This window comes from Rattus rattus, chromosome 8 (genome assembly GCF_011064425.1).
Source record: "Rattus rattus isolate New Zealand chromosome 8, Rrattus_CSIRO_v1, whole genome shotgun sequence".
Taxonomy (NCBI): domain Eukaryota; kingdom Metazoa; phylum Chordata; class Mammalia; order Rodentia; family Muridae; genus Rattus; species Rattus rattus.
The window spans coordinates 104,122,692-104,194,780 of record NC_046161.1 but is presented as its reverse complement, the minus strand read 5'-3'; positions in this window follow the sequence as shown (position 1 = coordinate 104,194,780).

Below are 72,089 nucleotides of genomic sequence, written 5' to 3'. Positions count from 1 at the left end.
TAAGAAGGGAGTGGAGTTGAGTAATCTTCCCACAGCCAGGACAGCTGAACGGTCTGCCTCCTCTCATACTGAGTTTGAAACCTAGATCTGTTTCCCCCAAGCCCCATGCTTTCTGATCAGCACTTGTAGGTTCCCAGAGGTAGATGTCTCAGAGCGTGAAAGAGAGAACCACTCCTGGGAAAGCAAACCAGACACTGGTACTCACTTCAGTCTATGGCAAAAAGGTCACTCATAGCACACACAGAGACATCACCACAGACACCTGCTGATGCATGCAGACAGGAAGAGACACACCCATGGAGATTTGTATGCACACACACACACAAAGATGCTCACAGGTACAGATGTATCCAGACATATGCAAAGAGGAATACAGATGCAGATACATACACATTCAAAGATGCACACAGGTATAGATGCATTTAGACACACACACAGACCATGCACACAGGTATAGATGCATGTATACATACATACAGACCATGCACACAGGTTTAGATGTATTTAGACACACATACAGACCATGCACACAGGTATATGTGCATTCAGACATACATACAGACTATGTATACATGTATAAATGCATTTAGACACGCAGACCATGCACACAGGTATAGATGCATTTAGACACACATACAGACCATGTACACAGGTATAGATGCATGTATACATACATACAGACCATGCACACAGGTATAGATGTATTTAGACACACATACAGACCATGCACACAGGTATATGTGCATTCAGACACACATACAGACCATGCACACATGTATAAGTGCACATACAGACCATACACACATGTATAGGTGCATTCAAACATATATACAGATCATGTACACATGTATAGGTATATTCAACACACATACAGAACATGTACAATGTATATAGATGTACATGCCAGTATGTATACACAGATAGTTACATATATACATGTGCAGATGCACAAGCAAAACCAGGCACATATAGATACCTACACACACGTGCAGACTCACAGACACCCATATAGTTAGATAACATATATACAGACAGACATTCATAGACACATACATATGCAGGCAGAGACATTGACGCAAACACACATTGACATGAGCACAGACACATGTACACATATACACACAAATACACAGGCATACAGAAACATGTAGCCAATGCCACATACAGACATGTATGGACACATATTTACAGACACATAGACCCGCACATACTGACATAGAAACATGGAAACACAGGTGAACTCACATGCCTGAGGAAAGTCTAAAAATGAAGATACCCTTGCTCAAAACAGTCCCATTCTCTCTGACACAGAGCCTGACAGGGGAGGAATTTCTTGGTGGCTCTAGAAGGGGACAGTGGCAAGCTTATCTGGCAGACAGGCACTGCACACTTTATATTTCCCCTACTGCTTCCCACAAATGTCTGTCTCTCCCCCGCCTCCTCCTCCTCCTCCTCCTCCTCCTCCTCCTCCTCCTTCCTCTCTCTCTCTCTCTCTCTCTCTCTCTCTCGAGACCCCCACTTTCAGCTTTATTTGAGACACACTTCCATAACGACAGATTTTATACACAGAAACAGCACTACCTGCCCTTAAAAAAATTCCTTTGGAATCAAAGTCAGAGTCACTTTGTATCTGGTTGCATGACTCAAACACTCAGGACTTTTAATAAACAAAACAAACCATAGCTCCTGGCGCCTCCCCTTAGGCAACTTGAATGAAGCCAGAGAATCTGCATCTCCATTTCTTATTTGGACTTTGCTGGCCTGGTCTGAGACTCAGTGGTCAGGAAACAGCAACCTCAGACCAAGACCAGCATTTGCCTGTGTCTATCATCACGTAGGCTCTGGTGTTTGCACAAGTGAGCATCTCTCCAGTCCTCAGATTGGCTGTTTTATTCAAGGGGAAAAGCAAACATACTATCCAGTGAGCAGTACGGATGCTGTGACCAGATCCGAAAAGCTGTCCCACCAGAAATGGTTGCCAAAGAAGGAAGCTTCAAGAATTGGGCCACAGAGGTAGGAAGGCTCAGGATGTGGACACTGTGGCTCTTGAGCCTCTGATGGAATGAGGCTGTCTCAGTTTGCAAGTCAGGAAGATTCTCTGCACCTGGAGGCAGATAGGAACGCTTGTAGACTTGACAAACATGGCCTGTTGCCCACCACGATATACCTGGGTTTTCTCGGACTTTCAACACTTCAGGCATCAGCAAGGAACAAGTCCCAGGTGGCAGGGCCTGGAGCAAGTGCTCGGACTGGATGGCTTCCTTGATGACTTTGTTATACTGTGGAGTTTGGAGTGAGTGCCAGCATCACCCCACAGGCAAGATGGCAACAGTCTTGTTGAGCTGAGTGCCCATTTCCCTTTGCTGAACCAGTATTTCCACCCCCAGCTGGCTGTTCCCGTGGCCTGCAAGGTACTCATTAGAAGTCTCTTGTCTGGAAGCAGGCCCTGTCAAGGTGCCTGTCCTTCCTGTCCCCTCCCCAACCTGTACCATGTAGCCAGTGACTGATAAAAGTTTAAAATGGTGTATGAACGATTTCATCGTAGCTGTGACAAAATGCCTAACAGTAACAGCTTAAGGGAGGTCTTATTTATCTTGGCTTATGATTTCGGCCCTTCAAGAAGGGAGGGCCTGGTGGAGTAGAACCATTTGCAACATGGATGCAGATTAAAAAAGAGAGTGATGCTGATTTCCATTTTCTCTCCCCTGCTCTCCTTACATCTGATCCCCTGCCCTGCCCTGTTTCCCCCACCCCCATCCTGTCTCCAACCCAGTTCCCTCCCTCCATCCACCTGTGATTTCTATTTAATTTTCCCTTCTGAGAAAGATTCAAGCATCCTCCCTTAGTTTCCCTGTTATTTGGATTCTTTGGGTCTGTTGATTATAGCATGGTTATCCTATACTGAATAAACAAATACATTTGATAATAATGTTACAAAGAACAGAAAAAAAAAAAAAAGAGAGTGATTACAGGAAGGGCCAGAGTGAGATAGAGCTCTAAGGAAATACTCCAGTGACTCACTTCCTCTAGTTAAGGGCCATCCCCTTCCTTCCCCCCATCTCGCCATAATGCCATCATGAGTTCCTCAGTGACCAATCAGATTCATTAGATCGGAGCCCTTGTGATCTAATGAGCTCTTGAATGGCTGGCCACTGTATGTGCCTGGAGCTGTGCTTTCCCGGGTGCTTGGCTGCTCTAGAATCCACTCAGGCTGACAGTTCAGACTGTAACCGTGAACAGACACAGCATATTACATTTCAGGGCAGGACCGGTCTGATCCAGACCTCTGGAGGAACGTCATGCCCAGCTGAGGTCTTGCCCAGCTTTTTTCTCAGTCCCACCCAAAACTCTGCTTCTTTGTCCTCAGAGCACAGATCTGAGAATTTCCCCATGTCTTTTGAGTCTGAACCCTGGTGGAGACCCTGAACCCAGGGAGTACAGGAACAGGCATAGGTTGTGTGTTTGTGTATGTACATGGAGGCTAGAGGGCAGGCATATGTTGTGTGTCTGTGTATGTACATGGAGGCTAGAGGGGGAACAGCTTCCTTTTCCATCACTCTCCACCTTTTTTTTACTAGACAGGGTTTCATGATTGGGCTCGGTGGCCTTACCAACAAGCCCTGGGGATCCTCCTGGCTCTGCCTTCCCTGAGGTGGGGTAATGGCCATGTACCACGATGCCTGGCTTTTAATGTGAGCACTGGAGATCTGAACTCTGATCCTTGGGCTTGTACAGCAAGCGTTTTCGTGACCTGGCCATTTGCATATGTTGCTTCTTTTCACTCATTTTAGAAAAGGGCAGATCTCTACTCAAAATGCATTAATTTGTAGCACATTCAAGTACCCTCACATTCCCATGCACGTGCATGCATGCACCCGCACACATATGCGCACACACGCACATACACACACAACACACACATACACACAAACACCACATACACACCACACATGCACACAAACACCACACACACACACACATACACACACTCATACACATAAACCACACACACACACGACACACATGCACACAAACACCACACACACGCACACACATGCGCACACACGTACACACACACACACAACACACATACACACAAACACCACATACACACCACACATGCACACAAACACCACACACACACACACATACACACACTCATACACATAAACCACAAACACACACGCCACACATCCACCCAAACACCACACACACACACACACACACACACACACATACAACACACACACAGAAACACTACACACACACACAGCACACACACACACACACACACACACACACACACACACATACGCACCCACCACACCCTTCCTCATGTTCCACAAGCTCTTTCTTTTTACATCGTAGCCGGACTAAATGCCGGAGCTCTGGGCAGCCATTCATACCCTCTGCTATGTGCATATACAAACGAAAAAATTGAACTGCAAATCAATGGTTATGAATTTCACGTCACAGTGGGTCTCATTAGTTTGTGGATGTTGCTTTGAAGTAATCAATATCCTGTGATTGGAAAGCAATTTAAAATGTAGCCTCTTGGCTGGGAATCCAAATTACCATCTCTTTGCCTTGCTGTGTACACAAAGTCAACTTTAAATTGGATGGATGGGACTGATCTTGTCATTTGTTTTTGTTTAGCAGAGAAAACTTTCAATAAATCAGCTTCAGGCCTGCTTGAGTCACTATGGTTCTCAATGGAACACAAAGGACCTCTCTCTCTTTCTCTGTCTCTGTCTCTCTGTCTCTGTCTCTCTCTGTCTCTCTGTCTCTCTGTCTCTCTGTCTCTCTGTCTCTCTGTCTCTCTCTCTGTCCTGAGTGTCTTTCTTAGTTACTCTCCACCTTGTTCTTTGAGACAGGGTCTCTTGTTGTCCTGGAACCTGCCTTATTGTCTAGGCTAGCTGGCCAGTGAGCCCCAGTAGTCTGCCTATTTCTGTCTCCCTTGCTAGAACTTTACAGGTAGGGATTACAAGTGTCTGGACCACACCTGGTTTCTTATGTGGGCTCGAGACCGATGACCTCAGACCCCAATGGTTGTGCAGCAAGCACTTTACTGGCTGAGCGGTCTCCAGCCCAGTGATTGCATTCTTTCCAGTAAAAGCAACGTGACACTGGGATATAAACATCTTTGCTTGCTACCCCTGACCCCTTTCAGACTTACTTTCCCCTACCGTAGAGATCCTTTGCCTCCTCTTCCTTATCTTAGGAAAACAGGGATGAAGTTAATTGAAATGAGGGAGTGTCCTAAGGGTGCAAGATACCAAAGGAAAACATCAGGTTCTGTTTCTGGGCCTTTAGCCATCTCATGAGCACCCACTGGACTGTGTCATGAGCACCTATTTTCTCTTGATAGGATCCCTTCTCTTCTCTTTCTCCCAAGCCAAGCACTGATGTTTTTCTCTCTTTTTCTAGCAGCGAAGCCTCTTTTATTCTCCACGACTCCTTTGAGGTTGTCTGATTCACTTAGAATTCATTTTCTTTATGAGTCTGCCCAACAGGAAGGTATAAACAGGATCCAGTAATAGATGGTACAGTGCGGCTAGAGTTTTACAGGTACTTAACCAACCCCAGGTGCCCGGAATCGAGACTAAAACGGAAAACAAAATGTGTCTAGTCTCCTGATTTCTAGCTCGTTCTGCAATGAGATTTGTGTCTTCTTGCAATGACGATATTGCAAAGCCTAAATCAAGACTGAAACACAGAAAAGCAGAATGTCTAGTCTTGATTTTGGCTCATTCTGCAATGTGATTTTTGTCTGCTTGCAACTATGATATTGCAAACCAACCCTGGTATTAGTATTATTTTTAAACAAATGCCCCTAGAGTGCTCAGTATTTCTATTGTGGGATACTTGATGCTAGGAAGTCTATTCATAAATCATTTTCATCTTCTGAGGAGAAAGCAGCTGAGGAGTCAGTCGTCACTAAGGGAAGGGTTCTGAAGCCTACGGCAATGGCGTTAAGACTTGCGGCTTTCAGTCTTCCTCTCTTGGCTCAGTGTCCACCTTTCCCTTTGTCTCTTCCTTCTGATTTCCGGTATTATTCTTCATGATGTGCACTTCTACAGGGATCGCCAACAGCACTGGGTGTAACAGCCCATGTGCTTCATGCTATACAGACACACCATTTATTGACACAAAGCTAATTATCTTGAACTACACCGGAGGAAATAAAAAGATTAAGTGTTTGCCCGGGATAGCTTGTTTTTCAAAATTTATACAAGTCACCCTGAAACTTATTTAGGAGACAGAATCAAGGTATGTTGGCCACCTAAGAAACAGCTCAGGGCCTACACCTTTTGGAAGTCGAACTGATGTGCTACCTCGTGAAGTCTGCAGCAAGAACTGGAGTAATTTGCTTACCTACGGCATTAAGTCTGGAAATGCGGAGGCCGCTCAATTGGAACTGGATGCGATGCTCTTCTCGTCCTGTGGAATGTTCAAGCTGTGGTCAGATGTATTGCCCATTATGATGTCACCTCTTCATGGTGATGGAACAACCGTGGTGACCGTAATATCTACATTTCTGTTTTTGCAGGAGGAGGGACCCATCCGCAGCGGGCTGAACAACAAAGTCAAGTCAACAACCGTGTTGGGGGAAAGGGGTTCCTCTTCTTAGAAATCCACATGCTGTCACATGTGGTGACTATGTGGTGCTAAGGGATTCTTGATGGAGAATAATGACCTACCCTGACACCATTCAAATATTTAACTTTAGAGGAATGGTTTTTTTTTTAATGTCAACATACTACAAATTATAGCACAGGGGGCTAGAACTTAATGGACTAACATAGAGATTCTGAGAATACACTGGGTGTTAGTACCAGCAGCTCTTGCAGATACAGACTTAAGAAAATGCATATTGTTCAGAGGCAGATGGATGCCCCAGATTGTGGGTTACTATTCCGTCTTTTTAGGGCTGGACCTTGGCTCTTACACTCCTGGGTCCTTATCATCTTCCACACATTTTCTGAGTCTGTGCTTTGGATGATTTGATGAGTTTGGAATGGACGTGAGGAACACTTCCTCTCCCTTTCTGTAACTCAGTGTGATAGTTTGCCAAGCCAACACAACCTAGCGTCTTCTGGGAAGGGGACTTCAATGAGGAGAGATCTAGATCAAGTCGGACTCTGAGCATGGTGTTGTTTTGATTGTTTGTTGATGTGGGAAGACCCAGCTTGAACATGGGGTAGCACTATGGCTGGGTTTGTGTCCCTGGTTTACATACAAGAGTAGAGGAAGCTGGATAAGCAAAAGGCATATAGGAACTCATTTCTCTCTGTGCCTGGCTCTGGATGGGATGTGACCGGCTGCTTCACGGTCCCGTTGTGACTTCTCTGCAGTGTTGGGGTGTAACCTGGAGCTGTAAGATGAATGGCCCTCTTCTCCACTGAGTTGCATTTGGTCGAGATGTTTTGTCATAGCCACAGAAGTGAAACTAGGATATTCAGAGATGTTTTTCCACTTAGTCCCCAGAGATGTTGAAGGTGTAGTCCATCTGTGGGGTCAGAAGGTCAAGGGCATGGGTTTGGGGGTGCCTAGGCAGACTAGGCTGTGGGCTTTGACCCCTTGTGCTATCTGTTTATGTTGGTTGGGGAAAGGGAGCTCACACACTGGTATTAGTATAGTGCCTTCATTCAAGCATATGGCCAGAAGAAGATGGGTTTTGGTTATTTTCAGTCTAGTTCTTGGGAGGAGGTCAAGGAAGGAGGGTCCAAGTTTCTGCAGGGAGGTAAGCCTTTCTGACACTGATGCTGGGAAGAGGACTCTGCATAAGGGAATCTCCCCTGAACTTTTTCTGATGACCTCTTCTCCATTGTTCAGTGACACCTGGGACACTGAGCTTCTCTTTACAAGTCCTTGTCTCTTCAGAACTGTGCCTCGCACCTGCACTGTGGCATCCCAACTTGACTGGATAGGGAATGAAGAAAGGACAGACACACAGACACATGCACAGAAAAGCCAGGGTCAGGTGTCTACAATGACCATGCCAACGTGAAAAAGCTCATGGTATGCATTAAATGTAGCACAGGAGGAGGAGTTAGCCGGTCAGGTAGCAGGGCTCTGTGGCTGAGCAGGCTCAGGCTGGAGACAGGAGGAAGAAGCAGCAATTGCTAGCTCTTGCACGCTGTCAGCATTGGAACTCTGGCCAGAGAAAGGCTCCCTCTCCAGAGACAGGGCAGGGAGGCTTTGCCAATTTCAATAGGTCTGAGGCATTGTGCCTTGATGTGGCTGTGCCCTGACCAGCAACACAAATTTACTCAGGACTTCGCCTGGCCTTCGCGGGTTCACCCAAAGCTTCCTTGGCTTCCCACAATTCATAATCTTAAATTATTTACAAGCTCAGTGTTTCAGCCACAGAAATATTTCCATCAGAGAAGTCTGATAGGTTAAAACTCTCATACAAACTTTGGTGATTAGTCTTGACTGCCGACAGGACCCTGCAGCGAAGGATTCTGATGCTATATCCAGACCCACTTAGGATGAGAGGGGATAGTAATTGATTAGTGATGTCTGGAATGAGAATTGGAGGCTGAAGTGAAGGCCATTAATGTGCCGCCTTCTCCGTTCCCGAGCTGGAAACCGAGGTAAAATAAGCATGGCCTGAAAAATATACAGGGAAGCATATTCATTTTAGTTTGAATTATTTCATCAATTTTGTCTTCGAAGCAGCTGGGTTCCTCCGCTTGAAGGGGGGAAGGCAAGTTTTAAATTGGAAAAGAAGAAACAGGTGATCTTGTAGCCTGAAGAGCCCGGGAGAAGCAGAGCCTGGGGTGCAGTGGAGCAGGAATCTGAGCCTTAATTCCTCCTCTGCCCCACCCCGCATGGCTTCCTCCGTGCGTTTGTCTGTACTGTGGGTGGTGATGCACGCGGCACCCTCAGTGGTCCTCAGCTCTCGCTGCAGCCTTAGGTCAGCTCAGTGATTTTTAACACTGTCCCAGAGAATGGGAGGACGTGTGTGTGTGTGTGTGTGTGTGTGTGTGTGTGTGTGTGTGTGTGTGAGAGAGAGAGAGAGAGAGAGAGAGAGAGAGAGAGAGAGAGAGAGAGAGAGAGATGCCTTCTTGCCCATCTCCTGTTCCTGGTTGTGGCCGTGCCTTTCATGACCACAGCTCCCCTGTACAGTTTCTACATTCCTGCCCTTGCTAAGCTCCAAGAAACCCATCTTCTTGGCTTTTTTGTGTGTCTCTCCTAGTGTTGGGACAATTCTTGCTTCTTCGCTTAACCCTTTCCATGTCTCTGCAATCTGTCTCTTCACAAAGCCTCTTCCTCAGGACCATCCACCTCCTCTGAGCCTGGATGGGACCCTGGTGGATGCAGGGCTCTTGGGAACCCAGATGCTGGAGAGGTAGGCACACTGTGGCAGGGAGTCTAGAGCAGTGTGGTTCTCAACCTGTGGGTTGTGACCCCTTTGGGGGTTGTGGGTCAGGTATTCTGCATATCAGAGGGTTACATTGTGATTCATAACAGAAGCAAAATTACAGTTATGAAGTATCAGTGAAATAATTTTATGGCTGGGGGTCACCACAACATGAGGAAGCATATGGGCCTCAGCATTGGACAGGTTGAGAACCACTGCCCTAGAGGGACCCTGGGTCATATTGGTCTCATGTAGGCTAGTCCTTCACTAAGAACAGCCCTCCCGTTAGGGGGCAGTTCCTGAGTCCAGCCATCTCAGGAACAAGTCGCATCTTGCTGTAGGGATGAAACTGAGTTCATGCTCCCAGGCCCCAGAAGCAACTCCTATCCTGCTTCCTCAGGTCTTTTCCTGTTTGTCACCAGGTAAAGGATGGATGTGAAGAGGGGAGCTGCTAATTATCTCTCCATCCAAGGCACACAGTTGTGAGTGCGTCGTCATCATGACTTACAATGACTGTGCACAGCTCGCCCATACCTTCGTTCCCTTACCGTTCCAAATTCAGGACCAGAGTTCAGGAGTGGACGGAGCTACAAAAGCTGGTCGAAGGACCCTGAAACCAGGTGACCCAGATAAGGCCCAGTCACCACCATTAACCTCCTTGCTTAACCCCTTATGACAGAATGTGATCGGTCAATGCAACAGCCCACCTGGCTTCCCCTCGCTTTGTGTTCCCCTATAAAAATGTTGCATAATCTGTCTTGGGGGACATGGCTCAGAGTTTGAACTGGCTGCCGCCCCATGCATACAGAAAATAAAGCTTTCATTTTTAAGCTTCTGTCTCTGAAGTGAGTTTTCTTGGCTTCCACCCCAAACCCAACCCTTCCTGTTCTTCTCTTTTTTTTTCTTTTTCGGAGCTGGGGATCGAACCCAGGGCCTTGTGCTTGCTAGGCAAGCGCTCTACCACTGAGCTAAATCCCCAATCCCCCTTCCTGTTCTTCTCATACTGGATATGATATTTTCTTTGGGACGGGGGAATGAAATCCAAGGGACTGGTAAGATGTCTCAGTGGGTGCAAGTGACAATCTGGGTTTGATCCCCAGAGCTCAGGTAAACGTGGAAAACAAGAGCTAACCCAGCAGAAATGTCCCCTGACCTTTGACACCTGAGCTGTGACTCACACTGTGGCCTGCATGTGCACCCTACCAATAATAAACAAACAAATAAAAATAAACCTTAAAGCATCCCTTCCTTAGTGCTTGGCTCCCGCACTCCAGCGTAAGGCTAAGTGGGAGAGCTTTGAAAAAAACAGGGTCAGGCTGTGGGCAGCAGGGCTCATGGATGGATGCCCTGAAGGTTCATTACTGATGGAAGCACCTTTAGTTCATGCCATGTCTTCTGCGTTCTAGCCAGCTACCGGCACTGGTTTTTGAGCAAAGACAGAAGGACAGAGGGACGGAAGGATGCATATCCACCTTGCTGGGTCCCACTAAGAGCAGAGCAGCCTGTGCTGTGCGTTCTTCTATCATGTGCTTGTGTCATAGAGGAATACAGTTTTTTTGGGTCAGGATATAAAACCACCCCCCAAACAATAACAGCAGCAGCAGCAGCAGCAGCAGCAGCAGCAGCAACAACAACAACAACAACAACAACAACAACAACAACGACAACCTGCTCAAGCTGCACAGTGAGTGAGTGAATGCATCAGGAGGCTGGGGCTGCACAACATGGCTCTGAGAGATGTAGAGACATTCTTCCTCTCTTCCTTCCCTTTCCCTTTTCCCAATGCTGTAGAAACAATGCCCTTTGAGAGAAGCCTGAGTAGTTTTCAACTGGTCTCAGATATTTTAGCAGACTTTCTCTTGTCCTTTAATACACTTTAAATGTTCTTTCTCTATCTCTTTTGTATTTATTTGGAATCCTGCATTCCCCATTTTTTTTTCTGGCTAGCCGAAGTTTCTGGTCATAGACGTTACCATGCCACTGTGGGCCCCTGATTTATTTGCTCCCGTGTGGTGCGATGTGCTCTGTCAGTGATGACAGTCTGTGAAGCAGGAGTGCTGTGTGCTGTGTAGACATCAGGGCCACTGTCAGCATTCCTGCTGGTGGATGAGAACCTACATTGTCCAGGAGAGCAAATACCAGTGTGGGCAGGAGGGAGACACCGGACTCCCTGGCAACAGGGCTGGCCATCGATTCTTCCAGAAAGAGCATTGAAAACCGAAAGTCACATGGTTCCAATCTCATTTTCAGCAATAATTTCAGACTCCCACTCCAGAGAACTGTGATTTTTTTTTCTTAGTTGTCTTAAGCCTGAACTGCTAACGAGGAACGTGACTGGCTTAGATTTCACCTTCTTCATTTTCTCACTGCAGGCTGATGCAGACGTGTTAATGAGCAGTGGGAAGAGAACGAAAGTTCACAGAGAGGTGGGAAGAGGGGCTGGCGGTCAAGGCCTTGCCTAAGTGGGAAGGCTAGAAAGAGCTTGTGAGATGCTGTAACACATGCATCCACATCTGCCTGGCCTGGTACAGCCCGCTCATCACTCAGTCACAGCCCTGAGGGAGGACGATGACCCTGGGCTCCGTGTGCTTCATCAGGACCCGGGATTCCTGGGCTCTAGGGAGCAACCCAGGCCTCCAGGACTACCCCTACCTGCCTTGCAGACAAAGAAAAATGACTGTAGAGAACTGTGGAGGAGGAGGACTGTAAGGAGGACAGACAGCAGTGAGGGAGGACTGTGAAGAGGAGTACAGTGAAGGGAGGACTGTGAGGAGGAGGACTGTGAGGGAGAACTGTGGTTGGGACTGTTAGTGAGAGGACTGTGAAGATGGGCTGGTGTGAGGACAAGGGATGTGAGTGCCAAGGATTGATATTGGGACCACGTTGGGGGAGATTTCTGGGTGAGGGAGCCCCACGAGAGGAGGATTGTCATGGGAAGGGCCTAGGGGAAGTGGACTAGGTAGGGAGGACCAAGAGAGCATTCATTGTGAGGAGGAAGGCTGTGAGGGCAAGGATTATGATGGGGAGACTGTCAGGGGAGGATTCTGATGGGGATAAAGCTGTGAGGGGGTGGGTGCGAGGGAGGACTCTGGGAGGGAGCAGGGTGGGAGGGAGGACTCTGAGAGGGAGCAGGGTGGGAGGGAGGACTCTGAGAGGGAACAGGGTGGGAGGGAGGACTCTGAGAGGGAGCCCGGTGGGAGAATGATGACTGTGAGGGTGGAGGACGGAGGACTACATGTAGTTTTATGTTAGATTATGTCTGAGAAAGTTCCCTGCAGAGAACTCAGTCCCATGCTGCTGCCCAGCTGAAGCGGTTTGCATGAGGAAGGTGTGCTGTTCTCTTCTACCCTCCTACCTAAACTGGGCTTCCATTGGCCCAGCAACTAAGCAGGCTGGAGCTTCCAGTTTCACAGATCACAGCATGGCTGGATGGCCACAACTGCCCCTCCCTGGTCCCTGCTTGGGTTTGAGTAATGTCAATGCCTAGTGAAGGTCTGAATGGAGATGGGACGTGTGTGAGGGGGTGAAGGAATGGAATGCAAGCTAGATGTGTCACATTGACCTTAGCATTTTCTGCACGTGGGGGTGACCTAATCATCAGAGCACGTAGATGAGTCCCTTGGAGACTGAACTCATTACCCCATGGAAGACTTGCTATTGTGCGTTGGGCAAGGACAAGGTGTGTCCACATCAAAGGTCTCAGTGTCATGGTGGTGGCAATGGCAGGGTATGAAGCAAAGACTGTTTGAAACATGTCAGCTCTTTCTGAACCTCTTCCTCAAGAAAAGGGAGAGTCCGAGGCACTCATGGATGTTTTTCTGCAGAGCCTTGGAGAGGAAGACGGAAAGGACTAGATCTTAGTTGCCATTCAACTCCCCTTCCTGCCCTCCCACCACTCTTAGGAATTCAGAAGTTCAGGAAATTAGTTTGTTAACCAAATGGTGAAGTTAATGAACCCACGGATATCAAAAGAGAGACGAGTAATATCTTTATGTGTGTAATTAATTAGCCTATGTCTATGAAGTGTTCCGAGTCTGAGAAGCGCCACAGATATCTTGTGGTAATTATTATTACACAGGAAATACAGCTGGATTTCTTGACCCCCGTGCACTTAACAGCTCCCGTTTAATGACGCATCCATCATAGCTGTATTTGATATGATCAGCGTCGATTCTCTTTTAGAAATACCTCTAGACACTTTTTTGTGCCTTTTAAGACTTTGCTTGAGAAAACCAAGTTTTAGCCTTGCGTTTGCAAATGTGAGTGGCACTGAGAAGCTTCTGAAGCCGTCGGGGAGGAGGACAGTGTGGGTCTGCATGAAGACAGGCATCCAGAAGCTGTATCTGCTGGTGTCACATAGATTACAGGGAAAGTGACTGGAAGGAGAGCAGCCCACTACAGTGTGGGGTGAGAGGCATTTTAGCAAAGGAAGTTAGTTGTTGGGAATTAGGGAAAATTCATTTTAGAACAAAATTGCTTGAGGAACTTTTGAAGGTGATATTGGAATAGATCCCCTGGTGTGCTAGGGCACAGGTTTGAGGGTCCTAACTTCCCTGTGCTACATACGAAGAAGACTAGAATACAAACCTCAGTTATGAATGATGAATGGGTCTAGAGGGCTGCTGTGGACGCATCATAGTGTCCATAGGCAACAGAACAGCTTCATGGGTTTTTGATACATGAAACAGCATACCTTTCCGAGGGGCTAGCCATCCTTATCACTTGGTGGGGTGGCTTGAATGAGAATGCCCCTTACAGACTCAGATAATTTGAATAGTAGGTCCCCAGTTGGTGAGGTTGTTTGGGACCATAGTGTGGTCTTGCTGGGGGAAATACGTCACTTAGAATGGGCTTTGAGCGTTCATAGCCTTGAGCCACCCCCAGTTCACTAGTGTGCTGCTTTGCATTGAAAAAAAAGATGAGATCTCTCAGTTTCCTGCTCTGGTTCCCTGCTGTCATGCTCCCTCTGCAACTGAAAACTCAAAGAAAACTCTTCTAGAAGGTGTCTTGGCCATGGCTTTTTGTCACAACAGCAGTAGAGTGACTAATGCACTTCGATAATATTATAGTATTGCGGGTGTGTGTATATATCCAAAATAACCAATGTGCACACATTAAACATCTGTATGTTTGTATATCAATTACACCTCCTTAAAGCTAAGTTGTAGGATGCTTGGGTGGCAGAAGTAGCCTCGTAAATGGATAGTGGTGAACAGAGTTTGGTAGGACAAAGGGCCTTTGAATAAACGCACAGTGGGATTGAAGACGAAAGCCCCTATCCTATGTAGGTGCGGGATGCTTGGAGCAACCACAGGTTCTGTGACACACGGTGAGAACAGTCACTTGTCCTTGGGATGGAAGTTTCCTTTGCCACATGGAAATTTCCAGGCCCACCTATGCATGCAAACCAAGAAGTGCCTGTAAGATCCCTCAGTCCTCATGCTCCTTCCTCCCGTCATTTCGGAGGGCAAACAAAGGCAGGAGTGACCTTAATGACCGAACAGCATCTCACCCACGTGAATGCCCATCGCATGCTAAGTCACGGCAGCGATTGCACAACAGCGTTGTCCAGCTCACTTGGAAGGGAGTGCGGGGACTTTCTGTTCGCAGCAGCCTGCCCAGGAGCAGCCTGAGGTGAATTTAGAAAGCCCTCGGCTATTCAGAGCACATCGCTCCTGTGAAATCCATCCTCTACCTGCAAGTGATCTCTCAGCTTACGGCTGCTGCAAGTGATCTCTCAGCTCACTTCTGCTCGGTGGTGTGATTTGTTAGCCTCCCTTGGAGTCTTCCAGGTCTGCGGAAAAAAGACATCGTATTAGTGAAATATAAACTCAAGTAGAGGGTTAGACGTATCTGCCTAGCCCTCTGCTCCTCTTCTTCCTCACAAGTGCATTCTCACATGGCTACAGGGGCTCTGAGGGAATTCCTTCAGCACAGGCTCAGTGCAAAGAGCTGCTACAGGAAACAAACAGCCACGAGCTAGCAAGGAGACAGGAGGGTCTGGTATGGTGTGAAAAAGGAAGATGTTAACTGCCCCTCACGATGTGTGTGTGTATGTGTGTGTGTGTGTGTGTGTGTGTGTGTGTGTATACGTATGTGTGTGCATGTATGTTTAGTATGTGTGTGCATGTATGTTTAGTATGTGTGTGCATGCATGTTTAGTATGTGTGTGCATGTATGTTTAGTATGTGTGTGCATGTATGTTTAGTATGTGTGTGCATGTATGCTTAGCATGTGTGTGCATGGTGTGTGTGTGTGTGTGAGTGTGTGCGTTTGTGTAGTATGTGTGTGCATTTGTATGTGTGGTATGTGTGTGCTTAGTGTGTGTGTGTGAATATGTTTTTATGTGTGGTATATGTGTGCTTTGTGTGTGTGTGTGTGTGAGTATGATGTGTTTGTATGATGTGAGTATGTAAAATGTGTGTGTATAAGGTGTGTATGTGTGTATGTATGTATGTATGTATGTATGTATGTATGTATGAATGTATGTATTTTCATTGAGACAGTTTTCCTTCTCAGTGGGGACAATGAAGATGCAACGGTGGCCTCTTGTCCTTCCTGCTTTCCTCAGACCGGCCACCATTCTCACTCTGTCCTGGAGGAGGTGGTCAGAAGCCTTGGCTAGAAGCTTCCTAAGACAGACTTCAAAGATTGACGTGGAATTGGCAAGGTAGGTTGGCTTAGACCTTGTTTTCACCCCCTCCCCATTCCAAAATCCTCTAGGGCTGCACAGAACACACACATTTTCATGACAACTGTGTGAGTTATTGTTGGGACAGCATTAAAGTTGATTGATTGATTGATTGATTCAAGTATTCACTCATCCATTCATTCATATATTCCTCCATTCACTAACTCACTCATTCATTCCCTAGGTTTATTATGTGCCAGATATTGGGCAAGATGACAAAGGAATCAATAATACACAAGACTGCCCTGAAGCGTCCTCTTTGCAGACATTGGGAAGCAATGGTGAGTCTTCCCCCTCTCCCCAGGATAAATATGACAGACATGGGCTAAGGGTGGGCTGTGAAGCAGGCTTAGCACCAGATGACCCAGGTTAGGGCAGTCACAGACACAGTCAGGGAGATTTCCTTTCAAAAGCAGTTGGGAATTTATCAGTTTGGGGAGGGGCCCGAAAGCTTTCTGCTCTTACACTTTCTGCTTCTCCCCCTACTCCTGAAGTTTGCAGTTGTTACCGTATCTTATCAACTCCCAAAGAAGGGCCCTTTTCTTGGCCGCTGTCTCGCACCCGGGATCAGCACAAGCTCTAGCATTTGACAACTTTCTAAGGGGCTATTGCTGGCACGAGGGTGACTTTTCTCCTTGCCTTGACACAGTGCCTGACAAACGCAACTTAAGGGAGAGAGGTCTATCTCGGCTCACAGTTCGAGGGTCTTGTCAACTGTGGGGAGAGAGAGGAGAGAGAGAGAGAGAGAGAGAGAGAGAGAGAGAGAGAGAGAGAGAGAGAGAGAGAGAGAGAGAGAGAGAGAGAGAGAGAGAAAGAGCCATGTGGCAAGAACTTGAAATAGGTGGCCACAATCCCTCCAAGTCAGGAAGCAGAGAGAGCTGAACGCTGGTCCTCAGCTGCTGTCTCCTTTCTCATTTGGGCCTGGATACAGAGGACAGACACTGACTGTGTGGCCTGGTGGTGTGCTTTGCTTGGATGGACTCATTTGCCTAGATTGTTCTTGCTGCTATGTTTCTGAAGAGCTCTCTGTCCAGCACCACTGGTCTGCTCTCTGCCATAGTAGTTTTGTTCTATGTAATGGCTTCCATAGCCTATTCCTGTGTGTGATGTGAGGAACTCCCAGTTGTGAGAGGACAGAGCCTTTGAGTAAAGGTTACCTGGGGAAAGGGGGGCGGGTGGAGAGAGCATATGTGCTCCTTACACTCATTGCTGAAGGTCTAGACCAGCAAAATGTTTTCTAGTACCATGATAGTGTTGAGGGAAAGGTCACACACCCTCCTGGTGTATTTAGAAAGCATCCCAAATCTGAGCATTGGGGAAGCTATTTTGGAAAGGTTGGGGAGTGAGTTTCCTTCTGCTGCTGAGACAGCATCCAGTCCACATGCAGGCAAGCCAGGACAGCCAATTCTTACTTCATTAAAATATCCCTGGCATCAGCGGTGGTGGTTGGGTGGTGGGAGGAGTGCGTAGAGTGGTCAACGGCCCAGTTGTTGCAGACATGAGGCTCTGAGGACTGGGTTAGATGTTTGTCTTCTAGGCGGCCCTTCAGTTTCATTTCAGTCTTTACAACATAACACCCAATGACTCTCCAAATCAATCTGTCTTACCCCTCTCCCTCTTTCTCCCTTTCCTTCTTTCTCTCTCTCCCTTTACCTCCGCCTCCCTTTCTGCCTTCCTGAATGACTGAGGATTGAATCTAAGGCCTCACACACACCATGATATTGAGTCACTCAATCCACTTTTCCTTTTTTATTTTGAGATTGGGTCACAATAAGTTGCCCAGGCTGGCTTTGAATTCACTTGGTAGCCCAGGCTAGCTTTGAATTTTGGCCCTTCTGCCTCAGCTGTCCAAGCAACCACCAGGCCCAGCTAACATTTTTTTCTCAATTTTAGGAAGCTGTCTGAGGTTCTTGTCTCCTCTTAGTCATACTGGTCCCTGACATATCTTAGAGGCTGGGGAAGAGATGGCATATGGTTACCTTACTACTATTATTATTAAAGTTTTAATTTTTTATTTTGTTTTATGTGTGTGGATATTTTGCATGCATATGTATCTATCATGTTTGTGCATGCCTGGTGCTGGTGGTGACCATAAAAGGGCATTGGATCCCCTGGAACTGGTGACAGCTGAGTCTCCATGTGGTAGATGGGAATCAGGAGCAGCCAGTGCTGTTAACTGCTGAACCATCTCTTCAGCCCCCATGGCTACTGTCTTTAAAAATACTGTGCATAAATAATTCTGAGTTTCTAACCCCACAATGAACTTCTCAAATTTATTATCCCCATTCACAAATTCTCCAGGGGAAACAGTGACTGGCTTATTGGTTGCCCCCTCTTTTATGTAAATCTCCCTGAAGTTTTTCAACTCCAGAAAAGACTTCACAGTGATATTAATACCAACAATTTTCCAAAGCTGATTAAAAAAAAATCAATCAGTGCTTTTAGTTCTGACAATGCAGAGAAGGGGGAACCATGAAGGTAGGGCTCAGGAGGTTCTGCCTCAAGGGGAGGAAGCCATACCAGACTGTCTACAGAGCAGGAATAAGACCTCATATCAGATTAGATACTCTGTCACCAAGAATGTACAACCCCGATCCAATGGAGGAACAGAGGAAAGGAGAAACCTTATTTCCTACTGTACATTCTTCTTTCTCTCTCAGTTTGTTGGATGAGGTCCCTGTGTTGGTTTGAATGTTTGGCCCACAAGAAGTGGCACTATGAGGAGGTGTGGCCTTGTTGTAATAGGTGAGCCTTGTTGGGGAAATGTGTCACTGTGGAGGTGAGCTTTGAGGGCTCCTAGGCTCAGGTTGCTCAATGCTCCTTTCTGCCTTTGACAAGACAGTGTCCTTTTGGTAGCCCTCAGATCAAGATGTAGAACCCTCATCTTCTTCTCCCCAACCAGGTCTGCTTGCATGCTGCCATCCTGTCTGCCATGATGATAATGGACTGAACCTCTGAAACTGTAAGGCAGCCACAACTAAATGCTTGCCTGTATAAGAGTTGTCTTGGTCATGGCCTCTCTTCATAGCAATGGAAACCCTAACTAAGACACAGTGCCATCTGGGTTTTGCATCATGCCAACTGCTTCTTTGGGAGACCAGATCCAAGGGGGCAAACAGACAGAGGAGAGCACGAGGGTAGGGGTAGTAAGGAAGGGCAAGTTACTCTTTCATAGCTGCTGGAGGCAGGACCGGTGCTTTGGTTTGCCCTTTCTTGGGAGAGAATTCCAGATGATTGTGTACCCTGCTCTGGCCAATATCATGAGAGAAGGCACCATTACCAGCCAGGTAATTTTATTAGTGTGTCTTCCATGATACAGGACAAAGGCTGAGAGGGAGTGACCGGGAACCCAGACAGCTAAAGACAACCTTGATTGCCACTTGGCTGTTTGTGAGAGTTTGGTCTGTGCTAGGCTGTAGGCTGGTGGTGTAAGACTTCTCTGCCAAGAGGATACCTAGGTAAGCAGAGAGGCTGGTGCGACCCCTCGATGTCATGTCCTTGGCAGTGTTCCCTGCTAGACTCTTCGAATAGTTGCTCATTGTCATGACAAGGCACTGTGATCCAAGCAACTTAGGAAGGAAGTGTTGATTTTGACTCAAAGTTTGAAGGTACAGTCTGTCATGGAAAGAAAGGCAGGGCCACAGGAGGAGGAGACAATTGGTCATATTGTATCTGCTGTCAAAAGCAGAGAGAGGGAAGTAGCTTTGTTCTTTGTGTTCATTCCTGGCCTCAGCTGACAGAATGATGCTGCCTACATTCAGGGTGGCCCTTTCCACCTCAATTACCCAGTCCAGAAACTTCTCCAGATTGATCAGAATGTTTGTTTTTATAGCAATTCTAAATACTACTAAGTCGACCATGAAAATTATCAATGATGCTATCTGTGATGTCGGGAATGGCTGTTCCCATTGGGGCATGGATGACCAAAGAAAGATGGGTGTGTCACACTCACGTTGGGCTCTGTGTAGACTCTGGACCCCAGCCTTTGTCAACACGACTTAGCTAAGCTGCTTATGTGTTTCTGCTGGGCGAGTACAAACAGATCCTTCTCAGCTTGCTGTGTGGCCTCTGCCTCCTGTCAAATTATAATTCACTAAACAAAGCGACACAAAAATTGTAACAATTTAATTATCAAGTCAAATTGAATCAAAGCAAGCAAACTAATGATTAAAAGTTGTCTAAGGGTCTGAGTAGACATTTCTCAAAGGAAGGCCTGCAAATGGCGATCAGGTGTGGAAAACGGTGCTCAACACATTAACTACTAGCGAAATGCAAATCAAACCCACAGAGCATATTCCCTTATCCCAGTTAGAATGGCTTCTATCACAAGGACAAAACATTAAAAATGGGCAAGGACATGAAGATAGGAACACACAAAGGTATGAGTGGGAATGTAAATTAATATAATCATTACGGCGGTTCTACATAAAATACAACCATACCGTCTAGCATTGTTGGGTCTGTACCCAAAAGAAGTGACTCAGTTCATGGCAGTGTTGTTCAAGGAGTGGAGTGAGTTTGTGGATAGGCGAGGGACATGGGTTATATACTCCCAACCGGGCACCGAACAGCTATCAAAAGGATGGAGTCTTGGGGTTGGGAAGATGGCTCAGTGGGTAAAGCACCTGTCACCCAAGCATCTGGGCTTAAGTTTGGATCCCTAGAACTCATGTAAACATGGGTATAGTCACATGTGTCTGTATTCCTAGTGTTCCTATGGCCAGGTGGGAGGCAGAGACAGGATAGTCCCCAGAAGTTACAGCCCATATAGCCTGGGGTCTGCAGCTATGAACAACAGGAGACCATGCCTCAAGCAAGACTGACGGCAAAGGCTTATTCGTCAGGTTGTCTTCCAGTTTCCACACTGCGCTGCACCCACACCCACACACACACACACACACACACACACACACACACACACACACACACACACACACACACACACGAAAGGATGAAATCTTGCCCATGACAGCATACATGGGCCCAGGGGATATTACACTAAGAGAAGTGAAACTGTATGCAGAAATATAGTAGACATATCAAACATGATGTCACCCATGCAGAATTTTTAAAAAGTTACTCAGCGGGAGAGTGTCAGCCATTGAAAACTGCTGGGGACGGAATTAGTTTTCTTTAGGGAAATGTCTCCTGGTTGGATGTCCACGCTCCAGGTGACATCCCCATTCAAGCACATAGAGACAGTGCTGGTTAAAACAGGGGGTGGTAGAAAGGGGACATGAAGCTGAGTGAAGTTGGGAGGAGGGGGTGAGGTGTTGAAGAGGGAATGGGGGTTGATATGATCAAAGTATATTGCATGGACTTATGAAATTCTCAAAGAGTGTATGGGAGAAGAAAAAAATGTTTATAAAGTTGATTTCAGGAAAGTTGAGAGTAGAATAGTATTTCCCAGAGGTTGAGGCAAGTAGGTAATAGAGAAGCTGGGGAGAAATTAGTCAATAAATACAACGTATTCTTGTTTAAAGGGATACATCCTGTTGTGTGTAGTAGGGTGAACCAAGGTCAATGCATATGGAATAATAATTTTCCAAACTATCTAGAAGAGAGGATTTGGATATCCTTACTACAACGACATGTGCATTTAGCTAACGGATATACTAATCACTGCGACTTGAGCCTGAGTAGCATACCCACGTGTTGACATGTTGTGTGATGCACCATAAACCTGTGCTACAACTACGTCAAAGGAAAATAAAAGTGAAGTAAGAAAACTGAAATGGAAACCAGAACAATGTGCTCCAGCAGGTCCTGTGCCCCAACAGGAGAGTGTCCTGACATGGGGATACGTGGCTTCAACAACAGGCCACACACCAGGATTTACATTGCAACCTAGAATTGTGTCGCGTTACTTACAGTGATAGGTAGATATTATAGGTGGGTATCAGATGAGAATTCCAGAATTGTTTTTCCCCCCTAAGAACAAGGAATTGGATGGAGTCTAGAGAGTAACAGAAGAGACTGGGGGGAGAAAAGAGTTTCCAACAGTAGGAGTGGCCAGGGACAGAGATAGGCCAAAGGCTCAATGGTCCCTGTTGCTAGCAGATCGGGACCCTCACAGGCCATTTGAATAGTTTGCCTTTTTGCACATGCTATGTTACACATTCTCTGTCTTTGTCTCTGTTCTCTCTCTCTCTCTCTCTCTCTCTGTTTCACTCCCTCTCTCTGTCCCTCTCCCTGTCTGTCTCTCTGTCTCTGTCTCTGTGTCTCTGTCTCTGTCTCTCTCTCTCTCTCTCTCTCTCTCTCTGTCTCTCCCTCCCTCCCTCCCTCCCTCCCTCCCTCCTCTTTCTTTCTTTCTCTCATATGGAAGTTTGACCCCACTCTTCATATCACTCTCCTGTCACATTACCATCTATGACCACTGTGTTGACCTGCTAATATGGCGGTCACGGTGTCTAAGCATTTGAATAGTTTACAATGCCGAGTACCTGCAGAGAGAGTGTCAGTGATGCTGTCCTGTGCCCCCCCCCATGCCTACACAGCAGACTCTAGATGGGAGGTTGAATTATATCACCTGAAGTTCTGAATACCTAACAACACAGGGATGAGATGACCGAGGACACAGGGATGAGGTCGCCATTGTGTGTTTGGTGGGAGGCAGGGCCACTGTGATTGTTTGCCCTCATTGTCAACTTGGCTAGACTTGGAATCCTCCAGGAGATTGAGGCTCACCCCTGGGACAATATGTTTCTAGAGAATTAGCCAAGGCGAGGGTGGTAGTAGGGACACAGTGGAGATCTTCCAGAGATGGGGGCAACATCAGTCTGTGGGATGAGGGCTTGGCTGTACTAAAGGGAAAAAGGAGAGCGCCAACCCATCAGCCCCATTCCCTTCTTTGTCTTTTGGCCCACCCTGCTTCACCATGCCCTCTCTGCCATGGCGGAGTGAATTTTCTAATCATGAGCTCTAAAATAAATTATTCCTCTTTTGAAGTGTTTATGTCAGGAATACGGCTCTCCCAGCAGTTCCTCATGTTGTCCTGATTCCCAACCAGAAAATTATTTTCATTGCTACTTCACAACTGTCGTTTAGCTGCTGTTATGAATTGCAATATAGACATCTGATGTACAGGATATCTGACACACGACCACTGTGAAAGAATCCTTCGACCTCCAACAGGTCCCAACCCACTGAGAACCTCTGTGTTACACAACGCAGGAGTGGCCACTGCAGCCATTTTCCAGCCTTTGTCTGAGGAGACATTCAGCTCTCTCTAGCGGAGAAGGAGGAACACAGATCTTGAATGGCGACCAAAAAACAAAATAAAAGAAAATGAAAAGGAAAAAATAAAACCCGTCAGACCTGAGTGTCCCATTCTCAGCACTGAGGGAAATACATTATTCTCAAGTTACATTTTCAAAAAAAAAAAAAAAAAAAAAAAAAACTAACATATTCTCCTCAACCAAGGGCCTCAAAGGTAGACATTACACGGAGTGTGAGCTGTGGAAGTACGTCTGTAATTTATGGTCAATGTACTTTGAAGGTGAAAAGCACCCTCCAGTCAGACAGCGTTACTGCACCTTGTGTCTGGTCCTTTCATCCAGTTCCCCCCTAGTTTGCTGGCTGACTCCGGTAACCTGCAGGAGAGATCTGAGAGAGAAGGAGAAATGAAGGGGCCATACTGCAAAAATCCTTCATTTATTATTAACTGAAATCTCCAATTGACTCGTTTCCCTCAGGGCTAGCGGCTGCAATGGGACCATGGAATTGGTCCAGTTAGGCTAAAATTTTCAGAGAAAGAGTTTGGTGTAGTGGGAAGATCAATGAACCGGGCGAGGAAGAGCTGCATGCTAACGACGATGTCGCACTCCGAGTCCCCAAAGTTTGCAGGGATTTTTGTCCTCTGTCTTTTTGCTAGCATTTGCTGCTGGCCAATCTGTGGCTTTTCACATCAGCTTGGAGAGCCAAGGCCTGTAATAGACAGTAGGGGCGTTAGGACTCGGTGTTGGTCGGATTTTGTTATGCTAAAGACCGTTCTTGAATGTTGTGGCTTAAAACAAAAGCCATTTTGTTTGGTTTGCAGTCCTCTGTATTGCCTGGCCTCGGCTTGGGCTGGCTCAGCTGGCCGTGGCTGGCTCTCTGATACTCTGCATTAGCCAGAAGACCTGGAATGACCTCCCTTGCAGGTCCAGAGGCTGTCAGTCAGCAGCCAGTATCTAGATGCTTGTTGCTTGGGGTGCCTTATGTGTCCTCTAGCTCTGAACAAAGCAGGTGGTGAACTTGGTGACCCAGGCTTAGAACTTGGTGACTTGGGCAAGCCTGGTTCTTTTTAAGCCTCTGGTTATATCAAATTTGTCAATATCCAAGTGGATATACACGACCTGTTGGGAGTCAAATGCTGAAGAAGTAGATTTCATCTCTGTCCGTCTGTCCATCTGTTTGTCTGTCTGTTTCCTCTTTCTTTGTTTCTCACTCTGTGTGTGTGTGTGTGTGTGTGTGTGTGTGTGTGTGTGTGTGTGTGTGTGTGTGCGCGTGTGCACACGCGCACACACCCATATGCGTGCTATGGATGTCAGGAGACAATCTCTAGAGCTGTTCTTCAGGTTCTGTCCATCTTTGTTATTTGATTTTGTGTTTTTAAATATGAGGTTTTTCACTGGCATGGGACTAACACTGGAGACTAGGTCGGTTTGTCCAGTGAGCCCCAGGGATCCTCCGGTCTCCTCAATACTGGGAGTACATCTAGCTTTGTTTCTTTGTGTCTGTCAGTGAGTCAGTGAGTGAGTGAGTCTGTCTGTCTGCCTGCCTGCCTGTCTGTCTTCCTCTCTTTCCTTCCTATGGGTTCTGGGACTAGAACTCAGGTTCTCACACATGCAAAGCAAGTACTTTGTTCATTTGGCTACTACCCAACCTTTCCTATGTCTTGATTAGCAGAAGTTATGGCCATCTTTGCAATCTCTCTTAGACTGGCTTGTGAGACGGTGCTGGATTGTTTCTGGGTGTTCATTGTGTCCCACACATTGTGCTAATCACAAAATGTCTGTCCTCTCAGTCTCCTCTTGGCCTCATAGGCCCTTCATCGGTATAGCTGAGGAGGCAGCAGTACTGGAAGCCAGCTCTGCTGTAGACAGCAGATGTGGTACAGGAACGTTCCTCATATATAGAGACTTCTGTGGCTTGAATTTTTCCAGCACAATAGGGGAGCTGGCTATTCCAAGGATCCCTGTTGTGAATCTTTTCGGAGAGTAAAGAATCCTTTTTTAATGTTCCAAATCACCTCCTGGTTGAGCTGCTTGGTGGCTTGGAGCAGACAGGTTTCAGCATATGGGTGAGGAGAAAAGCCTCTGCAGCTTTGAACTTGCACTGCCCCGGGTTCAAATCCCACCAGCGATGTCATCTTGGCAACTTTTTTCTTTTCTTTTCTTTTCTTTTCTTTTTTTCGGAGCTGGGGACCGAACCCAGGGCCTTGTGCTTGCTAGGCAAGTGCTCTACCACTGAGGTAAATCCCCAACCCGGCAACGTATTTAAAGTCTTAAAATATGATTTTAAAAATCAGATTGGTAGATCCTTATCACCACTGGGTTGTAGGTATGGTTACATGAAAAAGGGAAGTGTCTAGAGATGGCCAGGTGTCCCACATGAACTCAGTGACTAGGGACAACTAATCCTTCCACACAATCAGATGTCACATTTTGTCGAACTACATGCCCTGCCATTTCCTCCCAGACACAAAACCCTTTGAAATATTTGTTTTCCAGTTTTGGAACTAGCTTGGCTTGGTTCTCTCTGACTGTGCTTTCAAAGACTGGTTGTAAAGCTTCAGAGCAATTTTCATTCCTTGATCAAATTCTGGAGGGGAGATGAGGGAATGAATTCATAACTCTGTAGCCTTCATGGGGCAAAAAGTCTGTACTAAACCAATTTAAAATAAGTTAGCCGAGATTAAGTCAGGTGCTGCCTGACACAGTATGGGAAGCTGTCTTTTAACCCAATCTTCAGAAAGCAGGAAAATAATTAGCAAATTAGAAAAGTTACCCCAGATGTCTGGATGCTACCAGCTCCAAGATGGCCATCTGAGAGACTGCCACTGACTCTGGGTCACTGGGTAGATTTGCAGTATCAGCATAGAACCCCAACTCCAAGTGGCCAATCTTCCAGGGCTGGGAGAGCATCGGAAGAAATTTATAGCTGGCAAATTACAAAAGCAGCCATAATTAGCCCCAAGAGGCAATTACATAAGAACTACTGAGAACATTGCCGACTTTTATCTGTTCTCTTCTCTGGGTTTTATATGAGGGCCTGGTAATGAATGTTCTTTAACAATCGGAGCCGAGAGACCTTAACTCCAACGGTACTCCTGAGGATGTAGCCTTCCTTTATTTGCAGCCTTACAAAGATCAATTGGATGTATGGCTAGACCTCAAGACATGGTGGTTTAAGTCAGAAGAGGACCAAAGAGAAGAATTGTCCCTTAACTACTAGCTCCCCGTGGATGAAGTAATGAACAAGAAATCCTCAAGCACTGTTTGGTTTTGTACTTTTTTTAAAAAAGGTTTTTCGGGACAGGGGTTCTCTGTGTAGCCCTGGCTGTCTTACAACTCACTCTGTAGACCAGGCTGGCCTCAGACTCAGAGATTTGTTCTTTTCAAGAATGTCAAGCATAAGGGTTTTCCTTGGGCAGTGTTCCTCAGTGGCTGTCCACCTCGTTTTTTGAGACAAGGTCTCTCATTGGCTTGGGACTCACCAAGTAGGCTAGTGTTGGTTGGTCCGTGAGTCCCAGGGATCCAACTGTCTCCTCGATCCTTCTCTACCTCCTCAGGGCTGGAATTACAAGTTCGCACCACTGTGCCCTACCTTAAAAACAGAAAAGCACCGTGTGTTCTGGGGGAGGGGGCTCAATTCTGCTCGCAGGGTGAGCACCGTGGTGATTGCCTTAGCACCGGGCTTCTCAGACACAGGTTACGATGCTCTTTTGAAAGTCAGGGGCTGCGATGGCCAAATGGTCTTTTTGTTCTGAAATTCCCTGGTCTTGGCAAAATGTTTCCCATTCAGTAGGTTCATTCTATAGTTGACTTTTCTTCCTTCTTCTTCTTCCTTTCTCTACCCCTCAACTCCCAACCCCCCTTCATCTTCCTCACAGGGAACCTAGGGTTGCTCAGGGGCTGTTTAAGGTGTGTGATGGAGTTCACTAGATACAGGGGCAACACCAACTATGTCTTTCCAGAAATTAGGGACTACAAGAGCTGTGGGTAGAAATCTTCTAGGGCAATGGAGGATATTCGGAGTCTCATCATGTCATTAAAAAAAATTAGATGACATTCAGGTCTAAGTGGTTACAGGGAAGGACCCTGTTCTTTGTTTACTTCAAGTCTCGGTAATGGTGGATTTAAGTATAAGCCATCCAAAAAAAAAAAAAAAGCATGGCCTCCATAGGACAATGGCTGCCATGCAGGGTAAGGACAGATCCCACCGGGAGAGCGCCCAGCTTCCCTGAACTGTTAGCAGAGCCACCTGGCTGCTTACTGAGATATTGAGTCCTGGGCTGCCTCCTAGACCCTCGGAGTCACTGTATCTAGCAAAGGATAAACTTCTACCTTTGGACTAAGAAATCCTGAGGTTCAATAGATCCATAATTGTCTGTGCAAACCAACAAAGCTTTTCTTGGCCAGAGGTCTTGGGCAGGTTCCTGTAGACTGTGGGCTGCACATAAGATCTCAAGGGTCCCCGGCTCCCTTTGTGTTAGGAGGAACATCCCACTTAAGAAGGATCCCCCAGGATCAGTCTCCTCTCCTGTGAAGTAGAAAAGGGCACAGCAGTTGTTCGCATGCCCCCCCGGGGTATGTGGTAGATGCTATTTTCCTCAGACATAAAAAACAATCTGTAGAAGTCTCTTGATCCTTCAGTGGCACTCTGACAGGATGACATTAATACCTGCTATCACAGTCCCCAGGGCTTCTCAGAGCCAAGCTCTGTTTAAGCCCAGTCCTTTAACTGTATGTATGCTGCAAACAATCGCAGAATTTTCAAGCAAATTGCTATCTTTGCTTGGCCAAGAGTGTTTTTCTGTTAACAATACCCAACAAAACAGGAAGGCTGTGAAATCTGGAAAGGTGTGGGTGCTCTGGTCTTCAGCAGCTGGTGTGTGTGTGTGTGTGTGTGTGTGTGTGTGTGTGTGTGTGTGTGTGTGTGTGTTAAGGAATCACAGCTTTACTATAGAGTCATGAAAAGGAAGAGAACCCTCTTCTTTCCCAAGGGGCTGCCCTTCCCTCCGTCGTTAGTAACTCTGTGCAGCTGTCTGTAAAGCCCTGTATTGGTTTGCCTTGGGACTACTAAGGGGCCTGGCACATATACAACAAGCAACCTAGTTTCATTTCTGTTGCTGTGATAAAAATACCCTGAGCAAACAACTGCCAATGGGAAAAAGGTGGTTTCCTTGCCTTATAATTTCAGGTTACAGTCCATTCTTGAGGGGAAGTCAAGCCAGAACTCAAGCAGCTAATCACACACACCTTATGCATAGTGAAGACCAGAGACAAACAAATCCACCCATGCAGCAGCCTGCCTCTGAGGTATTTAGCCTTTTTTTCTGTCTTATATAATTCATGACCCTCTGTCTAGAGAATGATGTTGTCCACGAAGGACTGGGTCTTCCTACATTAACTAACAACCAATCCCCAGCCTGACTTCAGACATACCAACAAGAAACCTTGTCTAAGCAATCTTTCAATTGAGGCTCTCTCTTCTTATACGATTCTAACTTGTACTTAAAAAAAAAAAGCATAAATCTTAAGTTTTACTTAAAAATACACATACAACCGTGGAAGGTTAAAATCAAACATTGAACCCAAGTGGTCATTCTGGTCTGGCCTGACTTGGGTGCCCGGCCTAATGCTGAAGCTTATCTGGGTACCTGGAATCTTCTTCTTTCTGTGTTCCTTCTCACAGCCTTGTCTTCTCTAAGAAAATAGGACCAAATTCCATGGCTTCCAGTTGGGTCATTCTCTTTATTATTTGTAGCTCAGAAGTTTCTTCTTGGCATAGGAGCTGGCATTTCTTGGATTCATTTCTCATATCTAGGGCCATTTTGTGTTTTGCCCCCTCTGAGTCTCGGCTATGCTAATGACACAGTAGACAAAAGAAAAATACTTTGCTCCAAACTCCCCAGGACCTGGAGAAAGCAAAGTTTCCAATTAGCATTCTTTCCTTGGCAGCCAGACTTCATGACTAAGGAGCTTCAGTGGCTTTGGAAAGAATTAAAACCGAGTAGGAAGAGAGACCCGGGGGCAAGACCTTATGACCAGAGGCCAGGAAGGAGGGCAGAAGGAAACAGAGCCAAAGAAAAGGGTGGGTGGGGGGAAGAACAAAGCAGGGACAATGAACAAAGTACATGGATATAATCTGCTCTTCCTGAGATGGTGTTTGTAGCTAGCTGTGGTCTGAAAATTAGCAAATTCCAGGAGCCTGTCTTTTCTCTTTTTTTTCTCCTCTTAGATTGTAGAAGTACTGCTGAAGAGACCAAGTACTTTGTAACTCCTGCCTCTGTGAAACCATGTCATGACCTGGATAGGCTCTAGAACATATGTAAAGTAGCCATGTAGAATATCAGAGGTAGTGTGGAGTGATGGCCATCACTGAGCCAGATGGTTGGAACAGGATGGGTCTTCTATACTCTCTATACACTGTCACATGTTCTTCATGGTGCCATTATCTGTCTCTTCTAAGCCCCCCAGCTGTCCCTATGTCACCCTCTTAACTGTCACATTTGTGCTATGGCCATATGCCTGCCTCAGCCCAGAATGCCCTTCCTCCTTTGCGTAGGTGAGATTCTTAGAAGCATAGATGAGGAAAGAGACCCCTCTGATGAGTCAGGAGAAGCTGAAGGAAGAGTCAGATAGCCATGAGGCATGATCCATGGAGAATGTGTTTACAGTGAATCATTTAGGGAGCTCTGGAGTCTACCGTCATGCAGAGAGATACCTCACTCTGAGGCAGGGGACCCAAAACTCCTCCCTCTACCACCCATATGGGACCAGAAGCTTCTGTAAATGATGGACTTGTCCTTCTATTCTAGCTGAAGCATCTCTCCTTGTCAGCTGGGAACAATTGTTCTGAGGAGGGGAAAGCATTTGTCATGGGAATTGATACCCATGGAAATGGATGATGAACATGAACCCCAGGGAAAGAGACTTGCATGAACCACCAACAGCATTCCAGCCACTCGAATGCTTTACCTTGTTGACATATACACCGTGTTTTCAAGATGTGACTTTTGGCATCTACTCTTTGAGTCTTTATAGACTTTTCATTAAGTTATTATGTTCAGTTAGCCTCCCAAACTTATCAGCACCTCATCTCCTAGTATGTGGAGGGATGGTACAAGTCTTTACATTCATCGTCTGCTTAGTGACCTGGAGCTACCTTTTCAATCTCTGTCTATCTTTCCTATCACAGTACACGCAACACAATTAGGACCCATCAAATGGTGTTGGGTATTTGATGAAGTCTTTTCTTAGAACAGAGTCTTTTCTGTAACTCTGTGAGCTTGACTTCTCTCACCTCTATCAGCAGAGAATAAGTTTGTCTACGGATATCTCAGTGAGCTATTGAGAAGGCCAAGTCAGAGTACTGTCTCAGCCATGAAGTGTGGTGTGAAAAACCAGATCTCACTTCTCGCTCTCTGACAACACCCATAGCAAAGTGAAAGGAAGATAACATGCAAATATCTCCCCTGGCCCTGTCCTGCTTCTAGCACCCTGGACAGTTCCATCAGCGCTTTTTTTTTTCTTATTGGGCTGACAAGCATCTATCAATAACTTCTCTTCAGGCTCCCTTCTCCTCCTAGAGCAGGCTCTGCGTTCCATGTACCAGTCCTTGTGGATTCTAGGGAGCATGTCTGTCTTGTCTGCTGTTCTCACATCTTGCTGACCCTTGAAGTGAAGTCTTTGATGCTCCCTTCTCTGTCTCCCTGCATTCTCAGTAGTCACCAGCTCCCTCTGATACTCAGACGAGATGGGAAGAGTTAGAAGCTCATTGTTTTAGAAATTCTGGAGACTGTGTCCTCAGGGGTTTCTGAGGTCACTCATGGGATCTTTTTCCTGTTCTTGCAATCCTGCCAATGGGAAAAAAATTCCTGAGAGGAACCTCTCATGTTTGATATGTCCTTCAAACTGTGATGAATGACACATTATTAATGTCTTACTTTCTTGGAGAGAAAGAGAGAGGCCCAGAAGATGTGTTGATATTTGGTTGGTAAGGTAATGGGAGCAGTAGTTCCTCACATCAAAGATGACCTCTAGAAGGTGTCAGGATTGTGATGGGTGGGAGGAGGAGTCTAGAAGGGAAACTCATAGCATCTCAGGCAGACCACTGGATTTGGGGGGCCCAAGATGGACCTCAGAGGAAAACAATAATCTTCACCTGTATTAAGATTCCCATAAGGTAGGGTTGAAACTGTATCAGAGGCCCCTAGAGATCACTGTGTCTTCTTCTAAACCATGGATGGGCTTGAAGACAACATGGTATGAACTGAGGGGTGTGTGGGCGGGAACATATGGAGAATGCAGGATGGATAATTGTCTGGGAAGTCTGGGTCTGAGGAGGAGGAGGGGGAGGAGGAGAGAGCACTAACTGCAGGAAATGTGGGTGGTGGCAAGATATTTTTAAAGTAGGGAAGGCTTGAGCCTGTTTTTGAGAGATGTGATGAACAGGAAATCTTGACTAGATAGCAGAGAGATGGATGACCCAGCAGCCAGAGGACACCAGGGACGAGAGCCAAGACCGAAGGGGAAGGACTCTTTTCAGATGTCACATCAAGGGTACACATGTCTTTGAAGACCATGCTCTTCTTAACCAAGACAGTGGATACCCGTCTTTTATCCATAATGCCCACTGCAAACATTCTCTAGACCTCAGCTCTAGACAACCGGAACTGCAAACATGCGCAAGAGGGAAAGGGTACATATGTGTATCCCAGATCCTATCGCCACTTCCTAAGGGATTAGACCCTCTCTGTCCACAGTGTCTGACCAGCTGTAACATTCATGCCCTAGACCTCTATGTGCCAGGGCCTATTCTCTATGATTGGGAGTAAACTGGATGAGCTGCAACTTGAGGGTCTTTTATACCGTCATTTAGTCTAGACTCTTCTCTCTCTCTGGGTGCAGAATGGGGGAACATTTTATTCTCTATGACCATGGTCACTGTTATTAAGAGTGGTGTGTGTGTGTGTGTGTGTGTGTGTGTGTGTGTGTGTTCATGTATGTTAGTGCAGAAGCACACATACCATAGTGCTTGTGAATGGGTCAGAGGACAACCTCTGGTGTTAGTGGTTTGAGATCAGGTCCCATTGGCACTGTGTATGCCAGCCTAGCTGCTCCATGAACTTCCTGGGAGTCTCCTGTTTGCCTCCCATACCCTGGGAGGAACAGTGAGATTACTAGTACTTATACTGCCATGTCCAGCTTCTGTGTCTGAAATCTAAACTCATGTCCCCACACTTGTGATCTGTCTCTCCAGCCCCCAATGCTGTTTTTCTTATTCATAGAGCCACTGTCTCCATTTACTCAATTTGGTAGAGGTGCTAAGTACCCACTGTCCTCCCCTGTGTTCAGTGGCCCACTGCCACTTAATACAACTTCAAGATGGCTCACTATATTTTTAGGTGTTAATAAAATTGGTGGCGACCATTGTGCTATATTAAAAAAATCCTGGCATTATCATCACCATCATTATCATCATTATTATTTTGGCAGTTATGGAATGCAATGAAGCATGGTCTCATGCTTCGCAAGCTGCCAGGAAACTTATGATGTAACCCGGAGTGACCTTTAAAGCCTGATCTCTTAGCCTCTACCTCTGGTGTCCTGGGATTATAGACAAATGTCACCACAACCAGTTTATGTTATGCTGAGCACCAGACTCAGGACTTCACGCATGCTACAAACATGCCCATGAGCTATGGGGTCTGAAGAGTTAGTTTTAAAAACATAAGTTAGAACTAAATTTTAATCTTTCATGTGCATAACTAATTTTTCAAAGACCACAAGACAAAAGCCCATGCCTTTTTTAAATACCAAGAAAGCACATGTCAATAAACACTCTATTCCCATGCCCCCCTAAACTGATCCCACCCAGTGACAGTGAGATACACACTGACAAGAGCAATAAGGAAAATAATAACGTTATCCCAGGATCGATGTCTATTTCTGGCTTCATAAATAAAGGACTCGGCTGCCATTGATGTTTAATTTTTGTAAACGCCTCTGGAAATTTAAGTATGGTAAGAAAACATTAGTCGGAGATAATGTTCAATCTCTCCCAACATAAGCTTTTAAACCTTGGACGTGTGCAGTTTTCAGTCTGGGACAAATTCAGAGCAAATCTCTCTGGAGCGGACTGCGGCAGGGTTGTTTTAAATAGGCTAGCTTTATGTTACGGCTTTAAAGGGCAGGGAGGTAGAAATGACAGCAATAACAGGGGTAGAGAATGCCAGAAGCCTGTAGCCTCATATCTGCAAAACTGGGATGCTGTCCTCTATCCATGATGGTGGATCTCACATGCCACATGCCAAGTTTGGAAGGACCAAGCATTGTGCACAGAAATGGTGGCCACAGCTCCCGGTTGGGCATCATGATGGTTGTTTCTTTTTTATCTCCTACATAATTGCTCTGGCAGTGACTTGGCTTCCAGGGGCAGTATTATCAGCACACGGGTTGAGTAACAAACTCCCGTTAGCTCTGCCCTGTTGATGAAACTAAAGAACTTTGAAGCCAGACAGAGAGAGACCAGTGGTGGTGGTCGAAGAGATCCAGTCTACCGCCATCCCTCAGTCTTTCCATTTGGGGCCTAAAAGCCCCACTTCTTCAGAACCAGGTCATTAGAAGAGAAGGGAAGGAAGCTATATCTTAAGTACTCTGTTGGACATGCAGAATTGGTTTTGTGACCTCAAACTCATATCAGATCAACGAGTGCTTGCAAAAAAAAATGCCATCTTTTGGAATGCACTATGTGTATTTGGTTCTGAAGGTCTGGGAGTGTGGGCGCAGAAATTTGAATTTACAACCAGTGCCATGAGCTGTTGATGTTGCATGCCAGGAGGAGACCATCCTATGAAAACCCTTAGTCTAGAGTCTCTTGACCCTGAAGCTGGACTGTCATAGGCCAGCAGATGCATTTTCTACACCCATGGGCTCGAGAAGGGCCAGATAGCCGCCACATGCTGAAAGGAAGCTTTTTGTCCTTGGTGTGTCTGGTTGGATGGGTATTGATGTGGACAGACTGTTCAGGTGCTCATGAATGTGAAGGTTAAAGATCAACTGCCCTTAATCAGTAGATAGTCATCTTGTTTCTTGATGCTGAATCTCCCACTTTTTATTGGGACCCACGGATGGGGCTAGGTCAGCAAGCCCCCGGACCCCTCCTGTTTCAGCCTCCCCAAGGCTGGGATTACAAGCATGTACCACTATGCGTAGCTTTGTTATGTGGGTTCTGGGAATCGAACTCTGGTTCTCATGATTGCACAACAGGCTACCGAACAAGCTATTTCCATAGCCTCCTATTTCTTTGTTTTGTTGTTGATCTGGATGCTGGGCACCCTTTGTATTTCCTCTGTGAAATCTCCCTCTCCCCGCCATGCTTTGGAGAGTGAGCTCTATCTCTGCCAGCCCAAAGCCACCAGGGCTTGCAAAGACTTGGGTGTTCGTCTTGACTTCTGCCTGCAAGCATTTTAACTGCAGAGGAGAGAGAGCTCCCAGGAGCCTTCGGCAGCTCGGGAAGTCTGAGACCTTTCTGACAACTGCACAGCTGGGCTCCCATTTACTGCGGTGATAACAGTGTCATCCCCGCCTGATAGGAATGGAGCATGCTGGTTCCCCTCTGATTTCATCCAAGCCAGGGACCCCCAGAGCTTCATGTCAGAGTCAGGAGGCAGGATTTGGACATCAAAGGGAAAGGCAAGACCATAAAGTTTTGACAATCTTAGACTTTTGGGGCTATTCCAGGACTGAAAGAGGAACAAAGTCTGGAGAGGGGGCCACGGAGGGCTTGCTCTTCAGTGTAAGAAGTCTGAACTTCTCAGTCTGCCCCTACACACATCCCGTGAGGTGCTTGGCTTGCTGTTAGAACGCAGTTCTAACTCAACCCACATAAGCGGCTGGAGGGATCTAGACCCTTGACGGGGTTATGGAATCTCAATGTTCTTGCTTGTGTCATCTCTTCTATGCGTTGGAAGCACAGGTCTTAGTATTTGCAACCTATTGCATCTTGCATCTCCTTGCCAGTCTAGTATGCAGCTAGTGCCCGCCATTGTTGCTGTCTCTCCCTGGTATATCCTTTCGCTCTGCTCTCTGTGACACTGAGGAAATTCACCATGCAAACACCTTTCCTTATGGCCTGTGACTCTTCTCTTTTCTGAGCCAAGGTCTTATGGCCCTGAGGATGTAGCTAAGCTCGTCATATATCTGAAGTAAACACGTGGTCCACCTGTCTTTATCTCCTGAACTCTGGGAACTAGGATTACGTGGTGCGCTTCCTTGCTCAGTGTATGCAGTGTCGGGAACTGAACTCAGGGCTTCATGAGTGCTAGACAAGCTCTCTGCCAAGTAAGCCGTAGCTGCAGCCCCCAGTCTTATTGTTTAAGGTGCTGTTGTATAAACTATCTTGCAGTCCTGGATAAGTATATACAACTGTTTCCCTCCTGGGCAACTTGCATCCAGCCATAGGCGTCTCTTTAGTTTCATGCCCATGCTGTCTTGAGAGTAGGATATATGTAGAAGGTTCAGTTCAGGTACCTTCAGCAGAGAGAACCCTCACAGAACAGAGATGGGCTGAGCAGCTGATCAACTACAGAGTATGGCCAGCCCCCCAATCTCCTAGAGTTACTCCACTATTCCTGTGTGAGTGGGGGTTACTCTTTCCTAACCCCAAAAGCTGTAGATTGTAACCATCTCAAAACATTGTCTGTGTGCAGTTGTTCAATGTGTACACTGTTCATTCCTGTTGCTTCACTCACAAAAGTGTTTGTAAAGCTTCCTCATGTCAGTTTATGCCCTTCTAGTCTATTCATTTGACCGCTATCTGTCCCCCTACTTTCTCTCCCTGTCCCTGTCCCTCCCCCTCTCCCTGCCCCTACACAATGTACATATATCATTTTACTCATTCTCCTCTTGATGGGAATTTAGATGATTTTCAACTGGAGCTCAATGACAAATTTTGAGGAGATTAATGCTTCTTTATACACACATTGGTTCATACCACCCCCTTTTCTGCTGTTTTGGTGTTTGTGAGAGGAATTACCTTTCCCAGGACTGGCAGATATCCAGATTCAGTAGACACTACTGAACATTTCTACGGTTGATTTCCTAATTCTTATTCTCCCAGGAGAAAGTCAAGAGCTCTAGTTACAGGTATAATGTAGCAGTATCATTGTTTAGAAGCCACAGAGGCAGGGGAACATTCTAAATTACAAACTTTCTTTTACTTCTACTGTGGTTTCTTTCCTGGTTTGCTTCTCGGTTGCTGTGTTACACACCATGACCTTAAGCAACTCAGGGATCAGGAAAGAGTTTGTTTGCTTTATTGTCCATGTCATAGTCCATCACTAAAGGAAGCCAGGAGGAGCCTGGAGGCAGGAACAGAAGCAGAGACCATGGAGGAACACTGCTCGCTTCCCCTGGGCCACCCAGTGACCTTTCTCACAGAGCTCAGGCCCATCTATCCAGGGATGGTACTCCCTACATTGGACTGGGCCCAGCTACAGCAATTCCAATCAAGGAAATGCACCGCAGACATGGTCACAGGTCAATCTGAGGAGGCAGCTCCTCAGTATATTCCTCTCTTCTCAGATATGTTGTGTTGACAACCAAGATTAGCCATCACAATTGGGAATTAGTTCCAACTGAAAGACCCAAGTGTTAAAGGCTTCATCTCCAGCCAGTGACACTCCTGGACCCTTTAGGACAGTGGTCCTCAACATTCCTGAAGTGGAAACTTTTTGGTTTCTTTGGAGACTCAGTTGTGTCATGTAATGCTTTTCTGGAAACTGTCTTTTGAGAGGATGCTTTTTGCTAAGAACAGACATGTGGTACTTTTCTGGAGGTAGCCTGGAAAAGGGCCATGTGATGTTTTTCTAGAGCAGATGCTTGAGAGAACACGGGATGCTTGAAGAGAGTATAATTATAGCCCAAGGGACAATAGACGATGCTGGATGGCATTGGTACGCCTTGTCATTCTTCGCTGGTCATCATTTGTCATGACTTCATAGAAATGCACCAAAAAAGTTCTGGTGGTGTTCTGGTGGCTTCTTGCCATTTCTGTGGATTCGGGCCAATTGGCAGAGTCTTATGGTTTCTTCTAGACCAACCTGCCACTGCTGATTCATGAATGGTGTTTGTGAGTGGATCGAGCTGCCATTGCTGATTTGTGTGAACTGAACTGCTGATATCCTGACAATGCAGATTGGATTTACTCCAAAGAAATGTTTCTAAACACATCCTCCTTTGTTCTATTAACTTTTCCTCTCCACTCTCTCTAGTGGGTGGTGGGCTAGAAGGGACATTAAAGTATTTAAGAATCCTTCTTAAAAATAGGTTTTGAAAGATCTAAGCCAGCACATTACCAATGTTGTAACCTTTTAATATATTTCCTAGTGTTATGATAACCTTCCCCAACCATAAAATTATTTTCATTGCTGCTTCACAACTGTAAGTTTTGCCTCTGCTAGGACTGGGAATGCAAATACCTGTGATTTCTGATAGTGTAGGCAAACACCAAAGGGGGCACAACCGACAAGCTGAGAACAGCTACTTTAGTAGGTGTGTCCTAATGGGAAGGAGTTAGGGTACTGGGACGCTGGTCCTCTCCTCTGTTGTTGCTTTTGCTCTTAGATTCTAAAAGATGAGAAGGTTTGTCTCTACCACCTGTTCCTCATCATGGTGGTCGGTTTGCCTTCAAGGCCAAAGTAACAGGGCCAGGTGTTTATGGACTGAAACCCTGAGGGAGAGCAAGCCTGTTGTCCTTTTAAGTTGCATATCAAGCGTTTTGTCCTAATGGACAAACACATCACCCCTCTCTCCCATCCAAACCATACTGTCTAACTCTGTGCATCTGACTTCCTTTTGTCTTCATGGAGTATTACAGAAGCTTCTAGGTTATTCGGTTAAATGACCTCCCCGATTGAAAAACACAGAAAAGAAAACTAAATGGGCAAGGAGTGCTTCATTCAAGACCATTTCAGTGGGAAAGAAGCGTGCAATGGGCTATGCTCAGGTGACAGGGGAGGGAGTTTGCAGCCTGGGGTGAGCCAACACAAGAGTGCAGGGGGATATCGTTGGGGAAGTTAAAACGTTGCTTTCCTATCAGCATATGGTTCCACTTGGTGCTTATGAAAGTTAGTCTCTTAGTGTCCCACAGAGACTAGGAAATAGTGGCCTTAGTGGTATAGGGATCACATTTAAAGGGCTGGCTCCCAGCTTCTCGGAAAGATTTTAAGGCTTATCACATTGGCCAGCCAGTACCCAGGGAACATTTACATTGCAAAGGGACTAAGAAAGGATTTATACTAGCAAGTTTTCTAAAGTGAATCCTATATGAAATGGAAGTAAAAAAATCTAGGGCTGGGCAAAAACCAGTTTAAATTTTAGTCAACTCCACACTCGCCACCCAATGATCTGTAGACTCAGAGGTGCATTGGAACCGCTTCATACCCGCATCCAGACTTCTCCGCATGCTTCCTGAGGTGGGTCACAGGGAGATGTGAGAAGGATGTGACTCACAGTGCTAGTGAGAAGGGTGAGTGAAGGCGTGACTGAGAGAAGAGCACAGACAAGGCTTTCAAGTGGGTACCGTTCTCTGGGTAAAGGACAGGGTAAGGGACCTCCCTATCTCAGCAGAGTCTGCCTGTGATTGTGAGCTGTATCAACACTACCATTGTTTCTTTAATCTCTCTTTGGGAGGATGTGTGATCTTAGCACTAGGACCAGGGTATCACAGCCACATCATCAGGACCAGGGCATCACAGCCACATCATCAGGACCAGGGCATCACAGCCACATCATCAGGACCAGGGCATTACAGTCACATCATCAGGATCAGGGCACATCATCAGGACCAGGGCATCACAGCCACATCATCAGGACCAGGGCATCACAGCCACATCATCAGGACCAGGGCATCACAGCCACATCATCAGGACCAGGGCATCACAGCCACATCATCAGGACCAGGGCATCACAGCCACATCATCAGGACCAGGGCATCACAGCCACATCATCAGGACCAGGGCATCACAGCATCACAGCCACATCATCAGGACCAGGGCATCACAGCACATCATCAGGACCAGGGCATCACAGCTGATCATCAGGGGGCATCACAGCCACATCATCAGGACCAGGGCATCACAGCCACATCATCAGGACCAGAACATCATAGGACCAGGGCATCACAACCACATCATCAGGACCAGGGCATCACAGCCACATCATCAGGACCAGGGCATCATAACCACATCATCAGGACCAGGGCATCACAGCCACATCATCAGGACCAGGGCATCATAACCACATCATCAGGACCAGGGCATCACAGCCACATCATCAGGACCAGGGCATCACAGCCACACCATCAGGACCAGGGCATCACAGCCATCATCAGGACCAGGGCATCACAGCTGCATCATCAGGACCAGGGCATCACAGCCACATCATCAGGACCAGGGCATCACAGCCACATTATCAGGACCAGGGCATCACAGCCACATCATCAGGACCAGGGCATCACAGCCACATCATCAGGACCAGGGCATCACAGCCACATCATCAGGACCAGGGCATCACAGCCACATCATCAGGACCAGAACATCATAACCACATCATCAGGACCAGGGCATCACAGCTGCATCATCAGGACCAGGGCATCACAGCCATATTATCACAATGCAAGGCCTCCGACTCTCCATCTTTTGCTTTCCCACTTTCTGAAAAGGTGAGGATAAGGGCCATGATTAATTGTGATTATTATCTTTTAAATGAGATTATAGGTAAGGATTTTACTTTGTCTAAACTTTTAGTGTGCATGCTTAGCATTCTGTTGTCTTAAGGTACAGTTTGTGAGACAAAACCATTCCTACTTATATATTTAATGTTTATTTCTTTTATGTGTGTTGTGCATGAGTTTGTGTTGGGGGTGAATGTGCATGTGTGGTGTGTGTGTGTGCTTGCTTGTATGCATGCATGTGTGTGTGTGTGTGTGTGTGTGTGTGTGTGTAGGCCAAATGTTGACGTCTCCACCATAATCACTATTCCACCCAATCTATTGTAACACGTTCCTTGACTCAAGCTCGAGCTCATTGACAGGCTAGGCTGGGTACCCAGGGATTTTCCTGTCTCTGCATCCCAGTGCTGGGATTGCAGGTGTGTGGTGTTGCTCCCGGCTTTTTATGTGGGTACTGGAGATCAAACTCAGGCCCTCATGTTGGTGTGACAGCTTATCAATCGAGCCATCTCCCTAGTGCTACCTTGTCTATTTTAAAGGGTAGGAAACTAGGGATGAGGGAGGTTGACTTCAGAGTATCACAGGGTGTTAAGTGGCAAAGCGCTTGGTAAGCGATGTACTATACCCATGAGGGTGGAAGAAAGGAAGGAGATCAGGTGAACGGCCAACTATTTAACTTCAACTAGTGTGTTCGTGGAAAGACAGGAGTTCCCTCCTCTTGGGTAGGTGCTCAGAGAGGGGCCCGCCTGGAGTCCTGAGGGATAACCAAACTCAAGGCTGTGGGCCAGTGAGAGAGTAGAGTCCTGCGTCTGCTCTCTGAAGGTCAGGGATGTGGATGTGGCTCCCGCTCAATGTCTCCCAGATGACAAGGAGAATCTGAGCTTCCCGGCTTCCTGCTCCACTGAGCACACAGAACTCAATTGAAAAGCCATAACGCATTTAAGTGTCTGAAATTAAATCCAGAGTCGAAGCAGCAGCGTCTTAGTACTTTTAATCAGTGCGGCGCATGAAAGCTCCTTCAGAGAAATCATTATTTTACCTCCGTGTGGAGGGAAGGCAGACACTTCTTTATTTCCCCTGGTCTCTGCGAACCGAGAGGGCCTCCTCACCCAACCTATTGAGCAGACTCGGGAGCTGCCCTCCATGTCTGCCTCAGCCAGGGTTGGGGACAGATTTTATTCTTAGGTCAGCGTCTTTAGACTCTTACTTTTCCTGGCTCCCAGATATGCCTTTCCTAATAAAGGGACAAAAAGCTCAGGGATTAGTAACTATAGTTACCATTTATTAAGGAGATTCCTTATCAGTTAATGTTTTCAGTAGCACACAATCAAAACTAGTTTGAGCAGAAGGGCAATTTATTAGGGGATATTAGTTAGTGTGCAAAATCTCTACCAAGGCTAAAGACTCGGGGGGGGGTGTCTAGAAGCTGTGAAGCCAGAAAAAAAAATAATATCTCAAATCTCACGGCAGAATTGGAAGTAATGGGGCCACCACTGCTGTCCTTCTCGGGCATATCAGCACAGATTAAATGCTCGTGCTGAGCCCTGAAAACCAAACTAACTTTCTCTGCAACAATGCAAGGTAGATAACATTATCTTTCTTTTACAGGAGCAGGAGCTGGAGTTGAACGACTAGATTTCCTGTCCACGTATTTACCTGGAGATGCTGCTCTGGGGCTCGGGAGGGAGTATGTTGGTTTTGCTCAGCTAATCTCACTACTCAGGATAGGGTCTGGACTATTGCAGGAACAAATTGAGAAGTGGCAGATGCGTGTACAGGTAATTCGAGGTGTTAAATTTGGACACGGTTTTATCCTTCATCCTAAGCGACTTCTCTTGGCCGATGTCCTCCACCAAGAGCTGGTAAGCGACTCAGGTTGAGTAGTCTGTATTGTTTCCTTCTGTGGCTGGTCCCAACGTTGGAGGAACATGAGTTTTTCTATATGATGAAAATCTGAGTGCAACATAGAAGAATAAAACTGTTGAGTTAACATAGAAGAATAAAACTTGACGCTGAAAGCCAGCGTCAGTGGTTTGAGTGAGGAATGTCAGGTACAGGCCCACGTAGTTGGGTACTGAGTCGCCAGTTGGTGGCGCTGTTGGGGGAGGTTAGTGGGCCTCTAGGAGGTGGAGCCTTGAGGGAGGCAGTAGACTTCATTGGCTGTAGACTTTGAGGGTTTATAACCTTCCCCCCCCCCCTGCTTCCTGCCTGTGACAAAATGTGATGAGCCAGTTCTCTGCTCTTGCTGGCCCACGCCTTCCCTGCCGTGACATACTCTAGCTCTGTGGAACCGTAAACCCAAAGAAGCTCTTCTTTGAGCCTCTTTTGGCCATGGTATTTTATCACAGTGACAGAAGAGTAACCAATATACTAGGTTAGGAATTATGACTCATCCCTCCCCCCATTATTAATACAGACTTCTTTATAAGCTGGTGATATTGGTTCAGCTCTGAAAGGCAAGTTGAAAATGGTGATAACTCCTAGGAATGGACTTTTATTTTAGATGTCATCTCTAATATTTCATTAGATGTATGTAGAACTAATCAAAGTGCTTGTCTAATTAATGCTCCTATTGTTTCTAGAAGCCCCTGCATATCGTGTATCATACCTGACTTGTGAGTGGAGGAGTCTTTGAAGCTACAGTTTCCCCACTCGAAGTCTGGCTCGTTAAGCAGCTCTGGAATACTGTTTGTTGTTGGCCCAGGGTGACAGTGGATGGAGTATAGTAGCTCTCAAGGTACACACAACCTGCTCTGGAAGCTATAGCCTTTGAGTCTGTGCATCTATGGGAGCTATGATGGTTAATTTTAATTGTCAACTTAGTCTCCGAAGGTTGTCAAGTTTGTAGAGGGTTATCTTTATTATGTTAATTGACGTGGGGGACCAACCTACTGTGGGTGGCACTGTTCTCTGGATGAGGGATCCAAGACTCTATGAGTAGATATTGAACTGAGCAGCCGCACGCACACATCAATTTATTATCCTCTGCTCTTGACTGTGGATCTGATGTGACTAGCTGCTTCGAGTTCATACTGCCTTGACTTCCCCAGTCTGATGGACTGTAACTTGTAAGCATGAGCTAAAACAAGCTCTTTATCCCCATCCCCAGTTGTTTTTGTCATGTTATTTGATCGCAGTAACAGGACACAAAGCTAAGACAGAGCCCTTCCACTAGAAGTTGCCTGTCATCTGGGGAGTTCTTGTGCTGGCCAAGAATACTCATTTAGGCTGACTTTTGTGCTGGTACTACTCTGAAGTCTGTCCCAGGCACCCAACCTTAGCAGGGGACCTGTGGGAACTAGGTCATAATTCCAGAATCAAATATTTGCTCTATTCAGAATAGCTCTTACCTTGGGTCATCCTAACACTCCCTTGTAGTGCCCAGGGAACTTTGTTAGCAGAATTCAATTGTCCTCTACTTCTGGCTGCACCCTCTCTGTCTTTACTTCCACTGGCCACTGGCTGGACCACAGAGTACTTTCTTGCACATTGACCAGTCTTTCAAGAGGACTTATGTATCTTGGTCTGAGAATGATGGCTACTTGTTTTTAATACATTGTAGAACTGTGTCCTCTGTAGGGGCCATGGGTAGAACTGAGAGAAAGAAAAGGCTTTCTTAAGTCTCAGCAGTGCCCAGAGCATAATTTGTGGATGGCTCTGGTTCAAGAAAAAAAAACTTGGGCTACTTTACAGAGGACATTGAGATTCCTGAGTGCAGCTAATGTTTGTCATTCACCAAGCCACATCCTCTTCAAAGGTTTTGATTCACGTTTGTGTATGCCTCTGGTATGACACATCACGTTTAGAACTCTTTGATTTAATTTAAATAATTTAATATTATTTAATGTTTTAGATATTTCTATGAGGACAAGGGAATCATTTAGCTTTGCTCAGGCACAAGTAGACTGGTGGAGGAATTAGCCATCTGTCTCCCTAGAGCCACTCTTAACCAACAGGGAACATGTCAGAAGAGCATTTTGGCCTTCCTGTCTGCAGAGACTTACCCTTTCTAGCTCCTCCTCCCACTGCCCACAGAGGTAATGGATGGTTAGTTTACTGTGTATTGTTTTCCTTCCTCTTTACTCTCACTTTTCTCACCCCCTACCTTTGCCTCTCATCAAAGTGTCTTAACTGTATCCATTTTCCTCTCCCCCCTCTCCCTCTTTTTCTCTTCTTCTTCTTCTTCTTCTTCTTCTTCTTCTTCTTCTTCTTCTTCTTCTTCTTCTTCTTCTTCTTCTTCTTCTTCTTCTTCTTCTTCTTCTTCTTCTTCTTCTTCTTCTTCTTCCTCTTCTTCTTCCTCTTCCTCTTCCTCTTCCTCTTCCCTCCTCCTCCCTCTCTCCTCTCCTCCTCCCCTCTTCCTCTCCTCCTCCTCCTCCTCCTCCTCCTCCTCCTCCTCCTCCTCCTCCTCCTCCTCCTCCTCCTCCTCCTTGCTTTAAGCTGTTGTGTTCTGATACCAATTCTCTGCTGCTGAGTGCCTTATGTCTCAGTTTGACTTGGCCATCTCTTACTATGAGCACAAAGTCCATGAGTTGAGTCCTTCATCAGATTGCTTCCATGTCAGAAATCAGTTGTAGGTCTTGAGATGTCACTAAAACTGCTGATATGCTGCTGATGGACTTAAGGGGTGTATGATACCCCCTCTTTTGTGTGACGACTTTCAGAACAGTTCTTGGACCTTACTGGGTGTCATACTTATGATTAGATTTTTATTTAAAAGGATACAACCCAGGAACAGTACAATAGGAAATTTGCTAAGGGCAAGGTTTGTCATGGGGAGAGGCACATTGATCCTCTATGCTCCCTCTTTGTGAAATATCCCTTTACAGAAGTGTTGTCATTAACCAGGAGCTCCACTGAACCCCAATGTTTAGAACTTTATTGGTACTTCATTTAGTAGACATCATAGATTTATTAGTTATATGACTGAATTCAATGTCTGTTTCCTTCCCTCAGATTGGGCTGATCCAAAAATTCCTAATCATGTGACTGCTCTTTCCGGTGGCCAGCCCTCATCCTAAAGTTCTGTAGGGATTCCTGTCATATGGTCACTTCATTGGCATAATCATGACCTCTTACCACTGAGGATGTTTTAAGGACATTTGGAGCCCTATACCAGGAACTAAGAACAGAGACCAGTGTTTACTACACTATCCTCATTGGACAGAATGTAAACTGTAATGAGAAGTTTTCCCATCAACACCTATAAAAGTACTTTGACAGTTCCAAGCTTAGCTCACAGAATGCAGACAGGATATCATGGGAGTTGCCGAGACCCTGATGCATGTGTGTCAGTGAAAACAGGTGACAATCACCTAGATTTCTAAAGTTAAGATTAATAGAATGAATGTGTTGCCCACAGTGACCGTCAAAGTCATATATAGCATGGGGACCCTGATTAAGACTGCCTGGGGAGATGACTGGGTTATAGAGTGTCTGGTACACAGACCTGACGACCAAATGTCTTAGTTAGGGTTTCATCGCTGTGAAGCGACACCATGACCACGGCAACTCCTATGAAAGGAAAACATTTAATTAGGACTGGCTTACAGTTTCAGAAGTTTATTATCATCAAACGGGCAGGCAGACAAGTTGCTGGAGGAGCTGAAAGTTCTACATCTTGATCCACAGGCAGCAGAAGGAGACAGTATGCCACAGGGGGCATAGGTAGATCATAGGAGACCTCAAAGTCCACCCCTACAGTGAAATGTTTCCTCTAATAAGACCACACCTACTCCAAAGAGGCCACACCTCCTAACAATACCACTCCTTATAGGCAAGCATTTAAATAAATGCATCTATGGGAGCCACACCTATTTAAACCACCACACTTGAGTTCAGATCTTTAGCACCCAGGTAAAAACGTTGCTTGTGGCAGAATGTGCCTGTAACCTTAAACCTAGGAGCAGGGGTATTGAATTGGAAACTTCTGGTTTCATTGGAAAGTCGGTGATGTGTGCTGAGGCACACAGCTGAAAGAGTGTTTTGCTGAGGCAGACATGTGAAGGTACTTGTGATTCAGGAATGTAAATATGACCGCATAGACAGTGGGGGCTTGAACATTGGGTTGTTTTGCTCTGTCTCGCTGTTCTTCACTAATGCCATGCATGTATTGGTTTGCCCTACACTGCGTTGTTGCTGAGTTCTGCTTGTGGTTATTATGCCTTAGAGAGAAACTCAGATGCTGAGGTTCCTGCAGCGTCTTGCTGCTTCTTCAGCATTAGGCCAGTGGTGAGTCCTGCAATTTCTTCAGGATCGAACTGCAGATGCTACATGGCTGAACTGTTGATATCCTGACAACAAAGATTGGACTCACCCCCCAAAGAACTATTTCTAAACAGGTCTATCCCTCCCCCATTTCCTAATAATTTTTCTCTTCCACTACCTCTGGTGGGTGGTGGGCTAGAGGAAAAGTTGAACATTTATTAAAATAGACTGCAAAAATTTATACTTACATGGTATGGAGATAGGCTCTTTAGAACCTAGCTAGCTGGTCAACAATCAGTGAGTACTAGATTCAGTGAGAGGTCCTATTTCTCTATTGACCTCTGTCCTCCACACATAAAAATCAATCTCTTTCTCTCTCTCTCTCTCTCTCTCTCTCTCTCTCACACTCTCACACACACACACACACACACACACACACACACACACACACACACACACACCCCTTCCTGGAGGACTTGCATGGGAATTTTCAGTTATAATTAGCACTCGCTGGAGATATAGGGCCCAACAGGCTTTGGAAATCCCACTAGCAATGGATTCTAAGGACTCTCCACATATGGGTAAACTCTTAGTCCCTGCCCATCCCATGCATTTTGGATACCCTGTGAGGTACTGTCTTTTCTCATTGTCTGCCTTTATCTGGACTTCCTTTTCACCTCCTCCTCCTCCTCCTCCTCCTCCTCCTCCTCCTCCTCCTCCTCCTCCTCCTCCTCCTCCTCCTCCTCCTCCTCCTCCTCCTCCTCCTCCTTCTTCATAGTTTGTATGGCTGCATCTCCCCTCTCAGGCCCGAGTTCATTTTCGAACTTAGCCAAGGACTTTCCTTACTATGTCTTTGTCTTCTCCCCTCACTAACCATCAGCCTCTGAGCCTTCGCTGTCCTGCATTGACCACCAGCTTCCCCCTCTTTGTGGTGGGAGGAACCAGTGCACTAAAGTTCTACCCAAACACTACTTGCTGTAACTACTTTGCTTTTTTGTAATAAGGCTTAATTGTAAGTTTTATCGACAGACTTATGTTATGCCCCCAGGAACCCTGTCTTGAATCAATTAGAATCAATTAATCACACTGTGATTAACTTTAATTGTGGGATATTTCCGACACCCAGCAAATAACCATTCACATATGTTTCAATTAATATTTTTACCCCCCTTTGTTGACGAATGATCTATTGTACTTGAGATTAATTAAATGTTAGCATGGTCCCAATTAACACTGTATCACCAATAAAAGCTGCCTTGACTGTCAATACTAGGCAAAAATCTGTGACGATCTATCATTTACAATGCACAGTGTGCGCTCTCTGAGTACCATGTGGGCTTAGCCTCTTGGTATAGATGTAGGGTGACCTAGTTAAAAGTGTGAAACTGTTTAAAGAGATTGAGGGTCTCGCATTTTGACTTTCACTTGAAATGAAACCTTGTCTGCCTAGAAATCTCTCTCTCTCTCTCTCTCTCTCTCTCTCTCTTTCTCTCTCTCTCAGCCATTTTGCTGATCTCATACTTAATGTCCCTGGTTAGTCATTCATTTATAGTTAGTTTAGTTTGTTTATAAGCTTTATAAGGTGCTTTTATATTTAATACTTTATATGAAAGGTAGCCCAAGCTGGCCTTCCTCTTGCTGTATAGGTGAAGAGGACCATGAGTTCCTGATTCTCCTGTTTCCACCTCCCTAGTGACAACGGAACCATCATGGTTGATGTAGGCAATGCTGGGGATCAAACCCAGGGCCACATTTGTGCTTGGCATGCATTCTACCAACTGAGGTACCTTTGCTATTCTTGATTTCACATCGTCCTTGCCTTCTCTTTCACATTCTCTTCTGCGTTGAATGGCTATTCACCTAAGAGCTGTTGGGTTGTAAATTCCAGGCTGCATCCCTTGTTTCCCAACCTTCCATTCTTAAGATCTATCTAATTAGGATATGCAGGTCTGTTTTGTATGCAGATATTGTTTATCTTGGCCCACACTGACAAGCAGCACATTGGGTTCAACTCTGCTTTTAGAAGCCGTTTGAGGATGAACATTTTTCGTGTGCATCTGAATTGGGGATACACATCTGAGTAGATGCATCATACTCAGGAGAGCACTGAGTAACAGGACAACCCTGAACTGCATTCTACAGTCGATCCTACTCAATGCTGAGGGAGGTGAAAGTCTGGGGGTCTGAAGAGGTGTTTCAAGATTAAGTGTGTGACAAGTCTCAATCTTGGACCTTCTGAATGTCAGTGACATATTCGCTCTCCAGAATGCTACCATCTCAGTCATGGGGATTTTCTAGAGAGACCATCTCTGGCACATTGGATGTGTGGTGTTTTAGCTTGGCCTCATCCTTGCTTTGGTGACTTTAAAGCATGTGAGTTGCTATGGACATCGAGACTCATCCAACCATTGTCAGGCAGTACCCAGAGACTATAAGCAAATTCTGCTCTTTAAAAACATCTGCCTTTAGTATTAGTCAAAAGCCCGTAGAGCTAACCAACTACTTTGGAGCGAATGATGAAGACATAGCAATTATCAGTGTGGGATATCTCAGTTCCTCTCACAGAAGTAGGGCAACACATGGCTTTAAATGATCTACATCCCTTAACTTCTACAGTGATCTTGTTCAGTAAACTTGTCCTGGAGGTTGGTGTACATATGGACCTTGAAGATGGATGTGATGACAGGACTCTTATTAGCCTTGGAAAGTTTCCATTTCTTTTTTGTTAGTTCTATGAGAATTTTGTGCAATGTGTTTTGATCCTATTCATGCCCCAACACACTCCTCCCCAGATCCATCCTCCCTTCCCTAACCACTCAACTTTATGTCCTCTTTGTAGTACACCTACTAGGTCCAATTTGTGATGCTCATATATTCTTGGACGTATAGTCTTCTACTGAATTATAGTTGATCTACTAGGGGGCAACACTTTTCCTTTGTGCTTTTAATCTTATTTCTTCAGTTAAAATATGATCATAAAATTTCCCCCTTCCTCATATGCCTACAAGGTCCCATTCATCACTTCAAGTTCATGACTTTTTTCTTTAATTATTCTTGCTATAAATTGATATAGTATATATACATGAGTAGATAAACAGCCTACTGTGTGCAGTTAGTGTTGTTTATATGTATCCGTTTTCAGGGATGACCCCTGGCACTGGGTAGTCAACTGGGGGGTTCCTCCCTGAGGAAGACTATTTCCCCCTCACTCAATAGTTGTGAGTTGCCTGTAGGTTTTTTCCTAGCAGTGAGGCCCCATAAAATCGGGGACGAAATTCTTAAACAAGACCAGCTCTCCGTCCCTGCAGTTATCAATTGTCAAAGGCTCCCCAGTGCTGGATGAGACTTCATGTCCACACTGGCTTGGGTTTTCACAGGGCTTGGACATACCATCACAGTTGCTATGGTTTGTACGTGCAACTGCCCTGCTGTAGATGGAAGACACCATTTCTTTTTATCCAAACCATCCTCTCTATATCTTTCACAGTTCCTACCCCCTGTTTAAAATGATACCTGAGGCTTGTGGGGGATATAGATGTCCCTGTTGGCCAGTTGTGGGTCTCTGGGTTTACTGTAAATAGAAGCTTATCTGATGAGTATTGAGAAATGAGGTATCTATGGATATAATGATAGTCATTGGGGGTCAATTTTATGCTATCTCTGTCTAACACACTAATAGTAAGTTCTTCTCTAGGGCCTATGACCCATCTCACCACAGGTTCTTGGCATGGCAATGGTGCCAGGTATAAGAACTTAAATTCAACGGAGAATGGTTGGTTATCGCCACAGCATTCATGTCATTATTGCACCAGTGGACATGTCTTTCCAAGCCAATGGCTATACCAGCTTGTAGGATTCACAATTGGGTAGGACTGATGACTATTTCCCTCCTCTGTCAGCCTGTACAACACCTTCAGCACTACGGAAACTGGATCAAAATTACTGGTCAGCAGTAGCTTGATACGTCCATGTTCTCTGATTCAAGGATGTGGTGCTTTTGTATTTTGGGGATTGTTTACAGAAGGGTTGGCCTCTGTGGAGAGAGGCATCTCTAGATGCTGTAGTCTGTGGAGCTAGAGAGGTGATGGATCAGTGGCTTGATGTACCTGCTGTGAAAACAGGAGGATCTAAGATTATGTCCTTAGCACCCATGCGGAAGTCCAGGAGAATCACACATATCTGTAACTCAAGTGTTGTGGGATAGTGACAGGAAGACATTAAGAGCTCAGTGGCCAATCTGTCTAGCCCAAACAGCAAGCTTCCAGTTCAGGGAAAGACCTTGTCTCGAAAAATAACATAGGCTACAGGAAAACACTTGACATTCTTCTCTAGCTTCTACATGTGTATACATGGATGCATACACTGCATATACATGTGTACACACACCACACAATATACACACATACATACTGGACAGGAAGGTAATCGAGCAACTACTGAGATCAAGCATTGGGCTACAGGGAGCCTACAGAGCTGCCATGATAAACTAAGAGAGAGGGAAAAAAGCCAAATGCTGTGTCTGTAGAGGAGGAACAGGACCAGGGAGCATGAGTACAGGGAGGTGACAGCTAAGCTGGACTTTGACAGATGTGTAGGAGTTGATCACGAAGAAAAAAGGAAGAAGTCCTAAGGACTGGAGAAGCAGCTCCCTCCTTCCTCCCACACCCATACCCTGCCCCCCTTCCCTCCCACCCGGCCAGCAGTCATACGCAGAAATAATCCCGGATCCCGAGGGAAGAGGAACAAATGTTCAACACCGTACTGCGAGACTGCGCTCACTTGCTAAGCATACCCCTGCAGCACTTGCGCCTGTGAAATGCATTTCACGGCTCATCTGTTCCATAAATGAGATGTGAAGGCAGTTTACACCTCGTTTACATTTGCGCTGTTTTAAGGAATGGTATAGATACCACTCCGCCCAAGTAACGAAATGAGGTCGGCTGCCCGTTCTCTCTATGGACTGAATCCACAAAGCTCTCCAGACCCACCCAGGAACACAGACTCCTAAGTGTAGGGTAGAGCAGGTACCCGGGCAGCCTGAGAAGTGCAGAGAGAGAGAGAGAGAGAGAGAGAGAGAGAGAGAGAGAGAGAGAGAGAGAGGGGGGGGGAAGAAGCGGCACTGTGCTCCTTTGACTGGGGAATGGGTGAGCTTTCTCTTAAGCCAGTATTATGTTCATGGTTTAAAACTGATTCAAATAGAATGCAGAGACTTTCAGTGTTCAGTCATAAATCTCACTTTTGCACATAGTCATACCTGAGTACCTGAAAACGCTACTAAAATTCTTTCATGTTCCTTTTCTGTCAGGAGTGATCTCCGAGATAAGCTCTGTTGTGACATTTATATCCATAGACTTCGCTGTGCTATTGCAGAATTTCATATACGTGAAATAAAATGCTGTGTGCTTTTCTTTAGGGTCCGGCTCCCTTTGCCCAAAGGATACTTGTGAGGGCTCTCCGTGCTGCACCATGGCCCCACAGCTCATCCCTTAGAATTGTTGCGTAGCATTCCAATGAACAGGTATAGTGTTCTCTGGTTGGTGAAGCTTCATTTTGTTCCTTAGTTTGGGGTAATTACGAATAAAGCTACCATGAGTGCGCTTACACAAGATTTTGTGAACTTGGGCATACTCAGGTCTTTTGGGGACATGGGCTGGGATGGCATTTCTGGGGTGTAAGTGTGGGTGTACTTCAACTTCCTTAGAAACCTCCACACAGTTCTGCAGAGCCCTCACACCAGTTCCCACTCCCACTGGTGGCGGATGAAAGTGTTGCTTGTCGGTGTGGATTTGAGGTAACCACGTGACACCCCACTCCCCCCGCTCCCCGGGCAGCAGCACAAATTATTCAAGCGGTGTTAGACAAAAGCCAAGATGGACTGTTTTGGAAGAGACATGATATGGTAACTTCCTCTACATGGGTTTTTACTGTACCGCATCCTGCCTCTCGCATGTCCTGCTCCCGATATCGACCTAGAATTCACTGTACATGAAAGTGCAGTGTATTTTGCCTCCTGGCTATTTACCTGCAGGGTGTTAAGCCCATGGCCTAGAATTACATCTGCCTCTCTTCCTCTAGAGGACGGGTCACCTTGCCATTTTTAGCAAATTGGTATTTATAGATTGTTTCAAATTTTTGTGCTTCGAAAACAGTAGAGCGTACCTTTCCCTTTTTCATCTCTACGTTTGTTCCATAGTGAGCTATGGCTGCCTGTCTCTCTCCTGTGTTCTCTCGTGGCTTGGATTTTCCTCCTGGTAACATGCAAGCTGCCTCACGTTAGTTTTCCTTATGCCAACGGCTTTTGATTGTTTTAGTCTGTTTCATAAACGGCCTCTTTAAATTATTATTATTTCGTTTTAATTATTTTTATTATTTTATTTTATTATTTGAGACAGGATGTCACCAGATGGCCCTGGCTGACCTCAACTAACTATGCAAACCCAGCTAGCCTCAAACTCATAGGGATCTGTCTGTCTCTGCCTCCAGGGTGCAGGGGAATAAAGATGTGGGCCAATAGACCTAGGTCAACTTTTATTATTATTTTTGAATGTTATTTGCTCTTCAGAAAACATTTATCAACCAGAGACACAAATTGAGCCAAATTCTACTTTATAGAAACACAACAAAAAACAGAGGCACCAATAGACTTTGATTAGCACCATTTAAACATCTCTCCGTTCAGTACTAAGAACTCTCCATTATTTACTAAGTTGGTAACTAATGATGCATCTAGATAGAGGCTTTAAAGGACTACTTTGAAAAATTCAATATAAATTCACTCAAATTGGTTATCTCGTTATGCGATGGTAGGTATACCCCATGAAATACATTAGCGTCAAAAGATTCTTTTTTTTCTGTATGTTTCAACTGACATTTTCAACTGTGTGATTTTACTTTGGGATGTATTTTTGGGAACCTGTATAATAAAAGGTAAAAGCAAAATCAAACCCACTCACTGCAGCCCCCGGTGTTTCTAACATTTTTAGTTATCTGATGTTTTAATGCTGTTTTATGATATTGGTTTCTGTGCTTGTCAGTCTTTACTTTTAAACCTATCATCAGTATTTCAACTTGGCATTTCAATGTCATTTCTTTATTTTGATTTAACACACACACACACACACACACACACACACACTATAATATAATGTGCAGGACTTCCTGAGTCCTTGCATATTTCAGAATAATTCCCAGTTCGAGTCGTCTTTGAAAAACGACTTGGCAGAGTGTGTAATTACTGAATCACACCTCCTTTAGCTCAGGGCTTTATGGGTATCACACTCTTGTCTTCTGATATTGTTGTCAGAGGTAAAACCAAGAAACCTCACCAGGATTCTTTCCTGTGTGTATGAATGCACATGAGCACGCAACTCCCCACATGTACACACACACACATGCATTTGCACATGCACACACACATGCACAAACACATGCACATACACATGCACACACATGTACACCCATGCACAAAGACATGCATTTGCACATGCACACACACATGCACACACATGTACACACATGCACAAAGACATGCATTTGCACACGCACACACATGCACACACATGCACATACATATGCACATACACGCACATGCACACATAGAAGCACACACACACATTTGCACATGCACACAGAGAGAGAGAAAACTGCATATAACTTAATAACCTCTTTGATTCTTTTTCATAAAGATTCTGTATAATTTCTCTGTTTCCTCTATTTGAAGCCACGAGAAACCTGGTTATTGCTTCTTATTCTTAGTTCTTATAAAACATGTATTTACATCGCCATGCACATACATAAAGCTTTTTGTTTTTCTTTGTTCTTTTTCTGGTCTCCAAGCTTCCATACGAGATCAATTTCTCTGTTCTGAAGTGCAGTCTCAGTTGGTCTGGAAGTCCAATGGACCACTACTACTGACTAATCCCTGTAGGTTCTGTTGACCTGTAACTCCACCTTCATCCTTCAAGTGTGTTTTGCTGAGTGTTGAATTCTAGATGGACACTAGGAAGACTTTTTATGCAGGCCTTCACTTAGAAAAGGTCCTTTTCTCTTATCATGACTTGCATTTTTTCAAGCACATTTATTTAAACTGGTGTCAGGAGACTTCCTAGGAAAACCAACACAGGACTTTTTTATTTCTTTTCTTGAAACCCTCTAGTCAGGTCATTAGGTTCTAGTCTTTGCCTTGGTCTTAGTCATTGAAGAAGCCTCTCTGGTTTGGATCATTTTGGGGAGGAGACTGAGAGCAGGTGGGTATGGAGCAGACCTTTGCTGTAATGTTGTCCTGATGATTTACCTCAGGTTGGGCTTGCTGCTACCAGATTGTGTGATATTTAAGCCACACAGGGTTCTCCGAAAGACTTGTCTGTGGGATGTCAAGGTAGGCACAGTGGTATAGAAGCTTCTTTTCTGAGACAGTGTATGACCCAATGGTGAGCTTCATGGTTCTTCCTCTTAAGGAATTAATACTCTAGAGAGAGTGGAACAGTTAATTACAGCCTATAAGCAAATGGAATGGACAAGTATCAGATTTAACTATTGCTTCATTTTTTTCACCGGAACTAAATGTTTCAAATTGTGATAATGTGAAAGGGAAAAGTCCAGAAGGAAGAAGGTCTTGGGTACTAGAAGGAAACTTTGAAGGTTTTTTTTTTTTTTTTTTTTTTTTTCTCGATATTCTTCAATGACAAATGTTAAGAGTTGGTAAAGAGGAGTCACGTGAGTTAAGACTCCTTTCAGATTCTAGGATCCTGTGCTAAGAGCTTTTGATTGGAATCTGTAAGAGAAGATAATTCAGACTAAGTTGCTCAGCAACACAGTGAATCATAATCTCTCCATGGGATGCGTAGGCATCCTTGATAATGAAAGGATTATGTCTCAATAGACACATTTTAAGTTGAAAACATTGCAATTCAGAAATGAGTTCTGTGATCTGCATGCACTAGTTATTTTCTATTGCTGGGATATAACCCCATGATCAAAGCAACGGATTGAAAATGAGTGTATTTGGGTTTGCTAGAGCCCACGATGCCAGAGCAGAGGCAGTAGGGCCGCAGGTCTGAAGCTGGAACAGAAGCTGAGAGCTTACATCCGAACAACAAACAGGAAGCAGAAAGAGTGAGCTGAAAATGGTTTGAGCATCTTAACTTTCAAAATCCATTTCTCCAACTGATGACATATTTCTATGTCTCTGCTAGCAAGGCCACTGTCTTAGTTAGGGTTTCCATTGCTGTGAAGAGACTCTATGACCAAGGCAGCTCTTACAAAGGAAAACATTTAACTGGGGCTAGTTTGTCGTTTAAGTTCGTTATCATCATGGTGAGAAGCATAGCACCATGCCGGCAGAAATGGTGCTGGAGAAGGAACTGGGACTTCTGCATCTTGGTCCACAGACAGCAGAAGGAGACTGTATGCCACACTGGGTGTGGCTTGAACATAGGAGACCCTGGAGCCTGATGTCACAGTGATATACTTCCTCCAACAAGGCCACACCTCCTAATAGTATGACTGCCTTTGGGCCAAGCATTCAGACACTTGAGTCTATGGAGCCATAACTATTCAAACCACCACAATCACCCTGCTGCCCCCATGCTTCCAAATAGCACCACTAACTAGAAAGCAAGTGTTCAAAGCCTGTGACTATGGGCCAAAATGCCTGTGACTCTCTCATAGTCCCTAACCTACCCAACCTCATGGCTCAGCCGAACGGTGAAATAGTCAAATGGTCATTGCCTAGTGCTGTGAGGGAGTGGCTGTCGGGGCATATAGTGCTATTCTAGGAAATGATCAAAGGGCAAAGCTTGGTCTTTCCTAAACATGTTTTTCTGTTACCTCCTAACGAAGGCTCAAAGCAAAAACCTGCAAACCAAAGCACCACGCCCTAGTGACTGCACTTTAATAGCCAGAGACGTGAAAGACAAGAAGAGCAAGGACCCTGTGGGTGTCACCTCCAAATGCTGGAGACAAAAAAGGTGAGCACCAGTCGATCAGTAGAGCAGGAAAGGCCAAGACGTGGAAGACTAAACCACACCTCCTCAGCCTTCCCCACGACCTATCGTCGCTTAGCAAGGCTATCATTGGAAGACCATTGTGTGGCTGTTTCCTACAGATTGAAACATGCCCTCGTTGCAGGAAGAGGGGGGCTTAGAAGGCCCAGGAAACTGGCGAGAAACTCAGAGGTCACCTAAGTGGTGATTCTCTGCTGGTACCAGGGAGATTGCCGATGATGTAATTGCCTACCAAACTGTGCAGGCGACACCAGTAATACTGGTTTCGTGTCATCACTGAATCCCTTGTAAGCAACCTCTTGCTTAAGCGTGCTATGGTAAGCAACCCCAGTAAGCTGATTGGTTCTCCAAGTTAGATTTGGGCAGAATGCTTCCTTTGCTCTGTGAGTGTCCTCTGTGGGGTTAATAGACAAAGCTAAGCAGCAATGCATTCTGGGAAGGTTCGAATGGTGAGAATATGGGAAGTAGAGTGTCACCGTCCACATTCTAGTTGTCTCTATTAAACTAACTGCGAATACAGCCACATTGCTTTCTTCTCTCCCCTGTTAATATACATGCTTTGCGCGTTTTCCCAGGTGGGAACAGTCTGGTCCAAAGGTCCACACATTTATGCTTCCTTCTGGAAATTTAAATCACCCTTTCACTTTACCTCTGGTTTCTTTGATGCTTAAGACAGAGGAGAGGCGCATGGATGAAACACTTTGCAGGCTTTGCAAATCCCTCAAGAGGACCTCGGAGCCCTCAAGCTTCTCCTAAGTTCCTTTCATCCCTGAGACTGTCACTACATGTTCCCCAGTCATCCATAGCTTTAGCAAGTGTGCGTAGGTGGAGTTCAAAGTTAAAAATACTAAACCGATACATTTTAAAAAAAATACCATTAAGTTGATGGTCTTAAATTGTCAATGTCTGCTCAGTAGCTCAACAGAATGAGCAACGGAAGCACTGGCCTCTAATACCACACTCTACCTTCTCATCTCAGCTTTAGACCAGCCTCTCTAGACCACAAAGCAGTGATATAGGAAGCATCATCTGGGACATAAGTCGTAGACTGTGGTGATCATGGTGTAGCCTGTCTTAATGATGATTTCAACCTTGGATCCCAGGCTGAGCAGGGTTGGAGCACTAAAGAGCTTCTTAGAAACTTGATCCTGAGTGAGGTAACCCAATCACAGAAAAACACACATGGTATGCACTCATTGATAAGTGGGTATTAGCCCAAATGCTTGAATTACCATAGTTGCCTAGAACAAATGAAACTCAAGAAGGATGATCAAAATGTGAATGCTTCACTCCTTCTTTAAAAGGGGAACAAGAATACCCTTGGGAGGGAATAGGGAGGCAAAGTTTAGAACAGAGGCAGAAGGAACACCCATTCAGAGCCTGCCCCACATGTGGCCCATACATATACAGCCACCCAATTAGACAAGATGGATGAAGCAAAGAAGTGCAGGCTGACAGGAGCCAGATGTAGATCTCTCTGAGAGACACAGCCAGAATACAGCAAATACATAGGCGAATGCCAGCAGTAAACCACTGAACTGAGAACAGGATCCCCGTTGAAGGAATCTTAGAAAGGACTGAAAGAGCTTGAAGGGGCTTGAGACCCCATATGAACAACAATGCCAACCAACCAGAGCTTCCAGGGACTAAGCCACTACCCAAAGACTATACATGGACTGGCCCTGGGCTCCAATCTCATAGGTAGCAATGAATAGCCTAGTAATAGCACTAGTGGAAGGGGAAGCCCTGGGTCCTGCCAAGACTGAACCCCCAGTGAATGTGATATTGGGGGGAGGGTGGTAATGGGGGGAGGAGGGGGAGGGGAAGCCCATATAGAAGGGAAGGGGAAGGGGGGATGTTGGCCCGGAAAACGGGAAAAAGAAAAACAGTCGAAATGTAAATAAGAAATACCCAAGTTAATAAAGATGGAGAAAAAAGAAACTTGCATTTAATACATTAGTCATGGAATGCCGGTCCCTTCAGTAAAAGGCCTGCTTGGTTCTAGAGCTAGGCAAGGCTGAGAGAGGCACCCCATCTACTTGGTATGTCCCACGTGCTGATGTCAGAGTGGTTTCATTGTTGGTGACCTTGACGATAATAGAAGCAGTATTGCTAACAGTCTTAGATAGGGAAGGGAGATACTGACCACTTGGCCATGTAATCTGACTAAAGAATTCTCTTTGGGTCATGTGGTTCTTAAATGGCCCCCCTAGGCCCATAGGGAATGGCAATACTAGGAGGTGTGGCCTGGTTGGAGGAACTGTCATTGGGGGTGGGCTTTGAGGTCTTAGATGCTTAAGCCAGACTCAGCGTGACATTCCCTCCCTTGCTGATGCCTCTGGATCCAGTTGTAGAGCTCTCGGCTACCTCTCCAGCACCAGGTTTGTCTGCACGCTGCCATGACTCCTGACTTGATGATATTGAACTGAACCTCTGAACTGTAAGCGCGCCTCAATTAAATGTTTTCCTTTCTAAGAGTTGCCATGGCCAGGGTGTGTCTTCCCTGCAATAAAAGCCCAACTAAGACGGGCTGCTCGTACTCTCCTGAAGCATCCATGTGCTGTGATGGATTTAGACATTGGTTTACACACATAGAAACACATCTGTGGACTCCCACTGAAGCCAGTCCGAGATAAGCAGTTAAGTGCACCAAGGCTCCTTGTGTATGAGGGCAGGAGAGGAAGTGGGGATATGGTCATGCTAGGTTTTCCAACAAACTCAGTATAGTGTGAAATGGTTTTCCCAGAAGGAGTAACCAGGGATGTGGGTGATGAGCTGAAGCCCATGACCTGGGGTATCTGGGGCTAAGTTTCTGGTATGAGCTGGCCTTCTTCTGCTTGATTAGATGGAATACCTTGAGAAAGGACAGATGATTTGTGAGCTGAAGAAAACATTTATCCCCCAGCAATATTGTTGTCTGTCCTAGTGTCTGTTTTTCCACGGCGAATATCAGGACCAAAATCAACTTGGGGAAGGTTTTTGTTTTTGTGTTTTGTTTTGTTTTGCTTACGTTTGCCGATGAGTCAGTCACTGAGGAAAGTCAGGGCAGCTCAACAGGCATGAACTGAAGCAGAGGCCATGGAGGGCTGCCACTCACTGGCTTACTGCCCCTGGCTTGCTCAGTGTTCTTTTTTTATACAACCCAGAACTACCTGTCTTGGAGCTGCACCATCCACAGCGAGCAGAGTCATTCCCTATCAATCACCAATCAAGGAAAATGCCCTGCAGACTCGACACAGGTAAAGCAGATGGGGGCGATTCCTCAGCGAGGCTCTGGCTCCTCCTATCCGTCTACTTTAGTCAAACCGACAAAACTAACCAGCATATTGCCTGTTCTGGGTCATTCTGCTGGTGCCCAAAATATCTGCATATTATTAAAAAGACTCCTGCTAGTAAATGAAAAATATTTCCTTCTCCTCCTATTGTTCTCTAAATTTTTGGACACTTAAATTTGAGGGCTTAGTGGCACCCAGACCCCAATCCTGGGCAGATATAGATCTCCTAGTGCTGAATAAGAATATCCAAGCATAAGGTCTTTTTCTAGCATTGCATATATAAGCTGTGTGTGTGTGTGTGTGTGTGTGTGTGTATATCCATGTGTCTTTTCCTTTCTACCTTTCTCTTCTGCCTCATCAAAACAGTAGTAAAAATTAAGAAATCAATTTGGACAAATTATTTTAAACAGATGAATTTCCATTAATAGGATAAATCAGAATAATTCATCAAGGTCACAGAGTGTTAATATTAAGTAAGAAACAAAAAAAACAAAAGCCCCCAAACAAATTTAGAGAATCTTGGAAAGTTTCTCTTTAATATAAATGTAAAAGATCTTATATCAAAAAATATGTGATGGGAGAAAAGTATCCTTAAGGAAGGCTATTGAAGTCTGTTTTCTGGATAGACTCGTATCATTTACTAACTCATTACTTAATTTCCCATGAACCCTTGCAAAATCTACCAAAAGAAACTGTGTCTCACTTGTTGGTAACAATACTAATGGAAGACGAGCTCCAGTGGCCCAGGTGGGTGTCACAGGAAGCAGATCCGTTCTCTGATGATGGATAAGGTCATTTAAAGAGGCTGAGGGAGTGTGGATGTGCCCATCCAATGCAGCAATCCCATATGTCCTCACACTACCTTTGTCACAACACACCGCCTTCTCTGGTCTTGTTCAACAAATCAGGGCTAGCTTTGCATGGGTTCATTTTCCCCAAGGTTGTAACATCAGGGGTGAAGAATCGCTTCTCAATAGCTCACACCCTCAGAGGCACTTGCCCCAATTATTCTTAACTTTTCGCTTTTGTAAGGGGACAAAAGTTAAATGATTAGAATGGCCATATAATTTATTTTCCAAAACAAGAGCTTTCTGGGAGTGGAAATGAGAGCCATTAATAATCGTGCTAGGAAGAAGAATAAAATAGGATTACGGGGCCCTCCACATATAATACAAATAAAAACATATACTTCGCTAGATCTCACTGATTTATTGCATAGTTCAAACTAAAATACACTTAATATCTAACACACACACAGTTATATAATTTTTATTGTAATTTCTCCTAAAGGAGAAAACCATAATAATAACTGGTTGAAAAATGTCCTATGCCGTTTGACACACAGTTTCTTTTCTCCTTACCCTCCTGGGGGTAAGATCATCATAAATGTAACTTAAATAAATGTTATATAAACCAATGAACAATGAAGCTCCTTGCAGAAAATAGATTTGCGAGCCTTCTAGCTATAGAATATTGCTATATTATATAACATAATAAATACTGCTAGAGCTCAGAGAAAAAGAAAGATGTCAATAGACTGTATGGGAGGAAAAGGTATGTGGGAGAGCAGGGGCAAGGTATACTAATGGCCTGATTCAATTATTTTACTACATATCGAAACATGATGCTGCACCTCTTAAATATGTAATTATGTAAGTATAAATATGTAAATATGTAATTTCTTGACAGACAGCTGACTGCTGTTGATGACAGTGATTTTTCTTTGGGAGCTTGGTTACTGGTAGGTTCCCCGTTGGCCAGGCACACACACAGGGACTCAGTTGTTGGGGAGGCATGTTGGGATAGTGGGGGGGGATTTTGGATGGGAAGTTGTGAAGGGTTCATAAAACTGACATACTTTCTCTCTCTCTCTCTCTCTCTCTCTCTCTCTCTCTCCTCTCTCTATATATATGTTTGTATATGAAAATTTAGGAGAATAATAAGATATTAAAGATAAATTTATAGCAAATGAAAAAAATCTAAATTTTTTTTAAGGAAAGGAAATAAGATGCAAAGCCTAGTGTGTTCCTGGCCTTTGGTCCTATCTGTCTTGTTTCTGTTTAGAAAACAAACAAGCCAATAAACAAACAAAACAAAATAAACCAACAAACGGGAAAAAACAGAAACAAAGAAAAAGCAGAGAAACACATATACACATATATGCAGACATGCACATGCACCCCTCCCCACACAGACACACACACACACAGACACACACACACACACACACACACCATAAAAACACCGAATTGGAAACCATAACACATAAACAAAATACAGTTATAATAAAACAGTAGGAGTAACTTTCTTGATTGATGGTTGATGTGGGTGGGGCATTTTCTTGATTGATGGTTAATGTGGGTGGGGCATTTTCTTGATTGATGCTTTATGTGGGTGGGTGGTGCCATCCTGAGCAAGTCCTGGGTTGTATGAGAAAGTCGGTTCTGAACAAGCCATTGGGAGCAGACCAGCAAGCAACTTTCCTCCTTGGTTCTGGTCTCTGCTCCTGTTTGAGTTCCTGCCCCAACTTCCGTCAAAGATGGACTATGATGATGAAGTATAAGCCAGCTAGATCCCTTCCTCACTAAGGTACTTTTGGTCATAGCGGTCATCACAGCAAACCGTGACACTGGTCAGGCCTTTCTGCTTGGCTTGTTCACCCATCTTCAGGATTTTGACCAGCTCCATCTCTTTAACGGCGCTGCTCTGAATATCCTCAGACAGACCTGAGAACTCCAGCTCTTGTCTTTTTCTTGGTTTTGGTTATTTTGGTTGTGGTGTCTGGCTTTCTCTTGAGAGTTAACTTCTGATTCTCTCAGATATCAGCATCGGGAAGAATGAACAGGTCATTCAGCAGTAGGGTTCAGGTTGCCACAGGACTTGTGACAGTATTATAACTGGACTAGAGTCAGTTACGTGGCGGTTGGGGTATTTTAGTCTTTTCCTTAGGGTCAGTTGCCATAGGCAACACGTCAGAGGTACGTGAGGAAGATGTGCTTCCTCACATGATGAGACAGATGCTTGAACTTGTATCTGTAGATACAAGAAAATCACAACATGAATCTTTACCGAAGGAAGGAAAGATGCCTTTACTGCAGATTTAAAAGCCTTCGTATTTAAGTTAAATTAATATTTTTCATCTCTGTAGAGATAGAGGACGGATCATGAAAAGGCGTTCTCAACACCGTTTTGGCCATCTTAAAAGAGATCTATATTTCAATGTTTAGACCTGTTCAGTTTCCTTTCACTTATTCAGCGAAGATGGACATTCCGTGACTCCTTAAGAGGAACTTCAAATCTGCCTTAAACTTCCCTGACTGGTTCGGGTTTGTGGACAGGAGTTCTCAGGTGGAGAGAAGCCATGTCTGTGTTAATCATTCTGCATGGCTGACTGACTGACTGGTGTTGGGGAGAGTTGGAATGTTTGTTGCTGTGCTGTAACCCATCTCTGTGATGCTCCTACTTACGCATGGTTTTAGATGTATTTATTTTATTTCACGTGTATGTTCGAGTGCCTGCATGAGTCTGTCTGCACCATGTGCATACCCAGTGACCGTGGGGGTCAGAAGAAGCCATCGGATGCCCTGGAACTGGAGTTAGATTGTAGTGAGCCTTCATTAGGAGCTGGGAACCAAATCCCAGTCCTCTGGAATCACAGAAAGAACCCTGGAACCACAGTTCCGTCTCTTCTGCCACCCCCAACCAAAGTATTGTTTTTAAATAGTTTGATTTATTATCTTTGTTGTTGTTGTTCTCTGGTACTGTTAAAAAACTTCATGACATGACAGAGGGACATGCTGTCTGAATCTTGAGTTCCTGAACAGTTGGCTTCAGAATAAAGTAGCCCTTATTCCTTTGAGATGAGAGTCATTTTAGGTCTTTTTTTCCCCTTGTGAAACTTAGCATTGTGTACTTGTATTTTAAAAGTCCTTTTGTTCTGTGCAGATTAACTTTTGTGATCAAACTTATTTAGGGATATACGTCCATAAATCAGAGCTCTCCTCTTCTCTTCTTCTCTGACAAGGCAATTCTTTTTCTTTTTTAATTGTACAATTTAAAACTTAATAAATGATAACCACAAAAACATTGCACATAGAAAAACTCTAATTAAAATGAACTTGAATCCCATGTTCTGGAGAAAAGTCATTAATATTAAACTATAGGGTTTCAAAATTCATTTGAGAAATATATTTTTTCTTAATAAAAATTAATTAGAATTACTGAATCAATTTTCAGTAATATTTTTATACTACGAATGTACCAGAAATGTCGTGTTTTTATATATTCATAATAGGCATTTAGGTTTTTTAATTGTCTTTTATAGTACTTAATGATTATATCACAATTAAATATTAATCGAACATTAGAAATCTGTTTTGTCTGGTAAAGAACAGGGAAAGTTGAAGTTTCTGATCTTGTCTCAATTTCCTGCCAGATATATATTTTGGATGATAGAGTTAAAAACTACATGTTCTTTTGAGATTCATTTAAAAAATATTTCCATGTATGTACATATGTGGGACTCTGTTACAGCAGTTTCTCATGGAGGCCAGAAGAGGGCTTCAGATCGCTTGGAACTAGAGGTACAGAAAATTTTGAGTGGTATAGTGTGGGTGCTGGGACCCCAACATCTCAGCATCCTAACACAGTGGAGATTGGATGAACTGAACCATTCTCTTTCCTTGTGGTTCCCCACCCCTCTTCATGATCACCTTGGATACCACACACAAACCTCCAGCAGACAGCCATTTCCTTCTCCTTGTGATCTCCCCTTCCTCCTGCTCACATCCCCTAGCAGTGTCAAACTGTGAGCAGAAAACTCTCAAGTTATTTTTGTCAAGTATTTTGTTACAAGGAGGAAAGTAACTTACCCAGGAATGGGTGAAAGTGGGATAAAAGGGGTGGGGGAGAGGGCCCGGCAAGAGGGCTCAGGGAGTCATGGTGCTGTGTGCAAGCCTGGTGACCTGTGCGAGCCTGACTCTCGGAACCCATAGAAAGGTGCAAGGAGAGAAAGGGTAACATCACAGAGTTGTTCCTCACTTCCATTTGCTGCCCCACGTCTCTCCCTGTCTCTGTCTCTGAGACCTCTGGCTTTCTCTCTCTCTCTCTCTCTCTCTCTCTCTCTCTCTCTCTCTCTCTCACACACACACACACACACACACACACACACAGGAGGAAGAGACACACACAGATGCACACATACATAAACACTCACACCCATACCCATACAGTCACACTCAGACACATATACACAAAATACAAACACATACACTTAAAAACACACAGACACACAGAGACACATACTTAGACACACCTACACAAATCACATAGACACACACACATACATACACAGAACACATACACAAACACACACATATACACACACACAGCCACATATACACACAGACACAGACACACAGACACGCATACATACATCCATACACAAATGCCATACACATAAACACACAGGCACACACAGACATACACACACAGAGACACACAGTCACACATACACAGACATACACACACAGAGACACACAGTCACACATACACAGTCACACTTTATAACACTTTATAATAATGGATATAAAGGGGAAGAGGAGAGTAGGCTGAATAGGGAGCCAGCCTGGGTATGAGGCAATCGGGACCATAGGAATTGGTCCATAGGAGAACCTGTTATATATTTTTTTGGGAATGAGTCAAAGGTAGCCATGTCTGGATGTCATGAACAACAGAGAAGGGAACATTGAGTGGCAGGCATTTCTCATGTGGCTTAGAAGACTGAATGTTGGTAAGGGGACGAGATAGTATTTGAAGTTGAAATTGAGCTTTAAAGAAATTAAGTTCAATCAAGCACGCAGCACTGGAACCATGTAGATTTTGGGCTATTGTCCCCAGTTGGATGTTACCTCAAAGAGAAGAGGAGACAGCTCGTTCTGGAGTCACTTGTGTGGTGACTATGCCCTGGGGACTGCAGTTAGGAACTGCTATACCTTGGTTCAATATAGAAACGGTTTCATGGTAATGGTAACAGAGAAAGCCATAACAAGGTACCTTAAAAACACACTGGTGAGGACACCAGGTAGGAGGGCTATGGTAAGGTGGGGAGACTCTGCTAGAGGCTTCAGGTGCTGTCTGATGATATTCTAAGCCTTGGGGCTGGTGGATGCAGGGGTCTCGTTCCCACGGTCCAAAAAGATTTTCTGACAGTCAGGAGAAGGTTAAGTCAAATACTGAGGAGGGTAATAAATGACTATTGAGGACACTTCTAATAACCAAAGGTTATTAGTTCTGGACCTTCAGCCTTCTAACAGTTCACAGTTTTGATCAGCCAATTATCCTGTAGATTGTTTAATATGGGTGTGCCTTTTCCTGGGAACTTTAGCTCCTTTTCTTCCTATTGGACTTCAGTTTCTAGCGTTGCCCTTTAAACTCAGCTTGATACAAAGTTTTCTTTTTCTTTTCAAAAGTCCGGGACTCCTGAATGAATGTGTTTGGATGAAGGGATAAATAAATATTTGAGCAGAGTAAACAGCCGAAAAATTAAAACATGAATAATTTACAAGCTGATTGTCAGTTATTTGTTGATTGCTAAATTATGTGTTCATAGAATGCTGATTACGTTTAAAAAAATCTGCTTCCTTGTTGCTAAGGGAAACATACTTCCTCCCCTGGCTTTTGTGTATAGGCTGTATTTTTGTTTACATTATTCTTTTTTTTTGAGAGAATAATGACTACTGTGTTTTATAAACATGTATGTTAATTTTTAATACAAATGTAGTCAAATGGGGCATGCAAGGAAGAAAAAACAATATCCAAGTTTGCCAGTTATGTTTGTAAATATAATTCCAGATGTCCCTTCCTGACTTTGATAATTTTATAATATTAATTTGTATATATATATGTAATATATATATATTATATATATATATGTAATCAACTCTCGTTTTCATTCCTACTTGAACTTGGGTTGGCGATGTTCTTTATATTCATTGCCAGTGTGAAGAAACAACAATGATTGTTTCTGCCTGCAGTCCATTACTGTAAGAAACACCATGACTAATACAACTGGGCCGGGAGAGAGCGTTTGTTTGGCTTTGGAGGTGGTTTGAATAAAAGGGTCCTCATAGAGCTATAGGGAGGGGCTCTGTTCGGAGGAACGTTCTGGTTGGAGTAGGCGTGGCTTTGTTGGAGGAAGTGTGTCATTAGGGGCGGTGCTTGGAGTTTTAGTTGCTCAAGGCAGGGCCAGTGTCTCACTCTGTTCCTGCTGCCTTTGGATCCTGCTGTTTTACTCTTAGCTACTTCTCCAGCACCATGCCGGCCTGCATGCTTCCTTACTGCTCCCCACCCCCACCCCACCCCCAACTAAGCCTCTGAGCTGTAACCCAGCTCCAGTTAAATACTTTCCTTTATGGGGATTGCTGCGGTCATAGTGTCCCTTCAAAACAATAAAACCCTAACTAATACAGCCTCCCAGGTCACACAGTCCATCAGTGCGGGAGGTCATCAATGCAGGAACCTGAAGGTGTGGAGGGATTACTTGCTGCTTTCTGGATCGCTTCCTGTGGCTTGCTCTGCTTCCTTACTTAAACAACCCAGGATCACCTGCCCAAGTGTAGACTCACTCATAGCGAGCTGGTTCTTTTCACAACTGTGGTTAATCAAGAAAATGCCCTCAGACTTGGCACATCTGACTGGCATTTCCTCAGTTGAGGATCTGTCTTTCCAGATAACTCCCGCTTGTGTCAAACTGACATAAAAACTAACTAGCACAATCATCATCATCTTTCAGCAAGATTCAAGCCAAAATACAATAAAACAAAGAACAAAGTTATCAATAATAATAAGATATAAAATAAAAATAGGAAATTAAAGACCGAATTCAAATGAATGAATTAATAAAATAAAATAAGCACTAATCTGAAGTCCGAGGTTGTTTTACTCTCCGTCAGTATTTCTTCCTCACTTGGGTCAGTATTTCTTCCTTCACTCAGATTAATTACCCTCCCTGTCAGTCTCCTTCAGTCTCAGCAACTGAAACAAGTTAAGTCAATGTCCTCTGACAAGTCCATTCTCTGTCAGAATTCTCTGGTCTGAGCTTCCCTGCCTGTGAGTCATTACCTTGTCTCTGGGAGCTGGTTCTTTTCCTCATATAGTGCCTTCTGTGATGGAGGTCCCTACAGAGCATGGAAAACCCACCCATCTTATTCAGTTTCCTTTGTCCACTGTTAGCTTCCCTAGCTCCCTTCGTGACTTCCATGTAGCTTGGCCAGACAGCACTGGCAGGAAAGGGTCCGTAGTTCAACGTGAGCAACTGTCAGGCCCCAGCCTGCTCTCTGCGCATGCCTTATCCATCCCATCAAGAGCACGGCCACGCCCCAGTCCGCTCTGTAGTTTTCCATGAGAACACGGGGATGGGGGTGGGGGGGACTGAAGTTGTTGGTCCCGGCTGGCAGAAGCAGCTTGGTGTAGCTCAGATAAGTTCTGTCATTGTACAGGGCTTCCTACTGCTGCTTACTTCTGTTTTCTTTACCGCCCCCTCTTAACAGGACTAATTGCACTAAAAAAAAAAATCAATAATAGTTTTATTTATTCTGTGATGAAAAGTTCATTTAAGTAGATAGCATGTATTGATCTTATCTTTCCTTTTCTTCCCCTTCAACTTAATCCAGACGCTCCTCTTCCAGTTGGTCTCTGTCCCAGCTTCTTTGTCTGTCTGTCTGTCTGTCTGTCTGCCTGCCTGCCTGCCTGTCTCTGTCTCTCTGTCTCTGTCTCTGTCTCTGTCTCTCTGTCTCTCTGTCTCTGTCTCTCTCTCTCTCTCTCTCTCTCTCTCTCTCTCTCTCTCTCTCTCTCTCTCTCTCTCTCTCTCTCCCCTCCCTCCCTCCCTCTCTCATTTATAACCCACTGAGTCCAGTTAGTGTTGTGAGAACCTTGGGACATCTATTGGAGTTGGAGCAATTTACTCGTGGCCACGCCCCTAAAGTAAAATAGTCTCCCTCCCCTCTGCTCCCATTGGTGCTCCTCAGGTAGAGGTGGGGCCTGCAATAGCTCCTCGGGTATCCATGTTACATTCTTTCTCTTCTCTCTTCCTTGATCTTGCTGGAGCCTTGGGGATGGGAGGAGGTTCTTGTCCTATTCGCGGATCATGGCTTATTCTCGGCATTATTTTATATGCTGTAGTTTTTTAAAATAATTTTTTATTAGACATATTTCTTTACTTACATTTCAAATGTTATTCCCTTTCCTGGTTTCTTGTCCATAAGCCCCCATCCCTTCCCCTCCTCCTCCCCCATACAGGTATTCCCCCCTTACTGCCCCCCCATATTCCCCTGCACTGGGTTCCAACCTTGGCAGGACCAAGGACTTCCCCTTCCCCTGGTGCCCCAACAAGGCTATTCTCTGCTACATATGCAGTTGGGGCCCTGGGTCATTCCATGTATAGTCTTTGGGTAGTGGTTTAGTTCCTGGAAGCTCTGGTTGGTTGGCATTGTTGTTCTTATGGGGTTGCAAGCCCCTTCAGCTCTTTCAATCCTTCCTCTAATTCCCCTAAATGGGGTCCTGTTCTCAGTTCAGTGATTTGCTGCTAGCATTGACCTCTGTATTGGCCATGCTCTGGATGTGACTCTCAGGAGAGATCTATATCTGGTCCCTTTCAGCATGCACTTTTCAGCTTCATCAACCTTATCTAGTTTTGGTGGCTGTATATATATGGGCCACATGTGGGCCAGACTCTGAACAGCCGTTCTTTCAGTCGCTGCTCTAAACTTTACTTCCATATCCCCTCCTATTTTAGTTGTTTTCCAGCAAGCCCCGTAGAGTGTATATTTTCCTTTTGTATCTAAAAAGACCTTCACAGCTTTTTCAAGGCACTGGGTTTTGGCAATTATGTTCACAATGCTAACTTCCTTCCTAGGACATGTCAACCCAAACCTTTTGACTTGTATTTATTTATTTTTTTGTTTTTATTTTTGGTAGGGATGGGGGCAGAAAATGGCAGAAGATGACAAGGAACAATATGGCTAGATGGGACGTTAGCGTTATTGTTTGGTCATTCTGAGAACACCGCTCACTCAGTGCTGTTACATAGACTTTATCGGCACTGCTTTTGTTTAATCCAAAGTACAACAATAAATGCGTTGTTCAGAGCGCAGGGTGTTGGGGGTGTTGAATCTTCAGTCCACACCGTGTGTCTAGCTTCACTTCTATTGCTGGGATGAAATGCCCTTGACAATGGAGTAGAGGAAGCGGTTTATTCCAGCTTCATATACCAGGTTATAGTCTGTAACTGTGGGGAAGTCAAGTCACAGAAGCGGGAACTTAAGTCTGTTGGTCATACAGGTCCAGCGAAGAGCGGAGAGAAATGAATACATATGGGCTCATTTGCTTGCTTATGCGGAACTGGGTTTCTCCACTCCTATACATTTCAGACCCCCTACCTAGAGAATGGTGCCGCCCACACTGGGCTCTGTCTTCTCACGTAGATTAACTTACTTAAGACAATGCCCCGTAAACATGCTCACAAAGTAGACACCCCATCATTGAGTCTCTCGGCCCTGGTGCCTTTTAGGTTGCATCAAGTTGATATCACAGGGCTGGAGAGATGGAGAGGTGGTTTAGAACACTTGTTCCCCTGGCAGAGGACCCAGGTTTGGTTCCCCGCACCCCTATGGCAGCTCACAGCCTTCTGTGATCCTACCCTCAGGAGATCCAATGCTCTCTCCTAAATTCTGCCAGCATTAGGCACACACACAGTACACTTACATCCTGGCAAAACATTCATACACATGTAAAGTAAGTAAATCTATAAGAAATTTAAAAGATAACTGTGACACTGTAGCAAACTTTCCCCCACTCCACCCAGCTTGAGAACCGTTATCGCCGCGAGTTCCTTAAGATTGAGGTGTGAGAGGGCCGCTTGGAGTGTTACTTCCTACCTTCTTGCTACATGAAGGGCTGTGAAACAGAACCAAGCCGTGGAGAGGCCCTGTCTAAGGTCAGGAAGACTAGGGTGATGATTGCCTCACCTTCCCCGTCTCGGAGAAAGGATGCCTCTGGGGAGTTAGTCATCCATGCTGTGAGGCAGCTAAGGCCCTGAAGCGGCACAAGTCAGGAGGTGATGGCTCGCTTTTTCTGGGCTGAAAATAGCACTGACTATTTATACTTCCCGTACTCCTGTTTGATGTTTTCGGAGCACACTCATTTTTTGGTGCCTCTACTGGTAACCATGGTAACAACAACCATGCACGAAGTTTTCGGTCTTAGGCTCGTTCTGTCATTTTTTTTCCCCCCGCCGTGAAACTTGTGCCTCAGCGAGCTGTCTTAGCATGGTCAGTGGCGTGCTTTCCCTTCGTGGTGGGTTTCCTTGAGAGGCTATTCTGAACGGTGGTCTTCCAAGATGAGGCAAATCCGCTGTTGAAGTACTCTTGGCCTTTTTACCGTGTGTGGGGTGTTTTATACTTGAAGACCAGAGAAGAGGTAAACTGTCTCATCAGTTGTTTTGGTCATTAGACTGTTAATTAGGCTTTGACTTCGTTTACCTATTTTTCTCTTCTCTTAGCCTCCTCCTCAAGATGGAGAAATGAACTCCGTGGAAGGACTGACATATCAACTGCAGACACATGGACCAGTAGCATTTTCAGATTTGCATCCTCTACCCAACATGAGGATGTCCTTCCAAAAGCATCTGTCTTAATGACCCATATGAGGGCTCCTTTGAGATTTTACCACTGTAAGACAGCATTCACTCCTGAGATCCCTTGGACGGAGAACTATGGAAGGCTTGACTTGACCTCTGTCCTGACACTAGGACAAATCACAGCTGGCCGAATGGACCAGAGAAACAGTCACACCTCCACATCCAGGTCACATGTTATCTGACAATGTCCATATGCCATTCAATGGTCTTCTAGAGTTTTCAAGCTGGATTAGGGTTATGTATATATCAAGGTTGGCCATTGGCTGAGATTCAGGGCACCAGGGACAGATAATGGCTAAGAAAGATGACTCTTTGTGGTTACGAATGGACACTGCCTTCAGAAGAGGGGTTAGGAGGAAACAAGGTGGTAAATCCGGCTTTGCCTGCTTCTGGACTTGGGCCTGGAGTGGCTTCCCAAGCTCCTGGAGAGAGCAGTGTTAAATAGCAGTGTGCTCTGAATTGAAAACTCCCATCCTGGAGAGAAGGCCCCAATAACCCAGTAAACTCTGTAGATGGCTCATTAGGACTCAGGAAGTGAACGACTCAGAAGTGTCCAGAAGTTCCGACACTTGCCAGACTCACAAGGCTCCCCATCTTCAAGATTCCATAAGCAGAGTGGGCAGCTGAGGAGAGAGACTCTTGGATCTTTCGATCCACACGTTCCAGAGATCCAGGGTCCCAGCTTTCATTACCAGTGTTGCAGTGGGGTTCAGAGTGATGCCCCTGTCTCTGTCAGTCACGCTCCTCTCTGTGACCCCTCACTGGTACTCCAGTAGTTCACCCCAGTAGTGCTCATTGGTTGACCAGATTGGAGTTCAGTGGTATCCTTACTTTGGTCTGTCATCAGTTCCCTCTCTGGGGTGAGTAGATGCTTGTTCCTGTTTCTCAAGAATTACTGTCACATAAA